The sequence below is a fragment of the Mus caroli genome, unplaced genomic scaffold (genome assembly GCF_978045245.1).
Source record: "Mus caroli unplaced genomic scaffold, Mus_caroli_1 scaffold_11, whole genome shotgun sequence".
In the NCBI taxonomy this organism is placed as follows: domain Eukaryota; kingdom Metazoa; phylum Chordata; class Mammalia; order Rodentia; family Muridae; genus Mus; species Mus caroli.
In genome coordinates, this window is record NW_028227266.1 from 77,253,293 (window position 1) to 77,325,381 (window position 72,089).

General features: G+C 44.0%; 1 protein-coding gene across 1 annotated transcript; it reads right to left on the minus strand.

Moving 5' to 3' along the window:
- Nucleotides 1–7,419: 7,419 nt before the first annotated feature.
- On the minus strand, nucleotides 7,420–50,857 carry Slc17a5 (solute carrier family 17 member 5). The gene is made up of 11 exons (XM_021172448.3): nucleotides 50,700–50,857; nucleotides 39,920–40,116; nucleotides 38,317–38,550; nucleotides 35,790–35,877; nucleotides 31,998–32,084; nucleotides 29,358–29,476; nucleotides 27,575–27,733; nucleotides 26,014–26,146; nucleotides 23,523–23,670; nucleotides 11,324–11,414; nucleotides 7,420–8,859 (listed from the first exon to the last, which is right to left on the minus strand). Exons 1-11 carry the CDS (start codon nucleotides 50,791–50,793, stop codon nucleotides 8,722–8,724), a joined length of 1,488 nt encoding a protein of 495 aa, XP_021028107.1. The 5' UTR covers nucleotides 50,794–50,857; the 3' UTR covers nucleotides 7,420–8,721.
- Nucleotides 50,858–72,089: the final 21,232 nt, after the last annotated feature.

Genomic DNA, 72,089 nt, shown 5'->3' on the forward strand with positions numbered 1-72,089 from the left:
GAATGTCTACACATGAGTGTACATACCAGCATTAAAAATATCACTTCTAAATTACAGTGTGTGTGTGTGTGTGTGAGAGAGAGAGAGAGAGAGAGAGAGAGAGAGAGAGAGAGATGAATCTCTCCTCTCGTGGTGCCTGGGATGGAACAACTCCGGCTTTTCAGCAAGCATCTTTATCTACTGAATTTTCTTTTAGCCACTCACACCAGCTTTATTAACAACGTCCTCGAACTAGAGAACCCTAAATATGTCCACCCAGATATAAGTGGATAAAGCAAAATGGCATGACAGGGTAAGAAAAGCCACTGAATTCTGCACTGTGTATGTGGTGCTGGGCTCGTGCCAGACAGTGCCTTCCACGTGCCTGATAAACATTCTGCCCTGAGCCACACCTCCGATTTTAGCTATACACTTTCAAAAGGTGAGTTGGGTGGTATGTGAGTTAAATCTCAGTAGTCATTATAAAGAATAACACTGTAATATGTTATGATTAGTCTTTCAATATTCCCAATAGCTATCTTATATAACATTAATTTTGCTTTTTTTTTTTTTTTTGGTTTTTCGAGACAGGGTTTCTCTGTGTAGCCCTGGCTGTCCTGGAACTCACTCTGTAGACTAGGCTGGCCTCGAACTCAGAAATCTGCCTGCCTCTGCCTCCCGAGTGCTGGGATTAAAGGCGTGGGCCACCACTGCCCGGCACATTTTTATTTTTTTTTAATTACCAAAATAATTCATATGCCTTGTAAAATATTAACGCAGAGGGAAGAAAATCAGAAAGCTTTTCTCCCTGCCTAGCTTTAATACACTGAAAATCCGGTGACACACCTAGTCTTTCCTAAACAGTCCACTGAGAACCAAAGGTTCGGATACAGGGGCCTATGGGGGTCATTCCCACGGAAACCACCACAGAGCACAACCACTTCCTTACATCCCAGTCTCATTTTTTTCTTCTGATGGATCTCATCAGGGTATCCCTGGCTAGCCTGGAATCTTGCTATGTGAACCAGGCTGACTTGAAAGTTATAGCAATCTTCTTTCCTGTTCCTTCCTGAGTGGGTCTCGTGCAGCGCTGGGATTAAAGGCCTCCCTCATCTGTCCCCTCCTCCACTGCCCCCTCAGCCCTTTTATTTCCTTTTCCTTTTTAGAAAGATTTCCTATATTTAAGTACACTGTAGCTGTTTTAAGACACATCTTCTTCCCTCTTTGGCCCCTCTCCGCTCGAAGATTTATTTATTATTATATGTGTAAATACACTGTAGCTGTCTTCAGACACCCCTGCAGAGGGCGTCATCTCATTACGGATGGCTGTGAGCCACCATGTGGTTGCTGGGATTTGAACTCAGGACCTTCGGAAGAGCAGTCCGTGCTCTTAACCACTGAGCCATTTCCCCAGCCCCAGTCTTTTTATTTTCAATCCCCTCCTCCCTCATCTCACTCCCCTTCTGCCCCTCTAAATAAAGTGTTTATGACTTACTCTCACTTGTGTGAGTGCCCTTGGAAAGTTGTCTTTTTTTGAAAGTGATAGTATATTATAAAACTTTTTACTCAATATTTTTGAGGTCTTTGCATGTTCTTAATTTACATTATTTCCTAGTAAACATGGCATTCAACTTATTTTGCCATGATGATGAACCCCTGTGGGTTGCCTTTATCTCTGTCACATTAAACATGAACCTACACAAGAATCACTCAGGGCATATAGTCAAGTTTGAGGTACATATCTGGGAACAAAGACATGTTCTCTTTTTTTTTTTTTTTTTTGGTTTTTCGAGACAGGGTTTCTCTGTATAGCCCTGGCTGTCCTGGAACTCACTTTGTAGACCAGGCTGGCCTCGAACTCAGAAATCCGCCTGCCTCTGCCTCCCAAGTGCTGGGACATGTTCTCTTTTAATTGAAATTCAAGCCACTATAATGCTGGCACCAGGGAGACAAAGGAGGACGGAGGGTTAAGACTTCAAGGTCATCTACAAAGTGAGCTCCAGAGCAGCCTGAGTTACTAGAGACCCTGTCTCAAAACCAAGCCAAACCATACCACAAGCTAACAAACGGAGCCAGAATCTCCAGCTTTCTGGGAGATCTGCCAGCCTGTATCTTTTCCTTTCCTCTTCCTTTCATGATCAGGAATGCTCATGTCCTCACACCCTTTGCCAACACTTACACAACTCCAAACATTCCTTTTTTCCTTTTTTATGGAGTGCTGGGAGTTGAACCCTGGGTCCCATACACGTGAGGCAGGTTAGCCACTGCTGAGCCTGTAGTTCCAAACGTTTGATCTTTGCTGGCCTGAGGGGTCTAAGAAGCTGTCATGGAGGGGGCTGGTGAGATGGCTCAGTGGGTAAGAGCACCCGACTGCTCTTCCGAAGGTCCAGAGTTCAAATCCCAGCAACCACATGGTGGCTCACAACCATCCACAACGAGATCTGGCGCCCTCTTCTGGAGTGTCTGAAGATAGCTACAGTGTACTTACATATAATAAATAAATCTTAAAAAAAAAAAAAAGCTGTCATGGTGATTTTAGCATGGTTTTTCCTTTGCCCTTTCTCTGCTTCCGTTTTCTCTGGCTTCTAAGGACAATGACCATTTCTTCATAGGCTTGATATCCGGTCTCCTTCCTATTAAGTGAATTGCCAATCCACTGCTCCTCCATTTTCCCCGTTCAGTTTGGGCTTTTGAGACAAGATATCTCGTGTATCCCAGGCTAGCCTGGAACTTGCTGTGTAGCCAGAATGGCTCAAAACCCTTAGTCGTCTCGTCTCAGCTCCTAATTGTTAGAAATTAAGTGTCACTGACACATGAAACTTATTACCTTTTCTTGTGTATCTACAAGAAATCTTTGAATAGTTTAGGCAGGGCCCTCTGGTACAGAAAAGAAGTTGCAAGCCCTCTTCTAGTCTGTTATCCATTAACTCAGTGGTATCTTTGGGTGACCAGGAGTGTTAATAACATGTTGAACTTTGCTTCCCCTTAGCTTCCTGATCCTTGTGATCTGTGTTGAAAGAAGTCACATGTAATTTGCACAGTGTAGAAAGCAGGCAGTGATTATAAGCTATGAGACACTAGAGAAATAACTCTGGTATGTGGTCAAAAGGACCACAGCACAGGGCATACCTGAACGGGGTGTGAGTGACCACCAGCCAGTGTGAGTGACCACCACCCAGAGACACCAGCATGCTTTAGGTGGGTTTTTATACTGCTGATCAAATTCTCTAGAACAGACAACTTCCCTAAGGGGTAGTTCCCCAAGGATGCCCCCCTTGCCCCTCCATTTCTCTGGACTCACTATGTCGCCCCTAATAACCCAGAACTCCATATTAGACATTTTTTTTTAAAAAAGATTTATTTTATGTATATGAGTACACTGTAGCTGTCTTCAGACACACCAGAAGAGGGCATCAGATCTCATTACAGATGCTTGTGAGCCACTATGTGGTCGCTGGGAATTAAACTCAGGACCTCTGGAAGAGCAGTCAGTGCTCTTAACTGCTGAGCCACCTCTCCAGCCCCACAAACACATTCTTGAGCATTAAAAAGATCCGACTATCCTGTTTAGATTGCTATCCATCTCAACAAAACTGTGTGTTTCAGATTGCTGAGTGCAAGTACAAAAATGCTTTAGAGAAGGTTGTTCACGGTGAGCCGAGAGCAGATCCGACCAATACACATGCATGATGCCCACAATGTTGAAAACTGCTAGGACGTTTCAGTTATTGGGCCTAAAAAGGCAACCGCGTGTCTGTATGTGGGTATTGGTCATAACTTCTATCTGCCAGCCTCCAGAGCCAGAGGGTAGTCTCTGCGAGCCCGAGGCAGGATGTTTAGATGCTGTTGCGCAGCATCTGTTGCGCAAGGCCTGCTGCGCTTGGGCTGGCGGTGCAGTGGAACCTGTTTCCTCTTCTCCAGCCTCCACATAACTCAGGGCAAACCGCCACCTGGAAAATCACCAGTGTTCTTCCTCAAGGTGGGAACGTCTCGGCTTGGAAAGATTCCCAGTGTTTTCCCTTACAGGAAAAACCTACAGCTGCCTGTACTGCCCATGGCTGCTCTGAGATGCGCAGGCATCTAGATTTACATGTCCACGAGAAAGTTTAATTCTTCAGCGGAAGTGACGCATTTTTACGGCTTCTCCGAGGCTACGACATGCTTCTGCTGAGAGGAAGCCGACTTCCCAGTGTTCTTCCTGCATTCAGATTTATTCAGTTTTTATTTTCTGGGTTTGATGTAGCCCAGGCTGTCCTTGAACTGGTTGTGTAGCTAAGGATGATGCTGGGCTGATCAGCTTGCCCCCACCGGCTGGGATTACAGGTAGAAGCCACCACCAGTCCTCTCAACTGGCTCAAATTTAAATTTGACAGCAGGGTGTTTTTTTGTTTGTTTGTTTTTGTTTTTCCTTTTCTTCCTATTTGGGATGGTTTTACTTCTAAAAGTGGGATGTGGTTCTAAGACAAGTCAGAGAATCTGCTTTGCAACAGGTGCTAAATTCAAGAGATGACCAAAGGCTGGAGAAAGATGCAAGGGCTAAAGCAAGCTGCTGACTTTGGTGTTTGTCTACATTGTTTTCATAGGCCTGGTTTTTAAGGTCACCTGGCAGCTCATCTCCGTGGGATTTCTTTGCTGGGTGGGTAACAAAGTTTTGCATGGAAGTTTTCAAAGGTTGGAATTCATGAAGAGTTTGGAAGCCAGGCGTGGTGGCCCATGCCTGTAAACACCAGTAACTGGGTGGCTGGAGTAGGAGGATTGCCTAGGGTTCAAGGCTAGCCTGGGCTGCATAATGAATTATAGGTCGCTTTGGGACACAGACTAAGACCCCGTCACAAAGAAATGAACATCCCTTCCCAAATGTTTCATAAATAAAAACATAAGCCCCATAAAAAAAAGAACTTGTACTTTTTTTTTTTTTCCTCTGCTAGGTCCTTGTGCAAAGAACAACTGATTGGTGCCTCATGAATGCTCAGTAAACATGGCTAAGTACTTGGTGAAACATTTTGCCTCCACATAACTGAGCTATTCCTAAATATTTTCAGAACCATTTACCAATTGAGCCTGATGGCATGTCAGCGATCCCAGCGTCTGGGGAAACCCCAGGACTTGGTAGGTAGGGTCAGGAAGGTCTGGAATGCAAAGTCATTCTTGAGTACTCACTATGTTCCAGGCCAGCCTCGACCTCACAGAGATAACCTCCCGAAAGCTGTGCTCCACACACCTGGCTGGACCAGTTCTTATCCATTTCAGTGGAAACAAAGGTCACAGCTTTTTTGTTATTTATTTTTGCGTTGCTGGGGATGGACGAAAGGCCTTGTACATGCAAGGCAAGTGCTCCACCAGTGAGCTACACCCCAGCCCTAACCGCAGATTCTTAGGATTGGCAAAAAGGTAAAAAACAAAACAAAACAAAACAAAATAAATCAAACCAGACTTGAACAATGTGGAATGTGAAAGACACATGGGTGACTAGACAAGGGCCTAAGAGCTGTATTTTACTCATCCCAGGTGCTGGAGGACAGCAGTTGATATGTCCACCAGGCAGCTGAGAATCTGGTGGCCCCTAAAGTAGTTTGAGATACATGGTTTGCACCCCCCCGCCTGGCCCCCATGCATTGGTGTTTTGCCTGGATGCATGTCTGTGTTAGGGCGTCAGATCCGCTGGAGCTGGAGTTACAGATGGTTGTGAGTTACCATGTGGGTAAGGGGATTGAGTGTGGGTTCTCTGGAAGAGCAGCAAGTGCTAATTGCTGAGCCATCTCTCCAGCCCCACCATTTGCTTTTTAAATGTAGTCTGTCTGAAGTCTGGTGGCCTGCCTTCTCTCCACACAGGTAGCCATCATTTCTTCTTTCCTCTTATTCTAGAGATATTCTGAGTATAGATTTCTTACATTTCCAGGACACTTTATTCTATTTTTATTTGAAGTCTAGAGAAGACCTGATATTATTATTATTATTATAGATAGAAAAGAATAAGAGTCAGTGCTAGAAGCAGCAAATTAAAGAAGAATTACTAAAGTCCTTAGATGAGGGGGGGTGGGATCATTGGTGAGGAAGATATGTATTTTATTTAAAAAATTGTTTTGGAGACAGGGCCTCAATATATACCATAGGCTGGCCTTGAATTCAAAATTCTTTTGCCTCAACCAACCTGCAGAATACTGGAATTTCAGGTGTGTCACCTTAGTGTGTGCATCTCGGTCTCTCTGTCTCTGTCTCTGTCTTTCTTGAGACAGGGTTTCTGTCTTGCAACTCATACCAGGCTGATGTTGAACTCAGAGATCCACCTATTGATGCCTCCCAGGTGCTGGGATTAAATGTGTGAGCCACCAAGCCTGGCAGCTGGCAAGATTGGACCCTTTTTAGAACTAGGAAGGGCAGAAAGGTGGCAATAGAGATTTCTCCTTTCTTCTTTCCTCCTCCTCCTCCTCTTGCTCCTCCTCCTTCTCCTCCTTCTCCAGTTCTCTAAATAAACCTTGGTTCTCAGGAGTGCTCAGCTAGTGCCCTATGTGCTACGTCTCCAGGGAGAATGGAGATTTCTGAGGATGTCTCAGTTCCCACTGGGTGGTGGCAGAGATGCATTTGAAGCTGGAAGGATGGTTTCTGGAGGATGCAGAAAAGATGTAAACCTGTCACCGTGGACAGAACAGTCAGATACAAAGATGAACGCAGCGGGATCTGATGACTCAGACGTTAGGAGCGCTGGCTGGTCTACCAGAGGAACCGGGTTTAATTCATTCCCAGCACCCACATGGCAGCCCACACCTAAGTATAACTATGTTCCTGGGGAGCTGACGACCTCTTCTGGCCTCCTTGGGAAGCAAAGAATGAAGGTGTACAAACGTACATGCAGGCAAAACACCATACACATAAAATAAAATAAAAACACAAAAATTTAATGCAAAAGGATTTTGATGATTTATAAAAGAAATGTCACATGGCAACTTAATTTATATTTACAAATTAAAAACAAATTTATATAAATGTATTTACACAACAGTACATTAACCAATCACTAGTTAAAATGTTACAGATAAGCTTTGAACAGATACAACAAAACATAAGGCAGGCTTTCAATCCTTGGATAATCTTTTTGTTTTTGTTTTTGAGTAATAGCCCCAGCTGTCCTGGAAGCCCCTTTGCAGACCAGACTGGCCTCGAAGTCGCAAAGATCTGCCTGCCCCTGCCTCCCAAGTGCTGGCATTAAAGGCACCACCACACAGACTAGGGACCTTTTACAGTATGCCTAGCCACTGGGAGACACTGGTCAGGAGAAGCTGTGTGACACTGGCTTCAGGAAGCAGGGTAAAGGGGACTGACAAGCTTTGGATGCCCTGTCTTTTTTTTTTTTTGGTTTTTCGAGACAGGGTTTCTCTGTATAGCCCTGGCTGACCTGGAACTCACTTTGTAGACCAGGCTGGCCTCGAACTCAGAAATCCGCCTGCCTCTGCCTCCCAAGTGCTGGGATTAAAGGCGTGCGCCACCACGCCCGGCGGATGCCCTGTCTTTTACCTCTATTTTGGCGTTGGATGGAGCACAATCCTATGTAAATGTTGAGCCAAACCCCTGGCCCTGAAAGTTCCTTTAAACTGTAACCAGAAGCATTAATCAAGACAGACTGAAGGGAAGAAATGTAAGAAATTTTAAAAAGTTCTAACGTAGCTAGAAAAACCTGAATGTGAAAATGTGTTCTCCGATTCATGGGCCAGTGATGTGAATCAAGGATGCTATTCTCTGTGACTGACTGGGTACCACGCTTCTGCTCTGTAGATCACCTGCCAGGAGTCAGGCCCCAGTGCTGCCGAGGCAGGCTGGCAGTGTCAAGACAGTAGCTACGGCTCCCACTGCTCCAGTCCACTTAGAGCTTTATCTGCACATTAACAGCCATGGGGGAAAGAGTGTCAGCCAAACACTTGTCATTGGCCCTGCACTTGGAAGCCACCACCCCTGGTAAGTGCTGGGCATTCCTGCCCTGCAGCCAGGGAGGGAATGCTTGACAGCTGCCTGGGCATGGATCCCCCAGTACCGCTGCCAGGCCGCCGACTCTTACTGTGGCTGGCAGTTTTTTGGAGATGTTATTGAGATCTAGGTGTCAGGGAGAGTTGGCAAGCATTTTTATAAGGGAAGTAGACAAAAACAGGTATTTTAACAAGATCTGAGATGATTTATCTAATTTAATTAACCAAGTTTATCAGTGTGTGTGTGTGTGTGGTGTCCATTTCAGCTTCATTTCCTATGCCCTTACCTTATTATCACACTGCCTTTCCTGCAGCCTGATATGCGAACCCAGTATACGGTCTGGCAGATATACTAGTAATAATTAAAAACAGCTCATTTTATTTATTTATTTTTTTAAAAGAGGACCAGCCTCTTCTTCCTCTTCTTCTTCTTTTTTTTTTTTTAAAGATTTATTTATTTATTTAATGTGTGTGAGTACACTGTCACTGTCTTCAGACACACCAGAAGAGGGCACTGGATGCCCATTACAGATGGTTGTGAGCCACCATGTGGTTGCTGGGATTTGAACTCAGGACCTCTACAAGAGCAGTCAGTGCTTGTAACCACTGAGCCATCTCTCCAGCCCAACAGCTCATTTTATATGATCTTGGAACTGGTAACATTTCATGATTACCATACAAATATAAGTACTTTCTCTCACATAGAATGCTCGCACATTCAAATACCAAAGGCACTTTCAGTTTCCATGATAAATAAAAACACATTAATTATTGTTTGTTGTCTTCAGTTTCTGTGCCCGTGGTGGTCACTGAGAGCCCAGCTCTGCACCTCCCCTTTGGCAAACAGCGTGAAGAAAATGGCCCCAAACACGTTAATAGCAGCAGCGATACAGAAGACAGTCTGCCATTCCCTAATAGTGTTCTGGACAGGGAAGGAAGAGGCAAAGGAAAAAAAAAATGTTTGTATAAGAAGGTTGTAGTCAGAAGGCTGTGAGAACAGAAATATTCACTGATGTCTGTGCCTGGAGCAAAGCTGATACCCGACCGCAGGAGGACTGTGGAGCAATTCTTCAGTCCAGCACCGACTGACGATGAGGGGAACCAGTTCATGTAGACATGACAGAGACAGACAGAGCAGACTGACCACTCTGTTTCTATAAAAAGCTCAGACAACGCTAACGGCTGTTGCCCTCAGTGGTGAGGGGGGCATGGCAGGAAAAGAGAACAGCTTTGCTGAGGGGCAGTGTTCTGCTCCATGACAGGACAACAGCTGCCCACACATATCAATCAATGTCTTGAATATGTATTGAGCTGTCTCCCTAGGCTTTGTGAATTGTCCTAATGTCTCTCTTACAACTTGTCCCCAACTGTCTTTACAGAACCAAGTTCTCTCCCGTCTCCTTTCTTCCTCCCTTCCCTCTCTCTTTTCCCTGAGACCAGCTTTCACTACGCAGCCCAGTCTTTGCTTCTGAAGTGCTGGGTTACAGGCACGTGACACTGTGCCTGCTTTTTCACTTCTTTGTTTGCTTTAGGGATCCCATGTGTCCTGGGCTAGCCCTGATGACAGGTGTCCTGGGCTAGCCCTGATCTTGCTCTGGAGCTAACAATTCCTGTCCTCTCCCTTCTCTCTCCCATCTCCTGACTGCTGGGCCTATAGGCACACACTACTAGCTGGCTTAAGCTAGTACTCTTCACTTGGCCTACGGTAAGTCCTGCAGATGTTCACGATAACTCTGGCTGCTTTCAATTCACTCTCGCTCCAGTTTCTTGACACCTCACTCACCTGATGATTCAGTTCATGCAATTAGTATTTTATACTCTTTGTGTTTTTTGCTGCTGAGATTGAACCCAGAGCCTTGTGAGTGTTAGGCAAGCATTTTGCCACTGAGTCATGTTCCTGCCAACACATACACACTGTGTTTGGTGAAATATCATGACTGTTAAACACTTAGGCTCTAAGAGCAGGGGTTGTGGCACATGCCTTTAATTTCAGCTGTTTCAGGAGTTCTTTATGTTCCCAGGTACATTTTTAGTTTTCCTATTATTTTTTGTAACTAAGTCTTTAGATGAATAGATATATTTATTATTATTTTTTTTTAACAGGGTTTCTCTTTGTAGCCCTGGCTGTCCTGGAACTCACTCCCAGGCTGGGCTTGAACTCAGAGATCTGCTTGCCTTTGCCTCCTGAGTGCTGGGATTAAAGGTGCGAGCCACCATGGCCTGGTGACATTTAAAATTTTTGATAAAGTCAAAAAGTCTTAGCCTTTTTTTTTTTAAGTTAGGATTTTATTTTTCATTTTTAATTTGTGTCTATGTCTGAGTGTATACCATGTGTGTTCAGGTGCCTGAGAGGACAAGCGTTACACATGGTTGTGAGCCATCCATCATCTCTCTGGAGATGTTAGAACTGAACTCATCCTCTGTAAGAGCCGCTGGGTGCTCTTAACCTTGGAGCTAACTCTCCAGCCCCACTGTTCTCTTAAAGGTTTTATACTGCACTTCTGTTTGAGAGTGTGTGTGCGTGCAAGTATGTGGGCACGTATACTACAGTATATGTGTGGAGGTCCGAGGTCATGGGTCAGTTTTAGCCTTCCACCATGCCTGTGGGTCCTGGGCATTGGACTCAGGCGTTGGTGCCTCTACCCACTGAACCATCTTGATGAGCCAGCACTGTTTTTAGAGCCAGCCTGGTCAACGTACTGAGCTCTGGGCTGAAGATTTTCATTGAATTCTACCATCCTGCCTAACCCCCAAGGCGTGGTCTCTGAAAGAGTACACTTTTTTCTTTTCCTTCTCTTGTGCCGAGATTACGAGATACGAGATACCCTAACTGCTCCATTATGCCCAGTTTACTGCTGGGAATCAAACCCAGGGCTTCATCGATTCCAGCAAAGTGTTCTATTGTAGCAACTGAGCCACACCTCCTCCAGCCTGAACCCAGACGCATCTGCATCCACTAAGGCACGTCATTTTCCACTCACTGACTCACATTCCCACCCAGTAAAGCAGCAGCTCTCAACATAAACTTTATTTTACTTTATTTTTGTCACAAAGAATTTCATAAAAGCCAGGAGGGTTGGCTCAGTGCTAAGAACATTTACTGCTCCTGCGCAGCAAGCCCGGGTTTGGTTCCAGGACCTAGATAATAGCCGACAACAGCACTCATGTGTTGCTTAACTGTGTGTAACTATAGGTCCACAGAACCTGACACCTTCTTCTGGGTTTTTTGGGCACTGTATGTATTTTGTGTTTAGATATAACATCCAGGCAAAACATCCATATAAACATTAAAAAACACTCATAATTTTATCATTATAATAAGCTCAATTTGACACAGATGTGAAACTTCCAAATATTTTTAGTTTCAAAGCCAAATTTTTACTTACATCAGGGGTCAGACTTTTAGCAATGATGGGTCCCGTCATCCCGGGAATAGTGGCAAACGTGTTTGTGATGCCCAAGAGGATGCCAGCATACCTGGGAAGAGAATTTCACAGAGACCTGTGTCATAAGTTAGCTCCTTTACAGACAGATCCCTGTGTTGAGACATTCTGTCTCCACGAAATGACTTATGGAACCAGGATTTTATATTTTAGTAAAAACCTTGCATTTATATTTTCCTTTTCTTTACTTTTTCCCAAGACACAGTCTCTTTGTGTCTTGGAACTCAACTCTGTAAACCAGGCTGACCTCAGACTCAGAGAGATCTGCCTGCCTCTGCCTTAGTGCTGGGATTAAAGGTGTGCATCACCACTGTCTGCTTGTGGTTTGTAGTTATGATAAAGTCCAGGGGCACCAACGCCTGAGCAAAGAAATCAGCCTTGGAGGCAAGGTGGGTTGGTTCAGCCTAGGGCAGGCAGGTCAGTGGCAGAGCCTTTTGTAAGACTGCTTACACTCGGGGACTGCAGAGATGGCTCATCGGTTACCAGCACTGACTGCTCTTCCAGAGAGCCTGAGTTCAATTCCCAACAATGGTGGCTCACTACCACCTGTCATGAGATCTGATGCCCTCTTCTGGTGTGTCTGAAGACAGCTATACATATACTCATACATGAAATTAAAAAAAAAAGACTGCCTACACTGCTACACTGGGTTAGAAATAAAAACAAGTGAGCACAAAGGTCCATAAAACAGCACACACGGTGACACGGCTGCCATAAAACAGCACACACGGTGACACGGCTGCCATAAAACAGCACACACGGTAAAACGGCTGCAGATGGGATTCCTCTTGTTAGAGAACTTTTGTTTCGTGGATGTACCAGGAGCTTAAAAGTGAAAACACTTGTGTTAGAGCATGGTGTGGCATAGGGGAGGGGGGTGCAGTGTGGCAGCAGTGCTGGGGCGGGGGGTGGCCCACAGTCAGGCAGTGTGGCCCGGTGAGGCACACCTTTAACCCCAGCAATAGCGAGGTGAAGAGAGAGGAAGATCAGGAGGATCAAGCCTTGGCTATGTATCAAGTTTGAGGTTAGCCTGGGCTGCCTGCCATCCTACTTCAAAACCCAGAAAGGAACAGATTATAGGCTGGGGGTGTAGTTCAGTAGCAGAGCCCTTGTCCAGTGTGCTTGAGGTTCTGTGTTTCAGTCTTTAGCATCGAAACAAAGCTACTTCCTGGTGACAAAGCTCAATTTAAAAAATGTTAAATTTATAGATATTTTATTTGTGTGTGTGTGTGTGCGCGTGCGCGCGCGCGCAAGTGCCACAGCATGCTAGCTGAGGTCAGAAGACAACTTTGGGACTTGGTTCTCTGTTTCCACCACGTGTGTTTCAGGGCTCAAATTCAGGTCACCACGCTATGGCAGCTTATTTACCCACAGAATTATTTCTTCTCTCTCTCTCCTTCCTTCCTTCCTTCTTTCTTTTCTTTCTTTCTTTCTTTCTTTCTTTCTTTCTTTCTTTTTTTTTTTTTTTTTTTGAGACAGGGTTTCTCTATGTAGTACTGGCTATGTGGAACTTGCTCTATAGACCACCAAGCTGGCCTCAAACTCACAGAGACCCGCCTGCTCTGCCTCCTGAGTGCTGGGATTAAAGCCATGCAACATCACCGCCCAGTGCTACAGAACGATTTCAACAGTCCTCTAAATTAAAAAATTTGAAAATTATATAGACAAGAAAAAAAATTAAGAAAGTAAAAGTCTATAATTCTTTCACTTAGAGATAATCATCTAATTAGCACCTTGGTAAATATACTCATTACTGGTGTATGCTTATATTGCCAAACATGTAATTAGACATGAGATCATATTAAATATACAATTTCACAACTCACTTGTTTCACTAATTACATATTTGCTGACATGCAAATCTTCACACATTGTCCTGGTACACAGGTAGGTCTACTTTGTACTTGTGGCAGAAAGACTTTTCTTAATAAGCTGGGGAAAGGTTTCTCAAGTGCACGGATTTATTTTAAGGGTAAATCTTAGGGAATCAGATATTTTTTATTGTTGTTTTTCCTGTTTTCAAAAAAATTTCCATTGATTGATTGATTGACTTTACATCCTGATTGCAGTCCTCCCTCCCAGTCCTCCCTCTAGTCCTCCCCCTCACACAGCCCCTCCCCTGGAATCAGATATATATATAATATATATATATATATTATCAATGCTTTGATACAAATCACACTTGGAAGGCAGAGGCAGGAGGAGCTCTGTGAGTTCGAGGCTAGCCTGGTCTACATAGCAAATTCCAGGATTCTGTCTCAAAATAAAACCAAAACAACCCAAAACCAACTGAGTTCTGTTGTTTAATATGCCGTAACTTATTTAAGAAACACAAGGACTGAAGAAGGCTCCCATGACGAGGCCTTCATGGATTCCATCCTATGAAGAACAAAGGCTTAGACAAAGATGCCTGCTAGCTCCACCATTGTGAGACGTGTCCCTGGACCAGCGGACAGCAGACTTTATTGTCTTCAGGTTCTCATGGACAGGGCTGTTCCCTTACATGTCACCAGATTTTTTTCTTAAAAGGATTTATTGTTTTATGTATACAGTCTCTTTGTCTGCATGTTTGCCTGCAGACCAGAAGAGAGCGTCAGAGTACGAGCTGCTATGTGGATTTAAAAGGATTTATTGTTTTATGTATACAGTCTCTTTGCCTGCAGACCAGAAGAGAGCGTCAGAGTACGAGCTGCTATGTGGATGCTGGGAATTGAGCTCACAAGCTCTGGAAGAGTAGCCAGTGCTCTTAACTGCTGAGTTCTCTACCTCTTACTCCACCAGATCTACTTTAAAAAAACCCAAAAAACCCTTTCAAGTGACCCAGTCGATCTAGCTCAGTTGATACAGAGCTTAGCTGGCATGCAGGAAGCACTGGGTTTCATCACTAGGACCTCATAAAGCTGAGGATGGGCTAATGAGGTCAAGCACCACCATGACAAAGATGACCACCACATAGCATACATATGAAAAACATAGACTCCATCAGTACATATAAGTCACTGAATTTTCTCAAAGTGAAACCATGCATCTAGTACTTCATCAAGAAACAGTTTACTGCTATAAACATTTTTTACTATTATTATTTTGAGCAGAGCAAATGTAATTATTTTAAAATATATATTTTTAATTTATGCATATGAGCTTGTATGAGTTTATATGTTCCACATGTATACAGGTGTCTGATGTGGGACAGAGTGTCTTGATTCCCCTGGAACTAGTTCCAGCTGGTTGTGAGCCTTCTGATGTGGGTGATGGGAACTGAATCTGGGTTTGATGTAAGAGCAATAAGTGTTCTTAACCACGAAGCTACCTCTGCATCTGGAAAAGTGAGGGAGACTTATGGAAATAGTTCCAGGGATAGGCTATTATTAAATTCTTTTTAAAAAGTTCTATTTTGTATGAATGTTTTGCCTCCACGTGTCTACCACGTGTCCTTGTAGGTCAGAGGCAGCTGTGAGACTCCTGGAATGTAGCTATAGACTCTTCTTTGAACCGAACCCAGGTCCTTTGCAGAACAAGCATTCTTTTTTTTTTTTTTTTTAAGATATTTATTTATTTTATGTATATGAGTACACTGTTGTTGTTTTCAGGCACCAGAAGAGGGCATCAGATCCCATTACAGATGGTTGTGAGCCACCATATGGTTGCTGGGAATTAGACTCAGGATACCTGGAAGAGCAGTCAGTGCTCTTAACCACTGAGCCACCTCTCCAACCCCCAGAACAAGCATTCTTTTTTTTTTTTTTTTGGTTTTTCGAGGGAGGGTTTCTCTGTGTAGCCTTGGCTGTTCTGGAACTCACACTATAGACCAGGCTGGCCTCGAACTCAGAAATCTGCCTACCTTTGCCTCCCGAGTGCTGGGATTAAAGGCGTGCACCACTACGCCCGGCCAGAACAAGCATTCTTAACCACTTAACCAGGTCTCTAGCCCTCTCATTATTAAATTCGGAGGCAGATCAGGCTGGCCCGGAACTCTCTATTCCTGTTTCTGCCTCCTGAGTTCTGGGATTACAGGTACACCCAGTCATAAATTTCTCTTTGAGGCAAAGTTTTAATACAGATTTAAGCCCAAGAGAGGAGAAAGAGTCACTCAGAGAAGATAGTTCATACCTAAGAGTGGGCATAGATGTTGCAAGAGGGTCAGTTACAAACTTTCAGAGACAGGGTTTCCTGAGCCACAGGCTGGCCTTGAACCTCACCAAGTAGCTAAAGATGGCCTTAAACTCTTAATTTTTTAAAAAATATTTTAAAATTATGTATACGTGTGTGTGAGAGAGAGACTAGAAGAGGGTATCAGATCACCCTCTTCAAGGAATCATTGGCAATTGTGAGTCACCTGATGTGGGTATTAGGACTTCAACTTGGGTCACCTGTAAGAGCAGCACATGTTCTTAACTGCTGAGCCATTTCTTCAGTCCTCACCTTGAACTCGCCTTTTAAAGATTTTTTTTTTTAAAAGATTTATTTATTTATTATATGTAAGTACACTGTAGCTGTCTTCAGACACTCCAGGAGAGGGCGCCAGATCTCGTTACGGATGGTTGTTAGCCACCATGTGGTTGCTGGGATTTGAACTCTGGACCTTTGGAAGAGCAGTCGGGTGCTCTTACCCACTGAGCCATCTCACCAGCCCCTTAAAGATTTTTATTTGTGTAGTGTATGTGTTTGTGTGAGTGTGTGTGGGTTCAGAGGTTGTCAGGTTCCCTGGAACTAGATTACAGGCGGTTGTGAGCTGTCCGCCGACATGGATGCTGGCAACCAAACTCAGACCCCCGGGAAGAGCAGCCAGAGCTGTGTTCGTACGCAGATCCTCTGCAGAGCCGCCTTTCCAGCTGCCTGCCTCTCCCTTAAAATTTTGCCTCTTCTGCTTCTCTGTCTCAAATCCTGGGATTATAGATGTGTGTTACAGCTGCTACAAACATTTCAAGATGGTTGGCCTACCTTTTAGACTGTATGTACTTTAATGTACGTAGCTAGGCTATTCCTTTCCTAGTGAGAAGCCTACAGGGATAGTTTAACATTTATCTCAAAAAGGCTGTAATGGCTCAGTATGATGGTGCCCGCCTGCAATCCTAGCACTTGGGAGGTGGAGACCGGAGATCAGAAGTGTGGGCAATTCTTGGTGACATTTTGTGTTCAGGGCCAGCCTAGATTACAGATGCTAACTAACTACCTAAAGAAGAGGAAGAACAGCTGAGCTGCCTGTGTGTCGAGCCTTACTCCCAAGAATGGCACACCCATACCTTCAGACCCCCAGTGTGCTCACTCTAGGTGCTTACATCTGCTACAGCGTTCCTGTTACTTCACTATTCATCTTGCCACCCACACTCCCTGCACCCTACCACTCATTCAGCCTCTCTTCTGGGAAGGGAAGTCTTCTCTGTGCTGCTCCAGCAGTTGTCACAGAATCTTCACTGTCATCCGGGTTAGCAAGACAGGTAACCGTCCTGGATTTCCAGCTTGCTGACTCTGAGCGCACGCTCTCAATGCCAACTCAGGCTTCACTTTCCCCTCTTCTGTCCACTGCCTTTGCATGGCACCTTGCCTGAGTCAATGCTATCTCAGGCTAGCCATGCCTGGACCATTGGCTCATGCCCACCATGGGAGTCTAGTTCCACAAAGGGTAGTGCCTCTCTTACACATGTGATCCAAAGTTGCCAATTTCAGATCAGGAATTTTGTACAGGTGGAACCAAGTGTAACATTTTGGATTACATACCAGGTTGCTGACTTACTACAAACTGTTGTATGAACCAGTTCATTCTATAAACTATTCTCTCTCTTTACTGAGGTGCTATGTGTGTCTTTTAAAACTCTAGTTTTTACAGATTACCCTGATGATGTATCATTTAATATAATTAATTCTATGTCCCTCCGAAGCACAGGGTCGGATCTAGAGTCTGGATTTTAGAGCTCCTGATTTAGATTGATGCCTTGTTAAAGGACTAAAGAAAGGTGGAGGGTTTCAGCTGACTGCAGCTTCCAAAACGGCCTTGTAAGCGGATCCTCCTGATGTTCACCCAGACACCTGCAAAGTCCTGGCCCAAATGAAAGAAATGTTTCCGGCTTTCATGCAGTCCTACTGTGAGATGCTGCAACTTCTACTAGGACCCTTGACATCTGGCATCTAGGTTGTCAGCTACTGATCTGAAATTGTTTTCTCATTTTAAAAGACCCCTAAGTAATAATAATAACAATAATAATAATAATAGTGATAATAAATAAATAATTCTGCGGTGCCTGTTTCAGCCATCTACAAACATCCATATTTTTATACTTGAAGCCCATATACAAACCATATAATAAGCAAGCCAAGATCTTTTTGGCTCCTTCCCCTCAGAGAGTACAGCTTAAATTAACCAAGCTTGGCAGGACCTCTCTCCTTCTCTTTTTTTAAACCATTAGCACCTTGGCAGGAGGAGGAACCAGCTGCAACGTTGCCAGGACTTTCTACCGACAGATCCTAAGTACAGACGGATGCTGTGAAATACTAAATGTCAGCACCAAGACGCCCATTCAAGTATTTATATTCCCCTTGGTCAGGAAGTGCCATTGAAGACGGACGCCTACAGATGAGAAAACACGCTGCACAGATTCAGTCAGTATTTTCTGGTACTGGAGTGTGGGTTGCCGGTGGATATAACAACTGAAACATCTATAGGTTCCAGGCACCATAACAAACCATAGGTAAACCGTGGCTTTACCCACAGTGGTGCATACCTGTAATCCCAGCAAGAGGATGTTGAGGTGGGAGATTGATACAAGTTTGAGGCTAGTCTGTTTTAAAATTAAACAAAAAAAAATCTTAATTTCAATTTATGGAAGGGCTTGGAAAATGCCACACACATATTTCATGTTAATAGTAATATTGACTGTCCATTGGAAAAACTAAAAGGGGTTTTTAAGTACTTTCCATATCTCATCTAATAGTAAGATCAGTTCTGTGAAGACTAACGAGATGGCTCAGTGGGGAAAAGCTGGGCTGTTGTGAGGATGAGAATTAGAATCTTAAGCTGGGCGTGGTGGCGCACGCCTTTAATCCCAGCACTCAGGAGGCAGAGGCAGGCGGATTTCTGAGTTCGAGGCCAGCCTGGTCTACAAAGTGAGTTCCAGGACAGCCAGGGCTATACAGAGAAACCCTGTTTCGAAAAACCAAAAAGAATTAGAATCTTAGTGCCTGTGAGATAAGACACGCAAGGCATCCCTGAAAGTGCTTATAAGCCCAGCTATACAGCAAATGGATCAAGCAAGACTGTTGGGGTTTGCTGGCTCCAGCCTAGCTAAGACTTGAGCTCAAGGCTCCAAAGGTCCAGGAAGAGGACCAGTGCTCTGGCGCTCTCTTCTGGTCTCTGGATGCACACAGGCTCATGAGCTGTGGCTTTGCTGCAAGGATCCTGAGCATCCTTAGCACCTTCATAGAGGAGTGCAGAAGAACTGGATATGATTATTTTCTTCTTCCTTCTCTTATGGCTAAGGGATAGTGTGTGTGTGTGTAAAATATCACTGGCTTTCTTTTGTGAGCATATTAACATGTTTGGGTTAGGTTTCTTTTATCTTAAAACAAGACAAAACAAAAAGCCAAAAATTTTTTTTCACAATGTGTCCCAGAACTAGATGGAATATGAAGTTGATTTGTTTAAACCTCTTTTGTTATGACATACCAAGACACCAATTTCTTTTTGCCTCTCCTACAAATTCCTCTGTCTAGACTACTAGCCCTTTCCCCTGTTTTGTGGTGCTGGGAACCAACATCCCTAGGACTCATTCGTGGTGAGGAAAACGTTCTACCACGTAACTATATTCTCAACTCCTAGACACACTCTTCTCTCTCTCCTCCCCTCCCTCCCTCCCTTTCTTTCTTTCCCCTTTGAGACAGGGTTTCTCTGTGTAGCCCTGGCTGTCCTGGAACTCACTCTGTAGACTAGGCTGACCGTGAACTCAGAAATCCACCTGCCTCTGCCCCCTGAGTGCTGGGATTAAAGGTGTGTGCCACCAAACCCAGCTGATCCACTGATTCTTTAGCTTGGCTAATTTCTTTGCACTGTTTCTTCAGACTTTGGTGTTATTTAAATGTCTCAGCCATAGTTTTTTTTTTTTGCTTTTATGAAACAGGCTACACTGTGTAGGCCAGGCTGGCTTCAACCTGTCATCCTGTGGAATACCAGGACTATGGACATGTTCTACTCAGCCTGGAACAAAACCAGGTTGCTTTACTTGCATGGTTTTCTTGTCTCCCACCGTTGAGTAGGCTGCGTCTGTTAGGGCTTGTACCAACGGATATTTAGTATTTGTTGAAAAAGAATTATACTACACTACAACTGCTTAATTTTAAAGTAGTTCATTCCTGTCTTTGACTAATCTCAGAAGCAGGCACCGAATCTTTTCCTAGAGTCCTGTGGGGTTCTAAATGCTGAGTATATAAACTTCAGAACTGTTTGCTGAGGGGGTGGGAAGACAGATTTTGACTAGTGCCTCAGACTTGAATGTGTGCGAGACTCACCCAGGGATCTCCAAGTGGGGATTCTTGGTAGTATGTCCGTGGTGCAGCCCAAGACTTTACATTGCTCATCAGCTCTCAGCTGATGCCCCCGGTGTGCACAGCATACTGAACGGGCGGGCTACTCAAAACCCTTCCAACTTTTCACTAGGATCCCGCAAGATACGTAATCGAAAACATGTTTCATCTGCAAGGTTTTCTTTATTCTTTCTTTCTTCTTTCTTTCTTTCTTTCTTTCTTTCTTTCTTTCTTTCTTTCTTTCTTTCTTTCTTTTGTTTTTTTTGTTTTTTGTTTTTTGTTTTTTTTTTTTGGTTTTTTTCAAGACAGGGTTTCTCTGTATAGCTCTGGCTGTCCTGGAACTCACTTTGTAGACCAGGCTGGCCTCGAACTCAGAAATCTGCCTGTCTCTGCCTCCCAAGTGCTGTGATCAGAGGCGTGCGCCACCACTGCCCGGCTGCAATGTTTTCTAATTCTTTTTCTTTTGGTTTAAGGGGCAGCATTAATCTTTGTGTTTCACTTTATTGTCTGCAGTGCTAGAGGCTAACCTCCCCCCTCCCCCATGGCAGCATTACACATATTCAGTAAGTTCTCTATCACTGAGCCATGGCTCCAGACCCTCACTGTTTATCTCCTTGAATCTGTTTAGGTTATCAGGCTTGGTTATGACTCCATAAATGTTAACATTTCCTCCGCCTTGAAACTGGTCAAGAACACCTACCTACCTCACTAGACTGTTTTCAGGATAAACAAATGTTTGTACAAGTGACTACTAAGCTATTAAGTACTAGACAATGGCATTTATACATAAGTAGCACAGCAATTGACAACTGGAAAAATCAATAGCTCTACTCTTTGTCACTTTATTATTTGAGACAGGGCTCTCTCATTGCCTAGGCAACCGTGAACTCACTAGGTACGTAGCCAGGGATGCCCTAGTTACTATGAAGCTCTTTGTTAATAAAATTGGCATCTATGTTCCTGTTCCAATGGAACAGCTTTTAGTGCCTCAACTCTTTCAGCTTGGAAGTGTTTCCCCTGACCCCTTCTGTCCCCCCCCCCCCCCCCCCCCCCGCCAGACACGATTTCACTGTGGAGCCCTGGCTGTCCTCGAACTCACTCTGTAAATCAGGCTGGCCTCAAACTCAAGAGATCCACCTGCCTCTGCCTCCCAGTCCTGAGATTAAAGGTGTGTATCACCACTGTCTGGCAAAGTGTTTATGATTACAATTATGTTTATATCTTTCAAATTATCACTAAATTCAACCAAATTTCCTTGCAATTAACTTTCACTATTAAACTCCTTTAGTTCACCCCTTATCGATATGTATATTCAACACAGCTCCTAGTTTGTAAAGTTCAATGAACTCTTCCTTTACATTTTACAGCTATTTTAAGGTTGCTGGTATATAGTAAATCCTCCCAACATTATGTATATCTTTTGTGACTAAAACCAACAGGCAGGTGTTGAAATTAGAGATGTGATCTCCCACACTCCGCTGCTGTTCTGTGATCTGTTTCTGCTGGGAATGGTCCTATGTGGAGCTCTAAGGCCGTCTAGTTGGAAGGAGCTTACCCCCTTATTAAGAAGATTAAATTAGGGGGCTGGAGAGATGGCTCAATGGTTAAGAGCACTGACTGTTCTTCCGAAGGTTCTGAGTTCAAATCCCAGCAACCACATGATGGCTCACAACCACCCATAATGAGATTTGATGCCCTCTTCTGGGGTGTCTGAAGACAGCTACACTGTACTTACATATAATAAATAAATCTTTAAAGAAAAAAAAAGAATTATTCTCTTCTTCAGCAGTGGGGCTTGATCTCAGGACTTCATATGCATAGGGGACTGCTCTATTAGCTGAACTCCAGGATGAAACCCCAATCTTGATGCATATCTTTTTTTGGTTTTTCGAGACAGTGTTTCTCTGTGTAGTCCTGGCTGTCCTAGAACTCACTCTGTAGACCAGGCTGGCCTTGAACTCAGAAATTCGCCTGCCTCTGCCTCCCAAGTGTGTGCCACCACTGCACGGCTTGTTTCATATTATTGTATTTTTTTTCATATGAGCAGATTAATTTCAAAGGTCTGTTCAGATTCTTTCCTTAATCAATATGTAGCCTAGGCCGGCTTTGAACTTTCTGTGATCCTCCTGCCTCAGCCTCCATGATGTCAGGATTATAGAAGTATGCCACCAGACCTAGTAAGGCCTGGTCAGGATCTCTCTGAGAGCTGTGGACAAGGGCTTGTCTTAGTGTGTTCACAGGACTCAGAGGGCTCTAACATCTGGTTAGGTGCTAGTCTGGGATATTTCAAAGGTTAAAAAAAAAAAACAAAAACCAAAAAACCTACTTCGCAATTTCTCCTAAATTAAATAGATATCCATTACTTCTTATAAGTTAAGTTCCCCAAATCTTCCGAGGAGAGGTGCTCAGTCTAGTCCCTCTTTATCCTAGCTGGAAAAACAGAGCTCCATGGCTCAGAGAATGTTTCCAGAGAGGAAGATATAAAAACCTGTCTGGGCTTGAAGTAAGAATTTTAGGTCCAGATTATGGATTATGGATTATGGATCTAGCATTAGTTAGCTGTGTGGTGGAAGACACTTAATTCCCCTGAACTTGAGTTTCTATATAGTAAGTCAAGAGCCCCCGCCCACCTCACTGGACCTCTGAGGACAAACAAGAGGATGTTTATGTAAGAGACTGGAAGCAGCCGCGTACTGGACACCCGTGTTCACAGACAGGTAACGTGCTAAATGCCAACTGGGCAAGACAATGGCTCCACTCTTTTATAATTGTTGGTTTGTTTGTTTTTTGAGACAGGGTCTCTTATGGGTGCCGCTGGCCTTGAGCTGCAGCCAAGGCTGAGCCTGGCATTTTGTTCCTCCTGCCTCCACTTCCTTGATTCATAAAGGAAAAAAAAAATATATATATACACACACATATATATATGTATATAATTTTACCCTAAAGCGTCCATCTTGCTGGCTCCATTTTATTTGTCTGTTTATTTGATACATGGTCTCTTCTGTCCTAGACTGGCCCTGAACTCCTGATTCTCCTGTTTTCATCTTCCAAATTCTGGAGATGCAGGTGAGTGCTGCAGCGCTCAGCTTATGTAGTATTGGTGACTGAATCCATAGCTTCCTGACTGCTAGACCAGCATCCTACCAAGCTGAACTGAGGTCTCAGCTTTGTCTCTGACAAAGATGGCTCTGTTACTCATCTGTGCGGTAAGGCAACCTAGGTGCCAGGCTTGGTGACTGTTCTGAGGATGGGCTATCACAGTGCCTATTCTAGCTGGGACAGACCCACGTCAGCCACACTTCTGTGTGCAGGAGAACCCTATGGTGGCAGTTCATGGTTTGAAAATTTACTGGCTGTGTAAACTGAAATCCAGCAAAAATTCCTCTAGCAGTCAAAGTCACGGAAAGCAGAACTAAGAATGGTGGCTGCCAGGATGTGGGAACGGGAAAAGTGGCATTAGCGCTGGTTTAAGGGACACAGAATTCCAACTGCAGAGATGTAAAAGCTGAGAGACTGCAGGTGGTAATGGCTGCAAACAGTAGCGTGTTTTACGTTATCTATGTTTTATTATGACTGTAAGAAACGAAAATCGCAGCCATTCCCAGCAAACCTCTGTATCTGTACTCACGAAGGAGCGATATCCAGATGGTTGATGCTAAATCCAGAAGAGGCGAAGCCTCCCAGCGTCGTGGATATGGTTAGGAACGCAACGGCCAAGGAATAGTCACAGCCTATAAATCCAGCCGCGACTAGGAAAACCGCAGGGCCAACCATTCCTGGAGTTACAAAGTTGTAGGAGAAAAAGAAGCGCCATTACGGTAGTTGCTCAGTTTAAAAGTGCATAACCCTGAACTGGACAGTGCTGCCACCTACTGTACAAACACGGAACTGCCTGGAAGACCGAAGCGTCTTCATTGCATCACTAGAAAGCCTGGCAGGAAATACAGGATACAACTCCTGTAATAAGAAAAGGAAACCCTCCCCCTGCCGTGCTATTCAATCTGCATGTGATGAGAACTCAGCCTACATCTACAGAGCTGACCACCAAAGACAGAAAGACTGGAAAACAGGGCGGAAGGGAGAAGCAACAGCTGATGCACACTGCGACTAAAATTCATATCATCAAAGTAAACAAATTATACAATAAACTCCACTGGAGGCTGGAGAGAGGTCTCAGTGGCTAAGAGTGCTTCCTGCTCTTCCAGAGGACCTAAGTTTGGTTCCTAGCACTCAGGTTGGGTGGCTCACAACCATCTGTAACTCCCAGCTCCAGGGTGATCCAGTGGCTTCTGCAGTGGCACACACACACACACACGCACATGCACACACATGCACACGCACACACACACACGCACACATGCACGCACACACGCGCGCACACACACGCAGATAGACACACAAATAGTACACAAATAATAAACTTTGTTGGATGTAGTTAGAAATCAGATCCATCTTGGTTCTAGGAGTTGGTAACAAAATGCATACTATTACACACAGCAGGTCCACGGAAGAAAACATATCAGATTGAACCCAAAGAGAAATGATTTCCTTTACAGATGACCAAAGTCAGAGCAGTATTGGACAGGATGGGATGGGAACTCCTGTAGTGGGTGCTCGGCAGGTGTTTGAAGACTTTACCTGGAATGGGTCTTTTCATCATATAGTTTAAAAAAAAAGGTTTATTTTATGTGTATGGGTGTTTTACTTGCATGTAAGCCTGTGCACACATGCATGTCTAGTGCCTGTGCAGCTAGAGGGGGACATCAGATCCCAAGCAGCTGTAGTTACAGACAGCTGTGAGCTGCCGTGTGGGTGCTGGGCACTGAACCTGTGTTCTCAGTAACAGCAGCCAGTTCTCTGGGTCCCAAATCTACATTTATCTGAATTTCTGATGCTCCTGGCTCTACTTCTCAAGGGCTGGGATCACCAGGCCTGCCTCTCAATTTCTTTTTCTTCTTGGAGATGGAGTCTCATTATGTTACCCTGGCTTCAAATTCCAGGTCTCAAATGATTCTCTGGCCTCAGCTTCCCCAGCATCGGGACTACAGTATGTACTACACTGACTGGCTATCAAAAAGGCAAAGGTCGCTGCGGAGGAGATAAAGGTGGGCCTGAGGTTGAGAGGACCACAATGACCAATGATTTACTCAGTCCTGCTGACATAATGAAGCCTCCTGAGCATCTCAAAAGGAAAAGGTTTGGCTTGGGTGTAGTGGTCCAGGTCTGTAATCCCAGCTCTCGACAGTCGGAGCAGGAAAGGGGTGAGTTTTGAGGCCAAACCCAGGTAGCATAGCATGGGGAATCTGTCTTGGAGACAAGCAACTGAGCTACCGAGTAGCCATGCTTGTAACTCAGTCACTCAGGGCAGTGAGGCAGGAGGATGACTTTGGGTTCCAGGCTGCCTAAGCTATACAGCAAGTTCCCCAGCAGCCTGGCCACATGGTCAGATTTTGTGACAACAAACCCACCAACCAATAACCAACTAATAGGGCTGGTGAGATGGCTCAGTGGGTAAGAGCACCCGACTGCTCTTCCGAAGGTCAGGAGTTCAAATCCCAGCAACCACATGGTGGCTCACAACCATCCGTAACGAGACCTGGCGCCCTCTTCTGGAGTGTCTGAAGACAGCTACAGTGTACTTACATATAATAAATAAATAAATCTTTAAAAAAAAAAATAACCAACTAACAACACAACCAGAGGATGTGGATGAGCTCTAGGTGAGCTTGCGAGCAGCACAGCTCCTCGTGGTGTCTCTGGCAGATGGGGAACCTCTGGAGGGAGGTGGCTCCATTGCCCTTTCTATAGACCTTGCCCGAAGGATTTTTCTATCTGGCTATTTCTCTGTTCCCCCTGTAACATCCTCTATAATAAATGAACAGTCAGAAATAAAGTCTGTGCCCTGAGTTCTGTGAGTCAGTCTAGCAAATTAACTGAGCCCAAGGACAGGCCACGGGAAGAGGGCAGTCTTGTGAGACTTAGCTGTTTCACATAGCTTGTATGCTGCAAAGCTGGTTGTGTGTGGGAAAACCTCCCATTTTCATGATCAGAGACAAAGGGGTTTAGAGTGTTATGTGTACAACTGGGAAACAAAAGAAAACTTGGTTTATCTCACTTACCTACGAGGCTAAAAATTCTCCGAACGCTTATAGTTGAAAAGTTCCACTTGACCCTTAAATAGTCAGCGGCTTGACCACAGAGGATCATGCATAACCAACAGCCAAAATAAGGCAATGCAGATAAAAACCCATTCTGGAAGAGGGAAGGAGACCCAGGATTAATTATGATAGAACATAGGAGTCTTAGTCAACCCTGACTTCTTGAAAATAGCAGACCTAGTGGAGCAATGTGGCGATGTCCACATATGACACATATATGATTAGCATCAGCTGCAATCATGGCACTCAGTCCGACTCATCCCTGTGACAGCAGCCTCATGGGAAACATACCACCTGCTCCAGGTCCTCCTGGGTGTTACCTTTGTTTGTTTGTTTGTTTGTCTTTGTTTTTCAAGACAGGGTTTCTCTGTGTAGCTCTGTCTGTCCTGGACCTCACTCTGAAGACCAGGCTGGCCTCAAACTCACAGAGACCCACCTGCCTCCTGAGTGCTGGGATTAAAGGAATGCGCCACCACATCTAGCTACTTTAAAGTTTTTTTTTTAAAGATTTATGTATTTACTATATGTAAGTACACTGTAGCTGTCTTCAGACAAACCAGAAGAGGGCGTCAGATCTCATTACAGATGGCTGTGAGCCACCATGTGGTTGCTGGGAATTGAACTCAGGATCTTTGGAAGAGCAGTCAGTGCTCTTACCTGCTGAGCCATCTCGCCAGCCCTACTTTAAAGTTTTAAAATACAATTTTACACACAAACTTCTCAGAATCAGCCCTACTGTGAGCAAAGGACAGCTCATGTGTTTCATGAATACGCTGACTTTTAAGGAAAAGAGAGTCAGTTTGAACAACTGCATTTCTATTCAGCTACAGATTTATTTTCCAATCCTATCCTCACTCAGTGAGATAGGGTCTCAGGGTGTCTCTCTCTCTCTCTCTCTCTCTCTCTCTCTCTCTCTCAGACACACACACACACACACACACACACAGGCGTAGGGTAGGGTAGGGTGGGGGATGGGAGTTCAAGGCCATCCTGGTCTACCGTGTGAGTTCCTGGAGAGCCAGAGCTACAAAGAGAAACCCTGTCTCAAAAAAGAAATAAACAACCCCCCCCCCACCCAACAAATCAAAGAGAAAAAACAAACAACAGAAAAAACCAAAAAAAAAAAAAAAAAATTAGTTCATCAGAACACAGAAGACACAAAGGTCTTAAATCAGGCTCACTACTGCTGGAATGAAGCACCAAGACCAGAAGCCACTCGGAGTGGACAGGGCTTACTGGCCTTATCATGAATCACAGTCTACTCAGGGAAGCTCAGGCAGGAGCTCACGCCAGGCGGGACCCTGCAAGCAGGAGCTGCTTACTGGCCGGCTCCATGGTGGTGGTCGGGTGTTGCTCTCAATGGAGGTTCTCGCCTCTCAAATGACTTAGTTTGTGACAAGACAAGCAGACATAAAATTTAGCCAGCACAGAAAAAAAATGACTGAATTTGATAAAGGTAAAAGGGAATTGTGGGTGTGGCTCTGACCATGCATTCTAGAGCGGATAGCTATTTCCTCTTTACCTCTTGAACGTTGAACCTTAGGATTTCCTTCATATACGTCGGCAATAACGTCAATAAGGTGTAAAAAGTCCAGTTGTAGGAGAAATGTGCTACTACAATTGCCCAAAGTGGCAGTGACTTCAAGATGGACCCCCACGGCACCACCTTCTGCGAAGAAAGCTGAAGGGAAGGTCAAATTAGGAGACGCTAACTAAGTTAGCTCTGCTAACACTTAACCACACACACCATTGGCTAAAACTCAGACTAGAGCACACAACACCGAATCCAGTTGTGCATTCTAGATCTGAATATCAACTCTGTGAAATGCTAAGTAGCAAAATAATTAACCAGTTTTAGTTGTTTCATTAAACATATTAACTAAAGAATCTTTGACTGATCAGAGGAGAACATACGTACAGTAGAATTATCAATGTCACCAAAGCTACACGCGTCTGAGCCACCTGATACATCAGTGCTTCGGTAAAATAGAGAACGGTGTCATTATCACAGCTGGAGGCTGACAGGAAGGAAAAGTGAAGAGACTGGAAGGACTTATCAGGATCTGTTTTTCATTATCCAGTCTCCATTATATTAAAATGGTTTATAGGAACTGTGCATGCAGGGTGTGGTGCTCCACACCTGTAGCCTCAGATAACCATGGGGTTTCAGCTGGAGGGTGATGTGAGCTCAGAGTTTGAGTCTAGCCTGGGCAGTGTCAGCATCTCAGGGAAAGAAGCAGGAACAGAGAGTGAAACCAGCTGAGGGTCTTATATGCAGCCAGTGATGGTGACATGGCCTTCAGAGCAGAGGTATCTGAGATAATGCGCTGGGTCAAAGAAAGCCATGTGACGAGGCAGGAGAAAAGGTTTAGCCGTTGACAGTGCACACTTCTCTTGCAGAGGCCCTGAGTTTGGCCCCAGAATCCACAATGGGTGGCTTATATCCTTCTGTAACTCCCAGGGACCCGACACCTCTGGCCTTGGAGGGCAACTCCATTCTCATGCACAGAGTGACACACAGACAATTTAGAAATATAAAAATAATTCTTAATTTAAAAAGACATGAGGATATCTATTTATACTCATTTTAATTCTAAAACAGACATTAAACTACTACTATTTAATAAATGGGTTGGCCCTGGAGTATGGGTTTGTCACATGTGGTAGAATTCCCCAATTCAAGGGGGTTAATAATGGCACCCTCTTTGTCCGTCTGTGCTCAGTTAGTGCCTGACTACTCACAAGGACTCCACTCACTGAGCCCCACCCTTAGTTCCCAGGATGGCCTTGAGAAGAAATGAGTTTAGTTCAGAAAGAACTGCACTTCCTCAGCAGTACTGTAGATCCTCATTGCCTTCGCTCATCCTAACCGCCTAAGACATGAACAACAGAAAGATCTATTTCAAAAACTGTTATGTCAGGTTTTTTGTTTTGTTTTTTTCGAGACAGGGTTTCTCTGTGTAGCCCTGGCTGTCCTGGAACTCACTTTGTAGACCAGGCTGGCCTCGAACTCAGAAATCCGCCTGCCTCTGCCTCCTGAGTGCTGGGATTAAAGGCATGTGCCACCACCGCCCAGCAATATTTTTTTTTTAAAGACTTATTTATTTTATGTATATGAGTACACTGTTACTCTCTTCAGATACACCAGAAGAGGACATTGGATTCCATTACAGATGGCTGTGAGCCACCATGTGGCTGCTGGGAATTGAACTCAGGACCTTTGGAAGAGCAGTCAGTGTTCTTAACTGCCGAGCCATCTCTCCGGCCCTGTTATATCAATTTTTAAAATGTGCCAGAGTCCTTACCTGATTTTTTAATGATGAAGCAATGTATTCTTTTTCATAATGGGAGATTGTCTTGTGAGTTTCTGGTGTATCACTGACTATCCACATCCATAAGATAAACCAGACAATTCCAACTATACCTTAGAATAGAAAGATAACAGTTAAATGCAATTTGAATATATCAGCAGCATTTTGTACCCATCTTGAAAAGATTACAGATCTATAAATGTAATGTAAAATTAGATTTAGTTTCAAGCTTCAGCTCTTTAGTGGAACAGTAACTATTACTCTCTATGCACGTGGGGGAATGGTTCCACACAGGGTTTTGCTAGGTAGTTCTGGCTGGCTAGGTATTCAACATGAAGCTCAGACTAAACTCTAGGTAATTCTCCTGCTTCAACTGTTAGGATCACAGATATGTGTGACCATGCACAGCTTCAAATACTCTCTAATGAAATGAATCCAAGACTCAGCTGATCAGGGTCTGCAGACAGACGGACTTATAAGGGCCTACAGATTTTTGTTTTGTTTAAATCTTCCTGCTTTAGTTTCCCAGTCTCCCAAGCGCCACCATGGCCATCTTGGCTCAGTAAAAATTTTTAATATTTATTTCATTGTGCTAATATAATTAATTCCAGGACATATTCATAACCAGAAAGGAAAACCTGTGACAATTAATAGTCTTAATTCCCATCTCTTCCCATGCTGTGACATCCAAATATTAAATTTTCATTTTGTCTCTAATGGATTGTCTATTATGGACAAGAAAAATCTCTTAAGAATGAGATTCTAGCTGAGAGGTAGTGGCACACTCCTTTAATCCCATCACTTTGGGAGTCTGAGGCCAGCCTGGTCTACGGAGCAAGTTTCAGGACAGCCAGGGCCGAAGAGAGAAACCTTGTCTCAAAACAAAACAAACAAAAACAGCAAAACACACAAAGGACCCCCGCCTCCACCTATATCTATATCTATCTATCCACCCAGATGTCTGTTTCATTCATTTTTAAAGTCCATTTTCTGTAGAAAATACCTGTGTAATAATGTAATTTATTAAGAATATGCATGATCCTGACAATCAATTTAAGAAATGAATGCCTTCATACTAAAGGAAAGGAAAAAAGTTAACCTCCTCAGGGAGAGACAACAGCCTATTTTGCTTAAGAGAAAGTATTTTCAAAACACACATTTTCATAACCCCCAGAGAAGAACTTGTCACAATGTGACGCTAAAGGCCAGGACTCAACAGCAGTTTCTAAAGAAGCCAATTCCAAAGCCAGCAGGTCACACTGGGCTGATCCCGTCAGCCATAACAGCCTGGGAAACAGGTTTTCTCCTTTTCAGAACACTGTGATTCGACAATGTTTCCTTCAGTGAGTTAGAATAGGGCTTAAGGCTTTTTTTTTTCCCTGTTGTTTTTGCTTGTTTTGTTTTTTCTTTTTTACCTTTGGTTGTCCTGTAAACCATGCTGGCTTCAAACTCAGAGATCCATCTGCCTCTGCCTCCTAAGCAGTGAGATTAAAGGTGTGTGCTACCACTGCCTGGCTTAGAGTAGCACTTCTTAAGCCTTTTCTATCGAGAATTTTTTACACAACTCCGTGTATATAGGTACATAAAATCATAAGGCTAATCAAATATTTACTAGCAACAAATGAAAGAAACTTTAAGTTCTTTGTTATTCATTGTTACAAGGATGTGCCTACTTAGGAGAGCCAGAAGCTGATCTGCACACTGAGACAGATGTGTTTGTTCTTACATAGAACTTTAAATACTGGATGACTGCTTCACACTAAAGAGTGCGCTCAGCATCCTCAAGCCTTTTCAGGGTTGACTTTCGTCTTGTGACGGTTTGTTCTGAGAACAGCACTTTGTATACATGGGTGGTACAAAACGGTAGAACGTGTTTAGGGTCATTTCAATTCTCGGAAATTCTCCTCTCAGCCTGAGCCAAAAACTCAGCGAAAGATTCTTTCTCATGAATCCCAATCCAGCAATTCAATCAGTAATTTTTTTTTTTTTCCGAGATAGGGTTTCTCTGTGTAGTTGTGGCTGTCCTGAAACTGTAGACCAGGCTGTCCTCAAACTCAGAGATCCATCTGTCTCTACCACCCCAGTGCTGGGATTAAAGGCATGCATCACCACTGCCCAGCTCAAACACTAATTTTTAAAATCACACACTCCGATCCAACCCAAAGATACACTAATTTGATACTGACAAGCTGAAGAATGACAGTAGGGGATACTGTCTTTTGCTTTCTATAGTAAAACAATTCCGTTTCTAGAACAGCAGAACACTTTTGCACGGATAGTGAACACATTTCAGTTTATAGTATACGATGCTCTTGACTCTGAGCTGATGTGTTTCAGGCTTCTGTGGCAGCATGCGAACCCAAAGTGCACGCAGTCAGCAGCACCCAGGCTGCAGCAAAGTCACATGTCACACCCTGGGCTGCCAGAAGGACCACAGACTCCTTATGTGCTTGACTCTGAATTACTGTTTAGTCAGTGTGTGTTCAGAAATCTTTTACTAAAGATTTACAACCCCCCATGCTCAGTTATGAAATTCTTTTAGTTAGGAAGCTGGGAGACAGAATCACATTTAAATGCAACCAACTACTGTTACATTTTTAATTTATGTTATAATTTGAAGACTTATTTACTTACCAAAAAGATAGAAGACGTAAGTCCAGTTCATATAGTAGCATATTATTCCGGAAAGAGGAAGGGAGATCACTGTTCCAAGCTGTGCTCCTAGATCAACACAGAAGACTCTGTAAGCCTTGGGGAAAGGTGAACCCGGGGGTGGGGTGGGGAGGGCTACCATTTAAGGAGGACAGAAACGGTGGACATAGACCAGAAGGAGCTATGGAATCAGAAGCAGCTACATGTGAATAGACAGTCCAGCACGCCTATAGGATCATGTTCTAGACAATGTAAAGCATATACATCATATACATATACATACACATTTTCAACTATGCAGATACTGAGGACTATAAGATGCCGCTTGGTATGAGAGCCAAGCATGTGGTGCATGCTGGAATCCCAGCACTAGAGAGGCTGATGCAGGAGGCCAGCGGGTATGGGCATGCTTATTGAAATAAGAATGAGGCTTTTCATAATTTTATATATTATAAACAATTGTTTTATAAACAAAACAATACATTTTAACCATGCAAGACATTTTAGTTAAGTGAGTGAGAGCTAAATGATAGTCTGTATATACATGTTTTTTCTCTTTTTAGTCGGGACAGGATTATACCCTGTAGCCCCGGTGGTCCTGAACTCACTATGTAGCTCAGGCTTTCCTCAGATTTACAGAATCTGCTTTCCAGGTGCTGGGATTATGGGCTCGAACTACCCTGCTTGGCTAGATAGCAGTTATTTACTTTTTAAGATGGGTCTCATGAAGCCTAGGGTAGCCCTGATCTCCATATGTAGCTAAGGATGACCTTGAACTCCTAATCTTCTGGCCTCCAGTTCTGAAGTACTGGAATTACAGATTCATATTACTGTAACCTGGCTTAGACACTATTTCTAATCCCATGTCATAGGCAGGAGACAGATATAAACCAATGGCTATTCCAAATTAGGAAGAACCAGAGATCCATCCAGAGCTCAAATATGAGAGTTACTTCTGACCTCCCCAAGCAAAGGCAAGATGTATGGATTTTGAAAAGATGGTCAAGATTCAGTCCTAGTGGCTAAGAAAGAAAGACAATGAGGAAGTAGGGTAGCTGGGTGAGGGGGTGGATATCATCATTCCCAGCACCCAGGAATCAGGGGCAGTGGTGTCTCAACAACAACAACAACAACAAAAACAACAACAACCAACCAACCAATCAACCAACCAACCAAACAAACAAACAAAAACCAAATGCAAAAACAAAGCCAAACAGAGCCAGAGCAGGAAGCAGTGAGAGGAAGGACCAAGGGCTGAAAACAGGAAAGTGGACAATGGTTCCGGGATCTTCACTGAGGTAAAAGGAAGGGCCAGAGATAAAGCCTGAGAAGTATGAAAGGCGCTGTGTGCCAGGGCCAAGATGGAGCAGGGCTGTCAAGAGCGCCAGCATCCGACCCGGGAGAGGCAGCCCAGTGAGCAGCACCTACTCTTGAGTTTCCCATCAGACTTCTCGTGTCACTCTCAGTACTGCCAGAAAAGAGAGGCCTTTAGATTATAAACGGAATGTCTTTCACTTGGTTAAGAACCTGTAACCTGGGCTGGAGAGATGGCTCAGGGATTAAGAGCACTGACTCTTCCAGAGGTTCTGAGTTCAATTCCCAGCAACCACTAACGGGAACTGTAATGGGGACTGATGCCCTCTAAGATCTTGTAACCTTTGCCCTCAAACTCACTATGTAGCTGCTGCTAAGCCAACAACACATCCTCTTGCCTTGGCCTCCCAAGGGCTGGGCTCACAGGAGTGCGTGCACCACTGAGGCCTGGTTTGTGCTGTGCCTGGGGATCGAACCCAGGGCCTCACACCTGGCAAGTGATCACCCAGTGGAGTTACACCCCCAGTCCACGGCTAGTTTGTTTTTACCCTTTTGACTCTGGCTTAAAAATCACTGCAGACAAATCTCTTTTAACCACTCTACCAGGCGGTGGGGGCGCACGCCTTTAATCCCAGCACTTGGGAGGCAGAGGCAGGTGAATCTCTGAGTTTGAGGCTAGCTTGGTCTATAGAGTGTTCCCAGGATAGACAGGGCTACAAAGAGAAACACTGTCTTGAAAAAAAAAATTAACCACTGTATTTAAGATTAGTCAGGTGGAAAATTTCCCACTCAGTCAATGGAAATCAAACAAGTATTTCTTACACAATTAGTAACATTATAATTTACACAAAAAGCTCATGTTGCCGGGCGTGGTGGCGCACGCCTTTAATCCCAGCACTCCGGAGGCAGAGGCAGGCGGATTTCTGAGTTCGAGGCCAGCCTGGTCTATAGAGTGAGTTCCAGGACAGCCAGGGCTATACAGAGAACCCTGTCTCGAAAAAACCAAAAAAAAAAAAAAAAAAAGCTCATGTTATCTCCCTTGCAGTTCTAAATGAGAACAAATGCACAGGACAGAGACGCACGGAGGGAAGAGATGAGAGTAATAATGTGTCTATTGCACAGTCAAGCTAGAAATCACGACTAAAGGGGCCGGAGAGATGGCTCAGCAGTTAAGAGCATTTGCTGCCGCTCTTGCGGAGGCCCAGATTTGCTTCCCAGCACCTGAGCATGGCAAACACAGTTCTGGGTCCTTCCCCCATTCCCTCTGCCTTGCTGAACACTGTTAGGTTATTCCTAAAGGTACCCACCAAGGTCCGTTCCCTTCTTTGGCCACTTCCTCCTCCTGAGGCCGACTGCCAACTTCTAGCTATCAAACTATTAGAAGTTCAGCCATCAAAAGCTCCCTTTGGCCATTTTCACCTGTCCAGCCAAAACAAAAGACCTCATCCTAACTCGGGGTTCCTCTGTACCTTTATAAACCACCATTTGCCTAATGTGCCACCTCTGTCTCCTCTCTATCTAGGGGCAGTGCTTTGTTCTCCAGGACAAATATCCCTTCATCCCCCTTGTTCCTTTCCCTTTCTCCCTCATCCTTTATCTCCTGTCTTTGTCTCTTATTCCCTCCCCTCTAGGGTAAATAAATCTCCTTTGTGCTAGGAACTTGATCTCAGGTGTCTTGAGCCAAGTCCCAACCACTTCCGCCTCCACATCAGGTGGCTCACATCCACTCGTAGTCTAGCCCCAGGAGATCCCACACTCTCATCTGTCCTCTAGGGGTGTCTCCATGCATGCAACAGCACACACACTCAGACATACACAACACACACACACACACACACACACACACACACACACACACACACTCTTAAGATCACATACTGTTGAACTCCTAGTGTCCACATCAGGCAGCTCAAAACTGCTTGTGACTCATGCACACACACACACACAAACACACACACATACCCAAAATTAATAAAATAAACCCTGCTGGGCATGGGGGTACATGCCTTTAGTCCCAGAATCAGGCACATTCCTCTGAAATCAAGGGTAGATTGGTTTACATAGCAAGTTCCACAAGGGCCAACAACAACAACAAAAAAACCAAACCAACCAACCAACCAACCAACCAACCAACCAACAACAAATCACAAAAAGAACAAAACCAATAATTTTTTTCCAGCTACTGAACTATTTTATAAATAGTGACATTTGAAAAGACAGCATATTTTGATTAAATGACAGCAGCAAGAGAAAATAGCATTCACCAATCACTGCACATGATTCTGTTTTGGAGCCAAAGAGGAAAAGTGATGGTAAAGATGCCCCCTTAAAAGATTCTTTCTCCCAGGAAGAGGCATCCACACTATCTACCCCATGTGACTCTGGCACTCAGGCACGCTTCCCAAGGCTGGGGCACATGTATTGAATTATACCAAAGTTTTATAAGGATCATTATCTTACCCGCATAGGAAATGGTAAGAAGCTTGCTTCTTTCCAGAGGGGGAGCCCAGGAAGACCACATGGCGTGCATAGCTGGAAACGTAACACCCTGGGGGTGGATATTTCTGATGAAATACAAGGCAGCTTCAAAATCAGACAGAAAAGATAAAAGTTGCTGACCTATCTTTATGGACGGGGAGTGTGGTATGTACAGAAAACATGGTGGAAGATGAGAGACTAAGTACAAACACAATTTAAATTCTATTAAAAAGTGCAGTGGCCCTCTGTGTCAGCAGTAGGAAGAACAGACTGCAGCGTTAAACAACTGAGGACAAGGACTACCCCATGAGAATAGCTCAGCAAAGAGATACAAGAGCAACAACAAATCAATATACTGCATTTAGGTAAGAAGAAAAAGAAGACGGGGACAGAGGGGCCCATAGTACTTATTTTATAACCTGGAAGGAATTATTTAATAGACTTCTGTGAGGACTAGGATGGAATAAGAACACACAAACTACTAACAAAACTTTAAGTTGGAAGGTGGTGGTGCGTGCCTTTAATCCCAGCACTTGGGAGGCAGGTGGATCTTTGAGTTCGAGGCCAGCCTGGTCTACAGAGTGAGTTCCAGGACAGCCAGGGCTACACAGAGAGATCCTGTCTCATAAAATAAAATAAAATAAAATAATATAAAATAAAATATTAAGTCTTGGAATCTCTCAAGCCTCCTAGCAAATTTCACCACATATAAACTGTACGATTCCTGTGACTGAGGGTGCACAGGTACTTAAGTCTCAGTTATTAAAATGAAGAAACTGAGGCCGAGCTGTCAGGGTTTACCTAATGCTTTTCTGTGACAGTGGCACTGCTGGTCAGAAGCTAATGTCTTCACGCCAGTGTTCTTTCCAGTGCACTACTGTATGACGCTACCTACCAGAGCTCCATAAGCTGGGCCAGACCTGGTGGCTACCGTGTGCTCGAGTTAAAGGCTCTTTTTTTTTTTTATTTTTTTTTATTTTTATTTTTTTGGTTTTTCGAGACAGGGTTTCTCTGTGTAGCCCTGGCTGTCCTGGAACTCACTTTGTAGACCAGGCTGGCCTCGAACTCAGAGATCCGCCTGCCTCTGCCTCCCAAGTGCTGGGATTAAAGGCGTGCGCCACCACGCCCGGCCGAGTTAAAGGCTCTTAATCACTGAGCATCCATCACTTTAGCCTGGAGACCATTCGCTAAGACCATCATCCATTCATTTATGATGGAGAGATACAGAAGAGGCACAGAGAGGAAAAGAAAGAGAAAAATGAAGCGATTTCTAAATAGGCTGTGGGTTAGTCTTAGAGAATATTTGCAGTGTGTGCAGGGCCCTGGGTTCGATTCCCACCACAGAAACAAAATTAAGTAAGAGAAAAATGATGAAGGGCATACAAAGAAATAGTAATATTTCTCATGGCATAAAAGCTTAGAAGAATTCTAGGGGCCTGGAGAGATGGCTCGGCGGTTAAGAGCACTGGCTGCTCTTCCAGAGGGCCCAGGTGCAATTCTCAGCACCCACATGGCAGCTCTGTAACTCCTGTTTCAGGGAATCTGACGCCCTCACACAGATATATATGCAGTCAAATCACCAATGTCCATAAAATAAAAATAAAAAATAAGCAAAAAGTAAAAGAACTTGGAACTCTGTAAGTTGGTTTTTCATTGACTTATTTCCATCAACATTAAAAAAAAATTCTAGAAGTAAGTTGGTATAGTTAGATAAAATCATGTTATAGTTAGATAGAATCATAAATTCTAGGTTAGAAGACCAGAAAACTATGAACTAATGATAAAGAGGGAGTTCCATACATAATAACAAACTTAGTAAAATAAGGCAATTTAACATGGTTTGCCAACAGAGGAGCTGGAGAGATGGCTCAGAAGTTAAGACACTTGCAGGACTTGGGTTCAATTCCAGCATCCATATGGTGGCGGCTCACAAGCCAAAATGTGTGTATGTATGGTAAGTATGGGCCATCTTAGCCACTGTGACAGAGGGTTATTTCTCTTGTCTTCTGAAGCATGAGGTACTGTCTCCGTTAGAAAATGTTTTCTGGGCTGGAGAAGATGGCTCAGTGGTTAAGGACAAAGGTTTGCTTTCTAACACTCACTTGGATGCTCACAACCACTGTTAACCCAGTTCCAGGAGATCTGACGCCTTCTTCTGGCTTGTGCAGGAATCTGCACTCACATTGTACATGTGTGTGTGTTTTTGTGTGTGTGTGTATACACATACATACATATCAAATAAAAATAAATTTTTAAAAGAACACTTAGAACAGGAGGGAAGATGAGATAAAGAATAAGAAGAAAGGACTGGAGAGATGGTTCAGTAGTTAAGAGCACTGGCTGCTCTTCCAAAGGTCCTGAGTTCAAATCCCACCAACCACAAGGTGGCTCACAACCACCTGTAATGGGATCTGGTACCCTTTTCTAGTTTGTCTGAAGGTAGCTTCACATAACATAAATAAATCTTAAAAAAAAAAAAAAGAAGTAAAACAAGAACGCAAAGTTTTACCTCTCCCAGTCCTTCCAGTGCTCTAAGCACGATGAGAGTCACCACCCCTAAGTCTGCGGCCAGCGGTGTGAACAGGGTGAAGACGGAGGTGCCTAAGATGCCCAGGCCCAGCAGCAGCTTCCCTCCGACCCTGCTGGCAATGTACCCACCAGGGATCTGGGTGATGATGTAGCCGTAAAAAAAAGAGCCGAGAATCCACCCTTGAGTTTCTGCATCCCACTTGTACTTTTTACCCTGTAAAGCAGTAGAAAGAATCCTTTGACTTTAAAGTTTTTAAAGATTTATTTATTTATTTAATGTATGTAAGTACACTGTAGCTATCTTCAGACACACCAGAAGAGGGCATCAGATCCCATTACAGATGGTTGTGAGTCACCATGTGGTTGCTGGGATTTGAACTCAGGACCTCCAGAAGAACAGTCAGTGCTCTTAACCGCTGAACCATCTCTCCAGCCCCTGACTTTAAAGTTTTGAACTGCTGATTTGGACTGCAAAGCACGCAAACTGTGCTGGTTGCTTCCCCCCACCCCCCTAACTTGACATAGGCTACATACAGTCATCTGGGAAGAGGGAACCTCAATGAAGGAAATGCCACCATCAGATGGGCTCACAGGCCAGTCTGCACGGCATTTTCTTTTTTTTTTTTTTTTTTTTTGGTTTTTCGAGACAGGGTTTCTCTGTATAGCCCTGGCTGTCCTGGAACTCACTTTGTAGACCAGGCTGGCCTTGAACTCAGAAATCCGCCTGCCTCTGCCTCCCGAGTGCTGGGATTAAAGGCGTGCGCCACCACGCCCGGCCTGCACGGCATTTTCTTGATTGATGATGGATGTGGGAGGGCCTAGGCTACTGTGGAAAGATGGCCCTGGGTTATGAAAAGCAAGCTGCGCAGGTTATGGGATGTCCCTTCATGAGGTACTGTAAGCGGCAAGAGAAAGCACAGTCTTTCCTCCCAAGTTATTTTTGGTTCTGGTGCTTCATCACAAAGACCAGAGACAAGCTTACTAGAAGGTAGGTGAGTCGCTACCACACGTAGATTCCAGAAGCGAGTGGATAAAGAACCGAAAGCCATAAACTTCATCAAGTGTGCCAGTCTAGGATGCTGTTCTATGAGAGGAACTGTCGAGGTGTCAGAACAACCTTGACTTAGAAGGTTCAAAATAGAGCCACAGGCTTGGGCTGGGTTGTGGTGGCGTGCACGCCTTTAATGCAAGCACCCGGGGAGGCAGGGACAGACATTTCTCCGTGGTATGTCTGGTCTACATAGTGAGTTCTGGGATAGCCAAAATAATTTAAAACAACCAAATCTTGGGATGTGCCAATGAAATGTCTTCAAGTTCTCCTCAGGAACCTGAAAAATTACTTTCCAAACAGATCAATAGATGTGGGGGCATGAGTTATAATTAAGTTAATTGTTCAACTAACTCCCAAGAAGACAGAAAAAGATCCTGACCTGAGAAGACTACCAAACCAAACCAAACCAAACCAAACCAAACCAAACCCTCCAATATTTTGGTATCTTTCTGATAAGGGCAGATATTTGTCATTATTTTTAAGTATTTCAGTTTTTAAGTATATCCCATTTTTGTTTAAAAACAGCACTTACTGTGTGATTGTGGTGAACTTTTATGGGGGCAGAATGTTCCGCACACTCCTTAGACGTTCTATTATCAGTCACAGTTGTATTTGAATCTACCATGTCCACTAACGCAACACTCAGGTTCACCCGTAATGCATAGAGAACGAAGAAACCACAGAAAGCCATAATCGCTAAGTTGTACCGAGCAGAGCAGCACACTGGAGCTGAAATTAAGATGGAGAGAAAACTTTAAATTATATGATCTATAAATCACGAGAGGAATTTTTAAAAAAATATTTGTTTGTTCATTTGTTTGGTTTTTCAAGACAGGGTTTCTCTATGTAGCCCTGGCTGTCCTGGAACTCACTCTGTAGACCAGGCTGGCCTTGAACTCAGATCCACCTGCCTCTGCCTCCCGAGTGCTGAGATTAAAGGCATTCGCCACTACTGCCTGGCTACTTTATTGTATTTTCCCATCGCAATATTTTTTTTCTAGTCCCCCTTTTATTGCACGTTGTTCGTATCACCTCACGCCCTGGTTGCTGTGGCTTTATAGCCCTTTATCATGTGAGCGCGATATGGGTCTGGAGGCTGAGGAAGGAAGGTGGAGAAAGCGCAGGCAAGACGGCTCAGTGGCAAGGTGCTTGCTTGACAGCCACTGAGAGCAGCATGATGAGGGGAACTGACTTCTGAAAGTTATCCTCTGACTCCCATCCCCAACACTAAATAAATAAAGGGTTTTTCAAAGGTGAGCAAGGTGCCGGGCATGGTGGCGCACACCTTTAATCCCAGCACTTGGGAGGCAGAGGCAGGCGGATTTCTGAGTTCCAGGCCAGCCTGGTCTACAAAGTGAGTTCCAGGACAGCCAGGGCTATAGAGAGAAACCCTGTCTCGAAAAACCAAAAAAAAAAAAAAAAAAAAAAAAAAAAAAAAAAAAAAAGGTGAGCAAGGGGCTGTAGGGATGGCTCAGTGGATAAGAACCTCTGACTCCCATCCCCAACACTAAATAAAGGGTTTTTAAAAGGTGAGCAAGGGGCTGTAGGGATGGCTCAGTGGTTAAGAGCGCTGACTGCCCTTAACAGTCTGAAACTGGACAGGGTTAGCTGAGCAGCGCCCACAGAGTGTGGCTCATAACAGTCTGAAACTCCAGTTCTGGAGAACCCACTGCCTTCTTCTCCCATCCATGGTCACTGTATGCACTCAGAGAACAGACATACACACAGGCAAAACTCATAAAAACAAATAATTAAAAAAATGTAAAGGTGAGCAAAGTGTTTCAAAATATTAATGACAACCATTTAAAAATACAGGTCAGGCAACTTACCTGTCTAAGGTACCATCAATGATCAGAAAATACAAGACTACAGAGTTTTAAAAGTTACAGGAAAAATAAATCGATGCCAGGCTTATGAAAATGGTTGTGACTGTAAACCCATTTAGCCAGAAATATTTTTAGGAAGGAAAGAAAATGTGCCTATGAATTAATTGGAATACTCTTTGAAAGTGATTCGAGGTAAAACAAGCTTGCATGGCAGAGAGCCGGCCCACTGGATACCCACCACACTGAGTTCAAAGCAAGATCAAGCTTGCGTGACGGAACAGAGCACTCATCCAAACAAGCACCAGCCTCTAAAACGCGCTTTATACACACAGGGGAATGTAGGCTGGGTGTGACAGCGAACAGAAGCGTAGGGAGGAGCGAGGCCCAGGGTCCACTCTTAGCTCTGGCCACCTGTGTTTACTTACTTAGATGAAATAAATGAAGATGACAATCTTTTCATCCTCAAGGTTTTCAGTTCTAAAATGTGAGCACTTTCTCTCTCTCTCTCTCTTTGTGTGTGTGTATATGTGTTCTGCTCCATTTATAAAGTACATATGACATCTCCCATGAGCACAGTTGCTATTGACAGAGAAACAATGCCCATGATAAAGGTCTGGAGAGGAAGAGTCTGGAATAAACAAAAGTCTTGGGAGTCAGGTGTGGCCTGGCCCTACAGACAGCACAGGTCACCAGGCTATTAACCACACCCACTCCCAGCCTTCTGGGTGGAAAACAGGTATACACCCCTTCCGCTGAAGAGACAACCCTGCGTGTGTTCAACATTCCTAGTTTCCCTCGTGCTTATCTCTGAGTACAAGGGCCTTGTTCCCTGTACATCTTCCCATTTCTAATATTTTAAGGAAAAAGCAGTGGCTGTAACGGGGGCCGTGGCTGAATACATTGGCTCCGTGGCTAGTCTAATTAATATAGGCAAACATATAATTAATATAGGCAAGCATAAGAGAACTTCACGACTAATGAACAGAGAACCAAATGAGAAAGCCTCCTTAACCATGACAACCATTCAAAAGTCACTTGAGAGATTTCGCTCATGCATCTCTTTATGTAAGTCAGTAATTTGACCATCAATACTATGAGAAAAATCTGACACATTAAAGCAACACATACCAGGAAACTGTTGGTAACCAAGTTTATGTTTGAGCAACAGATCATTCATAGTAGCTCTATTTTGTAAAACTGTGGTCCTCAAACCACCCATCTCTTGATTCTTTTTTTTCTTTTTGGTTTTTCAAGACAGGGTTTCTCTGTATAGCCCTGGCTGTCCTGGAACTCACTTTGTAGACCAGGCTGGCCTCAAACTCAGAAATCTGCCTGCTTCTGCCTCCCAAGTGCTGGGATTAAAGGCGTGCGCCACCACGCCTGGCCTTGATTCATTTTTGCTAGGATTTTTTGCTGTAATATTAGTAGTTTTGCTAATCACACAGGCCATCTTTGAGACCTCTCTTTGTGTATCAGTAACTATTCCTGGGACTGGCAACAAAAAAAGCCTAAAACCAGTTTTTAGCATGACAGCGTAACATCACACTGTCTCCTAATGCAGGTGTGTCTTTTATCCAAAAGGCATTTGGATGCTGCACTAGCATGGGAGAATGGCCATGTAGCAGCAGCGTTTTGGGGTTGGTTGTACTGGATCCTTGTCGTTTCCCTGGTCTAGACTCGATGAGCTAACATCTTGATGTTTTCCCACGCTTTTGGCTTACTCCTCCTCTTGATGGGTTTGTCACCTCTCTTTAGATGATTCATTTGTCCTATGGTCTCCGGGATGCTGTCTTGTTCATATGCACCAAAGTGGGAGCCATCTGGGATTTCGCTCATTTTTAGAAACACATAAACACACCCTGGGATCCGAACCCGATGTTAGAACAACATTGGGACCTTACTATTGATTAGTTTCTAGAACTATTTGCACACACACACACACACACACACACACACACACACACACACCACACACTTACTTTAGGCTGTGTCTTCTTTTAGGGCAAAATATTTTTGGGCAGTAGGACAAGTATTATCCTCTAAAGTGATGTCAGCATAGTTAGCTGTAGCATAGTCTATGGGAATTGAGTGGGTGTACCCCCTTTTATTTTTAATTTTTGCCAATTAAGAATTTAATTGAGCCATTCCACAGCTTAACCCTGTGGATTGTAAGGGTTTTAGTAACATGATTGATATTACAGAAACTGTAAAATTCTTTAAAATGTTTGCTAATATAAGCATGACCATTATCATTTCTTAGTTGTAATGAGTCCTAGAAAGAACATGTATAGTTAATTGATGCTGGGTGGTGGCAGCACACACCTTTAATCCCATCACTCGGGAGGCAGAGGCAGACAGATCTCTGAGTTTGAGGTCAACCTGGTATACAGAGTTATTTACAGGTCAGCCAAGGCTACACAGAGAAATCCTGTCTCAAAAACAAGCAAGCAAGCAAGCAAGCAAACAAACAAAACCAAAAACAAACCCACAAAACCCAAAAAGTAACAACAATAAAGAAATAAACAAACAAAAGAGTTACTTGACAAAGTCAAGTCTACATGTGGCATACAGACTCTTCTTGCAGCTCCTAGCTACCTGTGCCTCGTCCCGGGCTGCATTCTGTGACTGACGAGGTCACAGGTTATGTTTATGTCTTTCCAGAAAATGAACAAAGTCCCAGATGGCTCCCACTTTGATGCATATGAACAGAACAGCATCCCAGAGACCATAGGACAACATGAGGAGGAGCCCTATGCATGCCTGGTGCGTACTGTGTACACCCACAGTACATTCCAGCATAGTTCTCTATATACCTGACAGCAGAGAGGGTCCCAGACAGACAGCTGTAGCTTCAAATGCCAAGCTGACATACACTTACTACTAATTATGCACCAGAAACTTGCAATACTGTGCAAAACAGTGGCTTCTGTAGAGGATAGGCTCTTGTGAGCCTCTGCTAACATACTCTCTTGCCAGGGTCTGACCACTTATTAGACCAAGGGCAAGCAAAAAGGTAAAAAACAAACAAAATCACTTAATAACAATGGATTTTACGTTTTAAAGATTTAAAGCTAAATTTAAGACTTGGAATTCATTCATTCATTCATTCATTCATTCATTCATTCATTCTTTGAGGCAGGGTTTCTCTGTGGAGCCCTAGCTATCCTGGAACTCATTCTGCAGACCAGACTGGCCTTGAATTCAGAGATCCGACTGAGTGCTGGGATCAAAAAGGCATGTACCACAAATGTTCCAGCTAATGAGGATCTTTAAAATTTAAATCTATTTTAATTTTGAGCTTAAGACTCTCCTGCTAGGTAACAGGGTTTTCAGCAGCACCTGGGAACTAATCACAGGAAATTCTGAGGAAGAAAGCCATTGGGTTTTCCTAGGCAAAGAAAGCACAGATCAGTACAACTGACACTGTGAATGAAACACAACTGTGAACCCTACCCAAGCGCAACAGTCTCATGGAGGAAGAACTTGATGGCAGGCTTTAGTTTCTATTACATTTTATAGACAGTATGATGTAATGGAATTCTCAGGCTGTACCAAAAATAGTTCTAGGTGAAAATTTAAAATAATCCAACTTTTATTCATTGCTATTGATTGGACTTTTGGTTTAATCCCTTCTGGCCTCCAAGGAGGTTTGAGAAACATGTAGGTTTGAGAAACATGTAATTATGTTTGCATTTCTTGGCCACTTATTATATAGGATATTTTTAAAAACTTTATTCCAATGTACTATTTTCCTTCTTAAATCCATCCCAAGCCTATTTACATAGTTATTTTAGAAATTTTTGTAATGTACAAAAATACAAATTAAAAAAAAAAAAAGCCGGGCAGTGGTGGCACATGCCTTTAATCCCAGCACTTGGGAGACAGAGACAGGAGGATCTCTGAGTTCAGGGACAGCCATGGTTATGTACCCAGGGCAGGAGAGATGGCTCAGCTATTAAGAGCATTAGCTGCTCTTCCAGAGGACCAGGGTCCTAGCACCCACATGGCAGCTCACAGCTGTCTGCTCAGATCTAGGGAAGCTGGCATAGGTTCCAAAGGATCACAGACATACATACAGGCAAAACACCAATGCACATAAAAATAAATAAACCTTAAGCAAAAAAGAAGCAACCAACTAAACAAAACCACACCGCAATGTGTTGAACACTTTGAGCCGGGTTCGTGGTGGTTCGAGCTTCTAGTCCCAGCACTTGGGCAGGCAACTCTCCGAGTTCAAAGCCAGCCTGGTCTACAGAGTGAGTTCCAGGACAGCCAAGGCTACACAGAGAAAAAAGAAAGTCTCCACTGATTGAATTCCTTATTTTGCTGATGCACTGAGTCATTGGATGGCTTCTCGCTGTGTCTGGGAATCAGCAGAGTCTGCGCCTGTAGTCTCAGTAACAGGCACACACCACACCAACCCTACTAGCAGCAACAGCCATGGGCGCCCCTGGCTGCCTGCAGAGGCAGGCTCTTTCCTGCTTGTTTTCTCTAGAGACAGAGGTGCCAGCAGTTCAGTCTCACTGCTGTGTTTCAAAAGAATTGATTTTCTTTTTTTTTAATTTATCTTTTATTTTCAAAGGAAGGGAACTTAGCTGAAGGAGCCCACGGAACCTTTTTTCATTTCTGTCTCTTTCTTCCGTTTCTGTCCCCTAGTTGCTCTTGTCCCATCTGTTCCCACTCTCTGTTAACTAGACTCCACCCTGGAGGGCCTCATTCCAAAGGTTTCCATCTTTCCCTTATACTCTCCGTACATTCACAATCCTTCTGCAACATTTCTTTTCAAGTTAGGTGGATTTCTACTCACGGTGCATTTCTGTCTGTCATGTGCTAACTTATATATAATAGGTCAGTTAAAAATGTTCAACAGGGGCTGGTGAGATGGCTCAGTGGGTAAGAGCACCCGACTGCTCTTCCAAAGGTCTAGAGTTCAAATCCCAGCAACCACATGGTGGCTAACAACCATCCGTAATGAGATCTGGCGCCCTCTTCTGGGGTGTCTGAAGACAGCTACAGTGTACTTACATATAATAAATAAATAAATCTTTAAAAAAAAAAAATGTTCAACGGCTGAGAAACACCTAATAAAACCTGGCTGATTAGCAAGGTCAGACCATTGAGCTGTACAACCAGGGGTGGGTAACAATCATTTTTTTTGTGGAGCATGTGGAATCTGTATATAAAACATATGCTCCTTGTCCTTATCAAAAGCCATATGGTGGCAGGTGGTGGCAACAGCTTTAATCCCAGCACCCAGGAGGCAGAGGCAGGAGGAGCTGAGTTCAATGCCACCCTGGTCTACAGAATGAGTTCTAGAATAGCCAGGGCTTCATAGTGAGACCCTAAAGCAAAACAAAATTCCAAGCACGCTAAACTCGGGGGTGCCTAGACCCAGCTCATGTGGCAGCAGGGGAGCCCTGTCCGCCTGTCCTTGGAACTCAGGTGTTACACCAGGCAGCTCTGAGCTCCCAGACCCAGGCAGCAGGAGGAGCCTGTGGATGGAGGCTTCCAGTCAGGTGGTTCAGGAGAACAAGTCCCAAAAGCACAGAGATGGGTGACTTCCCGGCTGGGATGCCTGAGCGGCTGTGGGACTCCATCAGACTCACCCTGCCAAGATCTCTTTCAGCAGAAAACTGTCTTTTCTCTGTCTTTTTGTTTCTCTTTCTCTCCCTCAAATACTTCTCCTGAGCAGGTCCAACATTAGTGTACACTAGCTAGCAAAATAATTGACAGACATTTTACCTACTTCTAGTTCCTATGTGCTTCTAGTATTTATTATCATCAATAGTGACTTGGTGAGGAAGCCAAGGATTACATTTTACAGTTACTTGTACAACTCTTGCTTTTAATATTTTTTCTTCTGGATCTATTTATTTATTTTTATTTTTTCTGTGCATTGTTGTTTTGCCCCCCCCCCCCCCCACATCTGTGTGAAGGTGTCAGAATCCCTGGAACTGGAGTTACAGACAGTTGTGAGCTGCCATATGGGCGCTGGGATTTGAACTCAGGTCCTCTGGAAGAGCAGTCAGTGCTCTTATCCACTGACCCATTTCTCCAACCCCTTCCTCTGGGTCTTAGCAAATGTTTCAATAATTGTATAAAGTTCTCTGTCACAGAGGACTCATTAGAACCCATGATTCTTTGAACTAATCTCACTTAAGATCCTGATTCGTTGGGCAAGAAGACTGAATTCCTGCCTTCTGCTTCTATTTAAAGGAAAATTTTCTTACCATCTGTGATGGTTTGTATATCCTTGGACCAGGGAGTGGCACCATCTGAAGGTGTGGCCTTGTTGGAATAGGTGTGACCTGTTTGGAATGGGTGTGTCACTGTGGGTGTGGGTATAAGATCCTCACCCTAGTTGCCTGGAAGTCAGTCTTCCACTAGCAGTCTTTGGATGAAGACATAGAACTCTCAGCTCTGCCTGCTCCATGCCTACCTGGATACTGCCATGCTCCCACCTTGATGATAATGGACTGAACCTCTGAACCTGTAAGCTAGCCCCAATTAAATGTTGTTTTTTATAAGACTTGCCTTGGTCATGGTGTCTGTTCACAGCAGTAAAACCTTGACTAATACACCATCTCTGATGGTTGAGCCCCTCACATTGATTGTGGGGTTCTCTGCCAACAACACGGCCCGCAGAGTGTTGTTGATACAAGTGAGGCAAGAAGGAAATCTGGCTTAACGCACGCAGTTCAGCAGCTGGTGTTGGTTCAAACTCCGGAAGGACCGTTTGCTTTAGGCACATTTAAGTACAGTATAATTTTGGAAAAAAGTTTCCTGGTGACAATTAACTCAATCCCATGTGCATGACGAAGCTTATGGCATTACAAAGTACATGTGATCTCTTTCATAAAGATGAATTCTATCTATTGAGAAACAATGTCCGAGATAAAGCTCTGGAGAGGAAGAGTCTGGGATGTAGGCAAAAGTCTGAGGGAGTCAGGGGTGGCCTGGCCTTACAGACAGCACAGGTCACTAGACTATTAACCACACCCACTCCCAACCTTCTGGGTGGAAAACAGGTTATACATATCTTCTGTTGAAGAGACAACCCTGCGTGTTTAACATTGCAGGTTTCCCTGCGACTATCCATATCAGCTGAGCTGTGGGGATTAAAGACCACAGGAACTCACAGTGTCCATTCACATGGTCCCCATCTCCATACCAGAGAAAGCACTTTGTTTGTCTGTTTGTTTGTTTGTTTGCTTGGGGAAGGGGGTTCAAGACAGGGTTTCTCTGTGTAGCCTCGACTATTCTAGAACTCTCGCTCTAGGCCAGGCTGGTCCTGAACTCAGCAATCCGCCTGCCTCTGCTTTCCAAGTGCTGGGATGAGAGGCGAGTGCCATCGTTGGCTGGCTCTGAGAAAGCATTTCTAATAAAATAAAGGGCTACGTACCTATGTAAGGGAGAAAGGAGGCCTGAGAATCTCGGGAGATGAGCCAGGAAAGGTCTTTTTTGGAAGAGGGATATTTAACGGAGGCTTCCTCAATGGGCAGAAGTTGCCAGGTAGCTGCGGGGGTGGGGTGGGTGTGAGCACAGCCATTCTAGCAAAAGCAGGACAAGGGCCTGCAGAAGTAGGGATGTGAGAGAGGCACAGGGAGAACATAGGACCTTCCTTCGCCTGAGCTGGTTTATTAACAAATAGTGCACATTACCGTAGAGCGCACACTGTACTGAGCTCCTGTTACAGAACGATGACGATGAGCCGCAAAGTACACAGAACACTGCTCTGCACCCAGTAACTTCAGGAACTGAATTGTTATCACTGCCTTCTCTGGATCCTGGAGATCGAGCTCACATGTTAAGACGTGTAGTTATCTCTCATTTGTGGGAAATTAAGCTTTATGGGGCACGAGGCTCCTAGTGGAACAGACTGGACTTTTGGGAAGGTAGATATCCCTACCAAACTGGCGGAGCAATCGGACTTGTGTGCAACTTCCGGTGCCACGTGTCTGTGGCACCGAGGAGGATGTGATGACCGGGCACAGGGACAGGGGATCCAGAGCAGTGGCAAAGTGTCAAACTTCTATTCTAACCCAAGAGGGAAGCCAAGGGGGCAGGAGGTGTGAATCAGTGGACAGAATGCTTGCTTACCACGCATTCAGGAGGTGGAGGCAGGAAGGTGAGGAGTACTAAGTCACCCTCAGTTACAAAATAGAGGCCAGCTGGGGCTACATGAGACCCTGTCTCAAAGAAAACCAAGCAACCAACCAAAAAAATGCAAGTCCCAGGTTTGACTCACTGATGCCTTACAATTTTCAAAATAAAACATTCTATTTTAGATTAAAAAAAAAATCTGTTCTATATACGAATGTTTGCCTGTATGTATGTCTGTGTACCACAGGTGTGTCTGAGTAGGGAGGGTGTTGGCTCTCCTGAGCTGGAGTTACAGATGGTTGTAAGCTTCCATGTGGATGCTGGGAACTGAACCCGCGTCCTCTGGAAGAGCAACCAGTGCTCTAACTGCTGAGCCATCTTTCCAGTTCCCCAACAAACTATTCTAAAAATAAAAACAAAACCAAAACAGATCACCCCATAGCCAACAAAAGCAGTCTGAATAAAGTCAGAAAGTAGGGTAGTTACCCACACAAGTGGGAAGGATGGTTAAAACACTTACGAAAGAATTCTTTGGTTATGTCAACAAAAGACACACCCACAGAAGACTGTTCCCGGCCAACAAAGGCAAATTTCCAGTTCAATTCTTTCTCATACCTATATCCTTGAATGTGTCCAAGCCGATTTGTCCTTTAGTTTTCTGTAGCTTTAGGAAGCTACATTACAAAAGTGTGGCGAAATCCAGTGAAGACACATACTTGTGTTTTGGGGGATGGTGGGTATGGAGACTAGACCCTTGTCAGGCAAGGACTATACCGCTGTGCAACAAGCGCCCCCCCCCGACCCCCCCCCCCCGGCAATGAATATGCTTTTTGAAGTATCACCTGCAAGACCTCTAGCACGGCATACTATCTTAGAGTGCTAAAGATATCTTATCTTGAGAATAACCTGTTTCCTAACGTCAATTGCAGTCTGATAGACAAGGAAAAAATAGAAATGTCTGCAATATTTTGATGTCTTACAGCACAAAGTCAAGATATTCGCTGGGTTATGCAACTGTCCCCCGCACACTCAACAGCTGTTAACTCTTCTTTGTTGTTGTTTTGTTTTTGTCTCTCCTCCCTGAACAAGGCGCTACCAGATCACATGTTTACAGGCCGGCATAAGCGGAAACCTGGCGGCCGCTGGAAGGGAGCAAGAAGCACTTTGGCCCCTTTGCTTATTGACTCGGATCGGATACCCCTCCGACCCTGAATTGCTTCAGTCCCGCCAGCGCCACAGGCACCTCCGTCCCGACCCACAGCACTACACCGGCTACCTGTCCCCCCGATCCCGCAGCCACTCCTTCAAGGCGTCCACGGCCGGGAACCACCCGCCCGCCAGGAACGCTGCCACTAGCAAACACTCGGTGGTCCCGCAGCTCACCCGCTTCGGTCTGCCGTGCGCCCGGCAGGAGCGGGGTGCTGTCCGAGCTCTCCTCATCATCGTTTCCCGCCGGACCCCGAAGCAGGGGCCTCATGTCGCCTGGAGAGCAGAAGTGCCGGTGTCGTTGCTTGGCCAACCTAGCTCTCGGCAGGACAGCCCTCCGCCGCGCTGGCTGGGCGGGGCAGGATATTGCCCCGCCCTCAGGGCACGCCCATCTCTGGTTGCCTGTTCCTAAGGCGCCATTTTAGTTTCGGGCAATACCCCGCTGTGGGCAGGGTTGGGTTGGGTGTGGCGCTTGCGCTGTGCGAGGTGTGTCGCGGGCTGTAGGGAGTCCAGTCCTCTTTTGCCCTAGTAAAAGCCCGGGCATTGGACAGCCTGAAGGCGGCGATGGGGTTTGCATCTCGCAGTGATAGGGAGCTAGGGAAATGGGGAGGGACTATTTGCCTTCTAGATGTCTATAATACAGTTTCCAGTCTTTGTCCGTTTTGTGACAGCATATGGCTTTTGAAAAGTAGCAAAGGAAATCATGTTTTGTCCGACGAAGTTGCCTGTTTCAGAGGTGAACCCCAATGTAGGCAGCTGCCTTTTCTCTTTAGGAAGATACTGTGGATTGAACCCAGGGCCTCACACATATTAGACTAACGCCGATACATACCATTGACCTACATCCCCAGCTGGCAGGCCACATGATGTATGAGCGTGTGGGTGTCTTCTCTGTAAATCTAATTTGGACAGATTTTCCCTACTGCTGACTCTAAGAAAGAGGAACTAGGAAAATGCTTCAGTCAGCCTTGGTGGGGCCATCGGGCCTCTGAGTAATAAAAGCCATATCTGCAGACCGATGGAAAAGACAGATGTGGTAGACGCCCTTGGAGATTTCCATGCAGACCAAGGAAGAGCAGAGGCTCAGTAAGTCAGGTGAGGCCCCTGTCTAGAAGAAGGGATGACTGAGACTTACTAAAGATATCCCTAACTCTTGGGCCAGTAAATGCTGATGGGCAAGTTTTCAAAAAGACAGTTGTAGAGATAAAGCCCTTGAGTTTGTGCATACCCCCCTGGCAAATTCTTATAAAATGTATGTTCAAACAGCAGTTCTGGTGTGGTTAATTTGATGTGTCAGTTTGCTTGTCCTCCACGTGAGTGGATTTCAATTTATTTGAAGGTTTGATTAGAACAGAAAGATCAGTTTCAAGCCGGGCGTGGTGGCGCACACCTTTAATCCCAGCACTCGGGAGGCAGAGGCAGGCAGATTTCTGAGTTCGAGGCCAGCCTGGTCTACAGAGTGAGTTCCAGGACAGCCAGGGCTACACAGAGAAACCCTGTCTCAAAAAAACAAAAACAAACAAACAAAAAACAAACCCAGCTTCCCTAACTCATCCCCTTGTACCCCACCCCCCCACCCCTGAACTCCTCCAACAGATTTCATTAGCCTCGGGGGTTCTCATCTTTCTGCACCTCTGCTGTCCTGTGTGAGCCAATAGGTTTGTTCAACACTGTATCTCTTCTTTTTTATTGGTTCCGTTTCTCTGAGAAAAGATTGCTAAGATCATCCTTTTTGGCAGGGACAGCCAAGGGAATCTTCCAACACAGGGAATCAGATTCCAACAGCCTTGGGGAGTTTGAAATCAGCAGCACCATGTTTAAGTATACTTATTACCTGAGAAGGCTCAGGTTACAGAAAAGTTGCAAAGTCAGTATCCAGAGTTCAAGGTAAGATAGGAAGGCTGGCTTTGTGGGGACATGGGAAAGGAGCCCCTCACTCCCAGGTCTGGGGGAAATATCCTGCCGGCTGAGCTAAGAATTTCTGCACAATTAACACAATTTGCTGTGAAGGATCATATGTAAGGCCTAAGCATCCTTCCATTATGACCTTTTTCCTTTCCAAGACTTGTAAACCTGGGGAGATTTCTAGGACTCTGACAAGAAGCCCCACTTAGGGTACACTCTTGTGCAACTTTATGATCCATGGTTTTACTGGATCAGCTGGCAGTCTCATCCACGGCACTCTGACAGGCACGCTGTCATTTACTGAAGGGTGTGTGTGTGTGTGTGTTGAGACAGGGTTTCACTGTGTAGCCCTAGCTGTTCTGGGATTCACTATGTAGACCAGGACTGCCTCTGTCACCCCAGTGCTGGGATTAAAGGCAAGTATCCATACTGCCCTGCTTGTGTGTGTGTATGTGGGGCGATTCTTAACAACATTTTAAGCTGTAACTAAAAGGCCACCAAAATCATATACATAGTGGCTGCTGAGACACTTGGGTGCAATTCTCACTTAGCTTTGAGAAGGCCACACCTTTGCTAATACACTTCTTTGGTGAATATTATCCTTTCCCCAAACACCAGTCATTCTCCCTAACAGCAATGCTTAAATCTTGCTTAAAGTCTTTTCGAAATAAATGTCGGCCCTGTTCATCCTGGCTATGCTGAGATTCTTTTCTGCAGTGAAGTCAAGATCCTGGGTTTATCTGATTGAGAGCTCAGGTTGCTATAGGTGACAGACAATGTGGGTTGTGGATCTGCCCTGGCCTATAATCACTGGCTTCTGACAAGCTCTCTATACAGTGTGCCAACTTTGACCCCTTTTCAAGATCTAAGAGAGTATGACACATTTATTTCAACTATGGAAGCATTTTGGTATTTAATGAGCATCATACTTTATTTGGACTTCTTTCCCTTTTACCTGTATTCCTCCCTGTACCCTCCTCCCCCTTCCAGGGTTTATTTAGGATACATATTTTTTTTTTAAAGATTTATTTATTTATTTATTATATGTAAGTACACTGTAGCTGTCTTCAGACACTCCAGAAGAGGGCGCCAGATCTCGTTGCGGATGGTTGTGAGCCACCATGTGGTTGCTGGGATTTGAACTCTGGACCTTTGGAAGAGCAGTTGGGTGCTCTTACCCACTGAGCCATCTCACCAGCCCTTAGGATACATATTAAGTTCCATTATTGTATCTCCTTAGGCTCTCACAGATGTTCTTCCTTTTTGCTGACCTCATCAGTTTTATAGAATACTGATGCTTTTCTGGACAGTCTCTCAACCTGAGTTTGTCTAATGTTTTCCTTGTAATTAAACCAGTACTTTGTAGTTTTCATTTTCATTTTTTTAAAAAAAATTTGAGACAGGGTTTCTCTATGTCTGAAACTCACTCTGTAGACCAGGCTGGCCTCGAACTCAGAAATCCGCCTGCCTCTGCCTCCTAAGTGCTGGGATTAAAGGCATGCGCTGCCACTGCCTGGCAGTTTTCATTTTCATTTTGTTTTAGAATGTTTCTAAGAGCCAAAAAACCCAAAACCAACCAAACAACAACTAACCAACCAACCAACCAAATAAAGATACGGATTGTCTTGGAGACAGCCCAGAGTAGGGAGCCTTTCTTGTCATATAGTCTCCAGGGGCTGGGCTGGATATGATGTAATTTGTGATTGGTGGTTAGTACTGGTGGTGATAGTAGGCATCATTGGATGCCTGGCTTAGAGTTTGTCTTTTTATTTATTTATTTATTTATTTATTTATTTATATTTTTACCTCTTTCTATGCTTTTATTTTTGGAAGAAAGCCAGCATGTTCATCCTACTCTTATGGGTCAAGGAGTTAGGGGCACACTTTGGAGAGCAGTTCTTTCATAAGGCAGATTTGTCTCCTCTACACCGATTTCTCTTTTTATACTAGTATGAACCCCTGGCTATTATATACTTTATTTCAGAATCTAACACATTACTTATTCTGTTGATTAGATTATCAGCCATATTATTTATTTTGATGATCAGATTGCTATAGTTTTGGTAATGGGGAGCTCTTTCAGTTGGCTGTGAGTCTTTTACCTGTTCCCATTGCTAATTGTTTCCCATCGTTTGTTTTGAGGCAGAGTCTCTGGCTGGGTTGCTATTCATGATGTAGCACAGGATGTCCTTGAATTTGAGCAATATGCCTGCCTTGGCCTCCCAAGTGACGGGATGATAGGTGAGCACCATGGCAGCAGGCTTATTGTTATGATTTCTGAGCAACACTTTTTCCTCCCCAAGCTAATGATAAGTCTGAAATCATTCGCAGAACATGGCATCGCACATGGGTGGCATCTGAGGAAACATCTTTTTAAAAGGTCATAGTGTAGAAAGACCATAGATACTGTGAGTTTTATATAAGCCAGTGGGCAGCAACTTAGTTCCTTTGTTTGTTTTACAAACCTCCATGTCACCACAGAATGTAGGAAAAAAAAAGCATACATGGTTAGGTTTCTCTTATATGTTCTCCGATTCTCCCATTTTTCTCCAAGGAAAATGATCTAGAAACTGAGTTAATTTCTCCCTACTGTAGTTGATTCTGGTCTAAAGTAAGTACTTTGTAGTTTCATTTTTACTTGTTCATTTTAGAATGCTTTCAAGAGGCAACTCCCTAAAACAAACAAACATCCCCTAAAGAAACCCAAAAATCAAAACAAAACAAAACAAAAAAACAGCCGGGCATGGTGGTGCACGCCTTTAATCCCAGCACTTGGGAGGCAGAGGCAGGCAAATCTCTGAGTTCCAGGCCAGCCTGGTCTACAAAGTGAGTTCCAGGACAGCCAGGGCTACACAGAGAAACCCTGTCTTGAAAAATCAAACAAAACAAAACAACAACAACAAAAAAAACCCCAAAAAACAAAAAACAAAAACAAAAAAACCAAAAACCAAAAACAACCAAAAATAAAAAAAATAACAAACAAACAAAAACCAAGGTCTCGTGTAACCCGGGCCGGCCTAACTTTGTTTGTAGCCAATGAAGATTTGACAAATCTTATCTTCTCTCCTCCACCACTAGCATGGGCTTAATTCAAGCACACACCACCACATCCTATGGTTCTGAACCATCATATAGGATGTAATACCATACTCGGATTTTGATTTATTTTTATTTTAATATAAGATGGCTTTATGTCCCTTTTTCTGTTGCTTTTGATTTTTTTGAGACAGTGTCTTATGTAGCTCGGGGTAGCCTCCTGCTTCTGCCTCTCAAGTGCTAAGGTTACAGGCATCAGACAACACAAACAGTATTATGTTTGTGTATACACACACACATATGCATATATACATGTACATACACATTTATACATGCATATATACATATATATGCACATACATATACACACTCATATATATATATTTCCTGTGTAAGTACTCACAGCCCTGTGAGTCCAGGAGCACACAGGATTTTACCTGGAGATCAGGACTCCACACAGTTCCCCACCTTCTTCTAGCCTTTCTGTCACTAGATGCACTCAAGGTGCAAAGAAAGATATACTGCAGGCAAAACACTCATACACACTAAAAAAATTAACTAGAATGAAAAATTTCAGAATACATATAATTTTATCTAAATCAGAGAAATTAAAATAAATCGAAATCTGCAAATCTTGTAAAAATCAGTGGAGAACACAGTACAACTGTTGGGAGACTCACCCAGGAAATAGGAGAAACAGAATGAGTTTGAAAAGTGACCTAAAAGTGCATACAAAACAACTCAAACTCCAGTGACTCTGGTAGATGAGATAATTAAGGGTAAACTGTGTTCTGGGTAGGTGTCAAACCCCAGTCCTGCTGTGTCAGCCTTTCCATTTTGGTCAGAATTCTCTCTACATCTACATTCTGTAGAGAGAATCTATTATGTACTATGTGGAAACATCACCTATCAATCAAAAACCTTTGGCCAATTAGCTTAGGCAGGAAATAGGAGGTGGGAGTTCTGCCATGAGAGAACTCTGGGAAAAAGTCAGGCATAGGATATTTGAATGAAACTGAGGAGAGGTAACTAACTATGTGGAAGACATAGAATAGTTTAAACTGGTTATGTAAGTTACAAGCTAACTGGGGGAAGCAAGCCAAAGTTTATGGCCTCTACATTTATTAATTGTTTCAAGAGTCATTATTCTGGGAACAAAAAGGCCAGGTAAAAAAACCTCACAGCTTCAATATTCATATTTTCCTCTCAATGAAAAGTGTAGTGGCTCATAAATTAATTGTTATTACTTATATAACAGAAAGGGAAAAAATTCATGTAATCTGGAAAACACTGCTGTTTAACACAATACATTATGTAAAAACATTTCCTTTGTCCTTCTGTGTCTCTCCCCCCCCCCACCCTTTTTTTCCTCCTTGTGCTTGAGCTGCAAGCTGTAACCTCTGGCATGCTAGGCGGCAGTCTACCAGACTGCACAGTCTACCACGGAGCTATACCCCAAACTTCACATACTTAGTGAATACAGTTTGACGGGTTTTGATAGATAGATGCCAGTAGCCATGAAGCCATTCACAGTCAAAGTAACACCCATAAATTTCTCAGTGCCACTTGTGGCCAGAACACTTAAGATGGGATCTGTCTTTTTTTTTTTTTTTTAAGATTTATTTACTTATTATGTATAGAGTATTCTGCCTACATGTTTGCCTGCAGGCCATAAGAGGGCACCAGATCTCATTATAGATGGTGGTGAGCCACCATATGGTTGCTGGGAATTGAACTCAGGATCTCTGGAAGAGCAGCCATTGCTCTTGACCTCTGAACTATCTCTGAAGCCCAGGGATCTGCATTTTTAAACTGAATAGATAGTTCACCATATCTAACCATGCTGTACAGTATGTTCAAGAACTTACTCGTATTGTTTAACTGAAATTTTATACATCTATCTATCTATCTATCTATCTATCTATCTATCTATCTACTTATTTTTTGAGAGTTAGTTCTCTGTGCAGCCCTGGCTGTCCTAGAACTCACTCTGTAGTCTAGAATGGTCTTGAACTCACAGAGATCCTCCTGCCTCTGCCTCCTGAGTGCTGGCATTAAAGGTATGCATCGTCCCCCCATATACTGTAACGTTTTAAAATACATTTTCCAGGAATAAAATTGCAATCCTATAAATCTAGTGCCAATTAATGATGTTGTTCTATTACTAAATCAGGATACTAAAATTCACTTCTTTTGCCAGGTGATGGTGGCACATGCCTTTACACACACCCAGCACTCAGAAGACAAAGGCAGGTGGATCTCTGAGGCTAGCCTGGTCTACAGAGAATGTTCCAGGACAGCCAAGGGTACACTGAGAAACCCTGTCTCGAATCCAGCCCGCCCCCCAACCCTCCAACTCACTTCTTCCTATTTTAAATAGTTCTGTCAGACTCAAATCTCTATCACTATGGATAATAAAATAAACATAAAAAGAACTTGACAACAAAACCCAGAATGTAGTTTAGAGAGCATGTTTAGTTGATCTACTCTTCCTAGCCTTCAGTTGAACTATCAATGGTGTTGTGCATGTGCATAAGTAGTGATGGTGTGTGTGGGGACACCATTTCACATAAAGGAAAGCATATCATGTAATCTCTAAACTTACAATATGTAGGCATAAGACAGTATAAGAGCTTTCCAAGTTTTGAGCACAGTTCTGGGGGGCAAGTTCCAAAAATATTTTGAAGGCTAGAGCAATCAAAACTATTTAATCTGTTAGATTTTGCATGTCCCTCTACATCGGTCTGTGCTTATCTGGAAAAACAGCCTAGTAGTCCTGTTGCTTCATTGTGACGTCAGCAGAGACACGCCCAGTACAACATCTTTCTGAAAACCCTCAGTGAGATGATAAGGAAAAATAGCTCCTTTTTATTCGCTACAGATTTTCCCCTAGCAAAAGCACCATGTGGGGAGATTTCTACCTGATAGAGAAGAGTCAACCATATTACGGCTAAAATTTTGATGTTATTAATTTCTTAAAGCAGCTGAGCCAACAGCTTTAACTTACAGTAAAGCATGCGTTCATTCCATGTAATATATGTGTCAGACATGCTAGTCACTTCTTCAAATATTCATAGGTTTAGATTAATTTTTATTTTTAAAAGAATATTATTATTTAAAAATGTGTGTGTGTGTGTGCGTGCGCGCGCGCGCGCATGCGTGTGCGTGCATGCATGAGTGTGGTACACATACAGTGAGGTGAGAAGAGAGCGTTGGAGTCCCTGAAGCTGGAGTTACAGGCAGTTGTGAGTCACCTTACATGTTTGTGGGAATTGAACCTGTCCTCTGCAAGAGCAGCCTGCACGCTTAACTGCTGAGTCATCTCTTTAGCTTCTCATTCTTATTTTGTAGCTGAGGAAACCCAATGTCATTGAGGGGAGACCACTCGAGCACCGAAGTCAAATCTGTGTCTCTATGACTTGTAATTCCATGTTCTTTCCAAGTTGTGTTCCAGGCTACAAAATCTCCATGCGCAAGGAGCTAAGGAGTTTGCTGGTCTATCACTTAAACCTGCTGTCAGTGGGAGGAGTTTCAGGATGAAGACTCAATGATGGGCTAGAGAGTACATTAGGCTACAACTAAGTGGGGCAGCTTCTATTGTTAAGTCCTCTGGGCTGACACAGAGTCAATGGGATCCCAAGAAAGTAGAAGCCAGGCAGGCTGGTGAGATAGCTCAGTGATTATGACTGCTTGCTGTATAGTCACGAGGACTGGGCTTTTGGATCGTAGCACTCATGTATGTAGCAAGCCTTGTGCCCTGCAGACCTATAACTCCAGCTTCTAGAAATCCTTTGGCCTCTGTAAGTACACTAATGTGCACACACATAATTTTTTTAAAATAAATCTTTTGGTAACTTTTTTTTTTTGTTTTGTTTTTTTTTTTTTTTTTTCCAGACAGGGTTTCTCTGTGTAGCCCTGGCTGTCCTGGAACTCTGTAGACCAGGCTGGCCTTGAACTCAGAAATCCTCCTGCCTCTGCCTCCCAAGTGCTGGGATTAAAGGCGTGTGCCACCACTGCCCAGCAACATTATGTTTTTAAAAATACCAAATGCTGGGAACCAAAATACAGTTCCAGCCCACACGTAGAGGGATGGTGCTATCTACCTTTCCATTATTATAATTACTGGGAGAATAAACTTATAAAGAGTAGTTTTTTTTTTTTTTCCTTCTAAGCATGGGACCCAGAACCTCACACACCCTTGATCTTGGATTTCCCAATCTCCAGACCTGTGCGAAATACATTTCCAGGTTTTTATGCCATGAAGTCTGTTACAGCATCTGGAATGGCTCAAGCTACATTGTAACAGAATGTTTCCCCTCTTCCTTGATATTTTTTCCCAGTAAGCAGGACTCAGGTATAGAAAAGGACGATGATCCATTATAGTTTGTCGATGCTGATAAAATGCTGCACTAACTCCTGTGAGCACTAGGTGGCAGTCTGGTGCAGAATGATCGCCTGGCTGAAATCATCTGCTTGTTTTCACCAGATCTGGAATGTAAAGCTTGGGTGAATTCAAGTGTTTGTCATTTCATGGACTTACATTCCACATTTCTTCTAATTTCTGCTTTCAGACATTCAAATACAGACTACAGGTCTGACTGTAGATAAAAGGACTGTTTCCTTCCTTAACGCTAGTGCTCAAGCTCCTGGACTGACACCTAGAACTTAAAGAGACCACAATATAATGAGTACTCATAAAGAGTGAGTGAGAGTAAATGATTCAGTATAAAGTTGGGTGACTGATAAGAAAATCCTCCTGCTGAAAATCTGAGACCAAACACTCTGAAATCTAACTTTGATCACTTAATGAAAGTAAGAAACTCACCCAACCAAACCACCAGAGATTCTGTGAGTGGTGATTAAAATCATAATGTGATATAGGAGTGTGATATTGACGGCTCCTGGAGAGTACAAAAGTCTTCCCTTCTTCACTGTCAAGTGGGCTCAGCCTAAATTGGCTTCCAGCCCTGGGAGAACTCAGACCCAGGTGTCTCTTTGTCTTCCTCCTTTCTGCTTTGGAATGTGTTTGCTTCCATTACTGAAGTTCAACATCTCAACCCAAACAAAACAACTTTTGGATTGGCCAAAAGTGCACTTTTGGCACAAATTGCTTCGCCCCAAATGATTGCCATAGGACTGTTGTATCTATCACTTAGTTACTGTTTCTGATGTTTCCTGGAGTGTCCATTCAATTGTTGCCACCCTAGCCCATGTGCCCTCTATTCTCCTCCTCCTTCTGCCCCACCCTGTGCTGGGTTGTAACCTTGTTAAAATGATGACTCTCCTTTCCTTGTTAGTGTTGTTGCTATGCTACATGCTAGGCTACGATACCAGCGCCTAAGGTCCAAACTGCTTACTTAAAAAAAAGAGAGTTGAAGTTTAAATTTTATTATTTTAGATTTACTTATGCATGTGGGTATTTTGTCTGTGTGTATGTGTGTCACCACATCTATGCCTGATGGCCAGAGGCTAGAGAAGAGACAGCTGTCATGTGCTCTGGAACTAGAGTTACATATGCCATGTGGGTGCTGGGAGTTAAGCCTGGGTCCTCTGTAAGAGCAGCCAGTGCTCTTAACCTCTGAGTCATCTCTCCAGCCCTGAAAACAATTTTGAGAAAGAATTGCTAGAAGACACATGTGGTCATGCTTGTCTTTGATACCAACACTTGGGAGACAGAAGAGGGTAGATTTCTGTGAGTTCAAGACCAGCCTGATCTTCATAGTGAGTTCCAGGCTAGCCAGGGCTACGAAGTGAGACAGTATACTGGCTGGTTTTGTGTCAACTTGACACAAGCTGGAGTTATCAAGGAGCTTCAGGTAAGGAAATGCCTCTGTGAGATCCAGCTGTAAGGCATTTTCTCAATTAGTGATCAAGAGGGCAGGGCCCATTGTGGGTGGGACCATCTCTGGACTGGTAGTCTTGGGTTCTATAAGAGAGCAGGCCGAGCAAGCCAGTGGAAGCAAGCCAGTAAGTAACATCCCTCCATGGCCTCTGCATCAGCTCCTGCTTCCTGACCTGCCTGAGTTCCAGTCCTGATTTCCTTTAGTGATGAACAGCAGTATGGAATTGTAAGCTGAATAAACCCTTTCCTCCCCAACTTGCTTTTCTTGGTCATGATGTTTGTGCAGGAATAGAAACCCTGACTGAGACAGACAGACAGACAATGTCTCAAGCAAACCACCAACCAACTGACCAAGTGACCAAAACAAAATTGGCAGGAGGATTTCCTTATTAGATACCAAACTTAATACTGAATCGTTTACCAGGCAGTGGGAGCCAAGAGGCTGGGAGATCTCTGAGTTCTACAGAGCAAGTGCCAGGAAAGCCAAGGCTACATAGAGAAACCTTGTGTAGAAATACAAAAACAAATCAAATCAAAACAAAATGAAATGCTGGGCATGGTGGCACATGCCTTTAATTCCAGCACTCGGGAGGCAGAGGTAGGCGGATTTCTGAGTTCGAGGCCAGCCTGGTCTACAAAGTGAGTTCCAGTATAGCCAGGGCTATACAGAGAAACCCTGTCTTGAAAAACAAAACAAAACAAAACAAAACAAAAAACAAGAAACAAAAAACAAAAACCAAGAAAAAAATCCAAATCCAAAGTTAAAAAACCAAAAACAAACAAACAAACAAAACAATCCGGGCGTGGTACATAAAATTATATAGTACAATAGAACATTAATGTATATCGTGCATTAAATTATTTCCCCCTAGCATATAAGCAAGTAAATTTAATCAGTGATCTATGACACATACTAAAATTCAACATTATATTTACTACAACATGAATATCAACTACCATATAATATTAATGCTTTAGGACATAACTGTGTTATCTGACATACACCATTCAGTCATAAATCTTTCTCTTCCATATGACTATCCCCTTCCCCATTTGGTCTATTAATCTACCATCCTCCGTGAAACCAACAACCCGCCTTGAATCCCAGCACTCGGGAGGCAGAGGCAGGCGGATTTCTGAGTTCGATGCCAGCCTGGTCTACAAAGTGAGTTCCAGGAGAGCCAGGGCTACACAGAGAAACCCTGTCTCGAAAAACCAAAAAAAAAAAAAAAAAACAAAAAAAAAACCCAAAAAAACAAAAAAACAAAAACAAAAAAACCCCAAAAAACAAACAAACAAACCCAAAACAAAATGGAATCATTTGAATTAAAGTATGTCCTTGTTTCATGACAGGTCAACAAAAGAGAAAAGAGAGGTCATACATAGAAAATTAGTATAAGTGCAGTATGGAAATCACATTTCTTTCCTTTCAGTAACAGAAAACTTAAAATAGCAGTCAATGACATAAGAGTTATTAGTTTCTTTCACCTAAAATTCCAGAGAACACCAGGAGTCCAGACTTGCTTTATTGTTATTATTTTTAAAAGTATTTATTTTATTTATATGTCCCTCTCTCTCTCTCTCTCTCTCTCTCTCTCTCTCTCTCTCTCTCTCTCTCTCTCTCTCTCTCTCTCTGTGTGTGTGTGTGTGTGTGTGTTCACAGTTTCAGGGCACATTCTCCCATGGCATGCTAACCTTTTATCCCAGCACTCAAGAGGCAGGGGCAGGAGGATTTTTGTGAGTTTGAGGACAGTATGATCTACATAGTAAGTTCCAGGCCAGCGAGACTCCATCTAAAAACGATAAAGTGAACAAACAAACAAAAAACCAAAACAACAACAAAAAATTAAATGTAAAAATAGTTTTAGACTGATAGAAATATAGAGAACACATTTTGATGTGCTTGTAGGTTATTTTTTTCCCCCAGAAGACATATACAGTATGGACCCATTAAGCTAAAATTTGATGAATTTGATGCTTAAGAAATAATTTAAAACTTCTGTACCAAAAGGGACAGAATAAACCAAAACAAGGTGCTGAATATTTGTAACATATATTAATAACATTTGAAAATCTAGAATATACAATCTTTCAAAAATTCATGAGAAAGAGGCAACCTATTATAAACTGGATGCAAGATTCCCCAGGTTATTCATGAGAGATGAAGGCAGAATGGCGGGGCTGGGGCCAAAGCTCTCTTTGTCTATGTGCTTGTCTATGTGGCACAAAGTCCAGGATCATATAAGACCAGGCATGGTAGCCCATGCAATCCTGTAACTTCATTACTCCAAATGTAGCAGGATCAGAGGTCCAAGGCTGTCTTCAGCGACAGCAAGTGTGAGACCAGCCTGGGATACATAAATAAACACTGTCTGAAGAACAAACACTGTGCCCCCTCACTCCTGCAACAGAAGGGCAGTCAAGACATGAAAATACACTCAGCTTTCGTAGAAAAAACATTGGGGGCCAGAGAGATGGCTCAGCAGTTCAGAGCACTGGCTGTTCTTCCAGAGGACCCAGGTGCAATCTTCAGCACCCATATGGCAGCTCACAACTGTCTGTAACTCAGGTTCCACGGGTTCCAACACCCTCACGCAGACACACACGCAGACAACACACCAATGCATATGAAATAAAAATAAAATAAAAAGAGAGAGAAAACATTAACTGTAAGGATCAATAACAAATTACATGTTGCTTCCACGGACAATACCAGATATCTAGTGAGGGAAGTAACAAAGAGGAGGTCAACCTGTTACGTGGCTCCTAGTCTTTAAGTTTAAAACAATGAAGGAAGGAAGCGATACAGACTGTAAACCCCTCTCTTCAAGATGTCCCCCCACTCCCACGGACAGGCTCCCTGAGGTCTCCAGATCAACAAGCCCTTATCTGCACCAGTGAAAAGAAGGGCCGGCCAGAAGGGCTGTGGCACCTTTTCTCCCTAAGGCCTATGCTTGCCTTGCTTTTCCCCAGCACTACTGAGGATCATGGCCCACTTCCTGCTCCATAGTTCTCTCTGTTCTCGCATCTCTGTGAGAGGAAGCTTAGGGATTGCATCTTGGCTTTGAACATGATAGCCACTAGGGTCCTAACTTTCCCTCTCTCTCCCCCCTCCCCTCCCCTCTCCTCCCCGCTCTCTTCTCCCTCTCTCCCCTCCTCTCCCTCCCCTTTTCCCTCCCCTCCCCTTCATTCCCTCCCTCCTTCCTTTCTTTCTTCTTCCCTCCCTCCCTCCCTCCCTCCCTCCCTCCCTCCCTCCCTCCCTCCCTCCCTCCCTCCCTCCCTCCTTCCCTCCTGCCTTCCCCTCCCTTCCTTCTTGGATGTCATCCTGGGCTAGGAATTTGAAAAACATCCCGTGGTATCTGATTCATGGGTTGGACATAAATAATTTTTTGAAAAAAATGAGAGACGTTAGTGTACACTAATATATTATTTCAGGCACTGAAAGAAGCGTGTATCATAAAGTAGTTATTAATATCCACTTTTAAACTTGTCTAACATAAGAATGGCATCTCTGTGTCAGACACCATATAGAAGACTAGTTTGGTGGAGCAGTGGGATGACAGATCATCTAGCAATCCATGGTGTACTTATTGTGTCTGTGGGCACAATACAAGAACAGTGGCTAGTGTGCTTTGAGGGCAGAGCAGAACCCAGGAGGGAGCGCAGCAGCCAGAGGGCGCTAAGTGAGCAAGCACAATTAGGCTCCGGTCCAGAGCTCTGGAAATGAATCACAAAACAAAGCAAACCAGGGTGGGTGAGAAACTTCAGACAGCATTAGTCTAGTCAATACACATATTTTAAAAAGATTTATTTTTATCTATATGAGTACACTGCAGCTGTCTTCAGACATACACCAGAGGAGTACATTGGATTCTGTTACTGATAGTTGTGAGTCACCATGGGGTTGCTGGGAATTGAACTCAGGACCTCTGGAAGAGCAGTCAGTGAGTGCTCTTAACAGCTGAGCCATCTCTCCAGCCCCAGTAGGTACATATTTTATCAGCAGAATAGCGTGTGAAGTTTAATTTTAAGGAATAAAATTTAGGGAAAATGTTCACATTCCAAGTTTCCCAAGTTCACTTCTAAGTTCCTACACTTCATGACAGCATCCCTAGTCTTTTCTTTTTTGTTTGTTTGTTTGTTTTTCAAGACAGGGTTTCTCTGTGTAGCCCTGGCTGTCCTGGAACTCACTTTGTAGACCAGGCTGGCCTCGGACTCAGAAATCCGCCTGCATCAGAAATCTTGCACCCTTGGGAAGAATGTGAAATTCTGTCAAAATGTGACAGTTGGTATTGACTGCCAACCTGACAGGATTGAGAACCACCCAGGAGACTCACCTCTGAATGTAGCTGTAAGAGAGCTGCCTTAGTTTGGTTTCTGTTGCTGTGATAAAGGCCATGACCAGAAGACACTTGTGGAACAAAGGTCATATTTGGTGTAATACTGGGTGTCTTGGTTACTTTTCTGTTGCTGGGATAAGTCACCAGGATCAAGGCAACACACACAAGGAAGCCTTTAATTGGGCTTGTGGTTTCAGAGGCTTAGAGTACAGCAGGATGGCTGAGTGACGGCCACCCTGAAGTCTGAGGCAGGAGAGTACTGGTGACGGCTGGAGGTTTTTGAAATCTCAAACCCAGTCCCAGTGACACACCTCTTCCAACAAAGCCACTCCTCCTAACCCTTCCCAAACAGCATCACCAACTGGGAACCAAGTATTCAAATATATCATCAACCTATGGGAGCCATTCTTATTTAAACGACTATGCCTGCTCACAGTGCACTGGGGGAAACCAAGGTGAAAAACCTGATGGCAGGACCTGGAGCAGAGGCCATGGAGTAACACGGCTTGCTCAGTTTGCTTTCTTGTACAAGTTGTGATTGCCTGCCCAGAGGTACCACCACCTACCCACGATTGGCGGGACCCTTTTACGTCAACCATTAACTAAGAAAGATGCACTACAGGCTTGCCAACAGGTCAGTTTTATGGAGGCAATTGATCAGTTGAGGCTCCCTCCCATCAGATGACTCTAGCTTGTGTCCACTTGACAAAAAAAGCAGTCATTACAGGAGGTTTCTAGATTATGTCAATCACAGTAGGAAGACACACCCTAAACACGGGCTAAGGTCCCAGACTGAATAAAGGAGAAACAGGACCAGAGAGATGGCCCAGTAGTTAGAACCAGCATTTGGTTCCCAGTGCCTATATTTGGTGCTCACAACTATATTTGGAGCCCACAACTGCCTGTAACTCCAGCAGCAGAGACTCTGATGCCATTCTCAGAACTCTGTGGGTATCCTCACACTGGGCACAGGGCACACACATAAACAAAAATACAATCACGAATGGGAGGATTGGACTGTGCACATGCTCTCTGACTGGGTAGCTGCTTCTTGACGACAGATGCAGTGTGGCCACCGGCTTCCTACTCCAGTCCCCATGACACCCATGCTTTTATGGATGAGACCCTCAAACTGTGAGCCAGAACAACTCTTCCTTCCTTACGTTGCCTCTGTCAGCTTTGAATTCTTGTTTCTATTTTTACAACAACAAGACAACTAACTAAAAGAATGGTACCGAAAGGTGCGGCGGCTGCTGGGTTAACTGTACTATATGGCTTAAAGGGTTTTGAAATTGTTTTCAGAAAGGATGTGGAGAAGAGTTTGGAATTAGAGACTAGAAAGCCCAAGGATGCTGTAAATAGAGCTTAATGGGTATCTTAGTTAGGGCTTTACTGCTGTGAACAGACACCATGACCAAGGCAACTCTTGACATTTAATTGGGGCTGGCTTAGAGGTTCAGAGGTTCAGTCCATTATCAAGGCGGGAGCATGGCAGCATCCAGGCAGGCATGGTGCAGGAGGAACTGAGAGTTCTACATCTTCATTAAAGGAACCAGGAGCAGATTGCTTTCAGGCAGCTGGAGGAGGGTCTCAAGCCCACCCCACACTTCCTCCAACAAGGCCACACTTCGGAATAATGGCACTCCCTGGGCCAGGCATATTCAAGCCACCACAACAGGCCATTCTATTGTGAGTTCAGAAGCCCAGAATGCTGAGAGAAATATAGACAGTGGAAACTTCTCTCATGAGGTTTTAGAGGGGAATAATAACTGTATTAGGAACTAGGCTAGAGGTCATTTGTATGATATTCTGGGGATGAATCTGTTGGATTTCTGCCTGTTGCAGGGTATCCACCAGAGAAGACCATGCTGATATGGGTTTAAACCAATAAAAAGTCCTTATTAGCCCGCCAGTGACTACATTGGGTGCGTGGGATCCCTCTGTAACCCCAAGCCTTTCTCATGGTGAGCTTTTAAGCACAAAAACTATATCAAAATATACATCAGGAAATGTATCACAAAAATTGACAGTTAACAGGAACAGTTAGCCAGAAGCAGAACTATAGAAGCTTCTATCTAGGTAGACTTTCCCAGAACTGTGGACTTTGATGGATTAGGTCTTTGCTTTCCTTTTGGCAGGTGTCTGTTGTCTACGTGGTCAGTTTTATGGCCTGAGTGGGGGCCTATCATGGAACCAGTTGTGTTAAAGTGTGGGGGCCTCTAAGGTTTTGTTACCTGCCCATGCCTCGAGAATTTGAGGAAAGTTGAATACAGGCATAACAGACTAATTTGATTGGCAGAGAAACTTGCAAGACAAGGTTAGACTTAAGGCTGTGGCGTGGGGCCTGCCTGCTGCTCTCAGTCAGGTCTGCAGTGGAAGAGCCAAAAATGAGCAGAAAGACATGAAAAGCTGTTCAACCTCACACCAGGCAGGCTTGAAAGCAGTGCTAACTATTAGATTATCACCATTAAAGAGAAATGTGGCGCTCTACACTACACGAGGATGACAGGAAAGGTGTTCCGAGAGAAAGACTCCAATCATCGGAGGCTCCATCTTGTGACAATGCAAATTCAGGAGCCTGAAATGAGACCACCACGGGAAGTTTCCCTGCTCAAAAAGTGTTTTCCAGGGGTCAATACGCACAGGCTGCTGCAACTATGGTCTACAGCAGTGATTCTCAACCTTCCTAATGCTGTGACCCTTTAATACAGTTCATGTTGTGGTTACCTCTCTCCCCCCAAATTATTTTATTGCTACTTCATAACTGTAATTTTGCTACCGTTATGAATCATAATGTAAATATCTGTGTTTTCTGCTGGCCTTAGGTGACCCCTGGAAAAGGTCATTCAACCCCCAAAGGGGTGGCGAGAGACACAGGTTAAGAACCACAGGGCTATGGGATCAATTCTACCCTGAGTGGTCTAAGGAGAAGCCTAAGGAGAATCTAGGATGTTGGACCATGAGAAGTCTGTTGGGGAAAGTCGAGTGTAAGGAGCAGACCAGCCCAAGAGGGAAGCTGTATGTGTTGCAGACAATAGAGCTGGGGCTTGGGGGTACCTGCGCACCTTTGGAATTACGATGACCATCAAGAGTCACGGATGTTAGACACGGAGCTGTAGGGTTTGCTTTTCCCCTTTCGGGTTTGCTCTTATCTCATCGCTCCTTGATAGGTTCCTGTTCTTCACTTTGGAACGGACTTGCTCATTTCGTGCCATCGTCTACTGGAAACATAAACTTAATTTTGGTTTTACAAGAGCTCACAGTTAAGAACTGCTGGCATCCCAGAAGAGACTCTGCACTTACACTTTTGAACTGTGCTCTGGGATTGCTAAAAAAACTACGAGCACTTTTGAAGTTGAACCAAATGCATTTCGTATTCTGAGACGGCCATGAGTCTCTTTGGAGGAAGATTCGGCTTAAACGTGATGCGTTGATTGTCAAATTAATAAGGAGTAGCTGGGCCTGCGAGAGGGAATATTGATTGTCAACTTGATCAGGAGTCACCTGGAGACAAGTCTTTACACATGTCTGTGAGGAACTTTCTAGGTGGGTTAGTGGTAGGCTAGACTTTCTAGACAGGTTAGTTAGAGATAGACGTGGGAAGACAGACTCTAAATGTGAGCAGTACGACTTCATGGACTGGGATCCTTGACTGAATAAAACGGAGAAAGTGAGCTGAGCCCAAGGATTCTTCACTCGCTGCTTCTGGGTCCTAGGTCAGCTGCCTTCCACCCCATTGCCATGCCTTCATTGACATGAGGAACTGTACCCTCAAATCATGACCCCAAATGAGCCCTTCACAACAAAGCTAACTACTTGAATACAGGGAAAGGCAGAGTTTTATATTTCAGTGTAGCAGTAACTCTAGAAAGGAGCACTAAGAACATTCTAGATACTGTTGGTTGTGTTCTTAATGAGCCGTGTTGTACACGGTTAGTTTAAGATAGCATCATTTTAGGAGAAAATAAAGTTACACATGGTTGTAAATTAATAGAGTGTAAGTTCTCTACTCAGGTTATAAAAAGGGTGAGGCCGAGACCATAAATTCAAGTAGGGGAGTGGATTCATGGTTGATTTCTCCTTTGTCCCTAGTTCTCATTTTTCTGCATTGGTGCACACACTCTGTGTGTTTGGGTGCATTGAGTGCACACAGGTGGAGGTCAGGTCAACTCTGGGTGTCATCTTCGGCAATGCCGATCAGCTCTTTTGAGAAAAAGTTCGTCATCGTTGGACCAGAGCTCACCAATTAGGCTAGATTCACTAGGCAGTGAGCCTCAAAAGTGCATAACGCCAGGCAGTCCGGGAAGGGGAAGAGCAGGCAACAAAGTCAAATACAGCCCCTGCTCCAGTTGTTCAGGGGCCCACATGAAGACTACGCTGCACCTCTGCCACAAATGTGTAGGGGGCCTAGTTTCAGCCCGCACATGCTCTTTAGTGGATGGTTCGGTCTCAGTGGGACTGAATGTCCCAGGGTGGGGTGGTACTTGGGTTTGGGGGCTTCCCCTTCTCTGAGGAGAGAGGGGTATCAGGAGGGGGAGGTCTTTGTAAGGGTGTGCCCAGGAGGACGGAGGAGGAAGAGGGGTGCTGCCATCTAGGTGTAAAGTGAAGAAAAAGAAATAAATTATTGAAAAAAAAAAAAAGTGTGTATCACCAGGTCTGGTGAAATGGCACAGAGGGTAGAGGTATTTGTTGCCAAACCTGAGAACTTGAGTTCAGTCCTTGGGACTTGCATGGTAGAAGGAGAGAACTAACTTCTGTAAGCTGTTTTCTTGATCTATATACTTATGTCAGGCATGCATACCCAATTCCAACAAACAATAAACAAACATATTTAAGACAAAAAGGTGCACATTACCACACCTGACATTTGTATATGGATTCCTAGGGTCAGACTCGGGTCCCCAAACTTGCAACGCAAGCTCTTTATTGATTGAACTATTTCTCCAACTGCCAATGTTATTTTTATACACTGGCCACCTGCTTTATACATATACTAGCTATAGGTTGTAATTAAATGTATATACTTTTATTCTATTCTTGATGCAACTCCCTTCTGAGAAAGAAACGTGTGTTTCTAGAGGTACAGCAGGCAAACACATTTTAGTAGAAGAAAGTAAATATAATCTCGGACCAGCCACTGCAGTATAATTGGGTGACTAAAATATATCTGTGGAAGGGTGAGCCATGCTTAAAATAAAACACACTTAGGATGGGTGGAGAAATTGCTTCTGTGCCAAGAAGCCTCAACTGTGGGAGAAAATCATTGACCTCAAGGATATATGATGTTTTGTGGACAGTGATTGGGTAGAAGACATTACCTTTCCCTCTTTAGGCAAGCAGTGGAAGGGAAATGGCAGCCATGGATTTTGACCCAGCAGGTTCTCAGTTTACCCATAAGAGAGTCCTGCATGGCAAAGGTCCACAACTGATAGTCTGGCTCTGACCCACACCTTCCTTTCAATAGAGGTGAGCAGAGGGGGAAGGGGCATTTAGAACAGGGCAGAGCTGTAGGAGATGGTTGGTGGTCTAAGCAGTCAGCAAGCACTTTCCATCTTCCTTCTCATTCCCCCTTGTTAGGTGGGTTTTGGCTTCTGAGTTGTGACGTGTGACATTTGTGTTGTGACTGAGAGAGTCAAAGGTTAAGGCTCCCTTGAAGTGTTTCCTCTACTTAGCAGGGACTCTCCCCCTGGAGTCTTCCTTTCACATCTCGCCCAGGATTATGCCACGTAGCCAAGATATTTACCTACTTTAGTTTCTAGCCTCGTTGGAAAAGAAACAGACAAGAAACGGGGGAAATGGATAGTTTTCCAGTATTCAGTCTACTCATTTCTAAGGGAAGTTGGTAGTCTCACAGAAGGTGTCCATAAGTCAGAAGTGAACAAAGAAGTTAAGCGTAAGGGGACACCAAGAATCTAGAATGTAGATGGAACACATGTCTGGAATCTCCGCACTTAGGAGGATGGCTATTTTAAAGCAACACTGAGCCATTCTGTCTCAAATCACAAAAACAACAGGCTGTGGTAGAACACCCCTTTAATGCCAGAACTTGGTAGATAGAGGCTGGCAGATCTCTGTGAATTTGAGACCTCAAATATATAGTGACTTGCAAGCCACCCAGGGTTATACAGTGAGACCCTGTTTCAAACAAACAAACAAACAAACAAACAACCCCCCTAAAACTCCCCAAGCCAACCTGCTAATGAAAACCAATTGTAAAATAAAAGCTATAAAAAACAAGACAAAACCAAGAAACACCTAAATCAATCCAAAACAAAATAAAAATCCAGCTAGAATGTAATGTGATAGAGCAAAGAAAAACATTGGATCAATATGACCGTGCTTTCTTTTGTTAAAAAATATTGGGGTTGGGCCTGGTGGTGGACACCTTAAATTCCAGTACTCAGGAGGTAGAGGCTTGTGGATATCTGTGCGTTCAAGGCCAGC

Coding starts and splice junctions, on each gene's coding strand:
- Slc17a5 (XM_021172448.3), bottom strand. CDS start 50,793: ATGAGGCCCCTGCTTCGGGGTCCGGCGGGAAACGATGATGAGGAGAGC. Junction 23,671..26,013: donor GAGAATTTTTAGCCTCGTAG/GTAAGTGAGATA, acceptor TTGTAACTCCAG/GAATGGTTGGCCCTGCGGTT. Junction 11,415..23,522: donor CATCTGGATATCGCTCCTTC/GTGAGTACAGAT, acceptor TTCTCTTCCCAG/GTATGCTGGCATCCTCTTGG.